Here is a 72,089-nt window from a genome sequence, read left to right as displayed (position 1 = left end):
CGGGCTCTGGACCCCCGAAGATGGTAAGAATCGGTGACCGAGTAGCAGCTTCAATCACCTCCTTGCCTTTTTTAGACTTCGGGGCCTCCCTCGATCGTTCTGAACTAACCGAACGATTCCTTTTAGGGGCAGCCGCACGTGGCCCACGTGGCTCCTCCCTTCTCCTGCTAACAAAGCTGGACGAGATGTCCCCGAGATATCAATCTCTCAATATCCGCCTTGGATGACGGCAGTCATTAGTGTAATGACCATAGTCCTTGTGGATCGGCAACTTTTCCCGATCCTGCTCTCTCCCGGGTTTCAAAAGAATTTTAGGCGGCCACTTCAAAATATTTTTTCTTTTGAGGATATTCAAAATATCGGCCCGAGGAGCATTCAATGGAGTGTACTCACTTCTACCGGGGGATCTTTGGCGCCAAGGTTGGGATCTTCCAACCCGATCGTGAACATTCTTCTTTGGCTTATACGCTTCCTCAGGGAGCCTTTTGTTCCTTATTGGAGACTTTATTATCTCCTTGGCGCGCATCTAGAATCTCCATGACTTCAGCACATCTCGGCATCTCTGTACCAACTCGGCATAAGTCGTGGGTATATCCTGTAGTAATAACTCCGGGAGTTTCCGATTTGTGAGTCCTCGTGAATAGAGCGGTTACGGCTACTGTTCATCCAAGTTTTCTATCTCCATCGTCACTTTGTTGAATCTTTTCGAAACTCTCTGATCGATTCGTTCTTTCCTTGTTTGACGATAAACAAGGTTTCTTCCGTTTTCTTGACCTCGTATCCCACCTCTGGAATCGCCCTATGAATTGGCGCGCCAATTCGTCAAAGTTCTGATCCTTCCCGAGGGGAGGTTAGAAAACCACTTTTGTGCCGCTCCGTTAGAGATGAACCGAAAACCACGCATAAAATTTCATCGAAATTACACAAACTGCCATGGTCTGTTGGTAATAGCCGATGTGAGCTGTTGGATCTCCGGAGCCATCGAATGTTGAGAAGGTAGGCAAACGGAAGTTATGGGGAAACCGATATCCCGCAATTGGCTCAGCAAAAGGAGTCTTCCGAATGACTGAGTAAATATCCTCGATTATTCTTCCCTTAGCCAATTGCCCTAACTTCTCATTGATGTTGGCCAATTCTTGACCAATGCTGGGTCGGGTGATCTTCAGCAATACGATCACGACCTCGATTAACACGATCATCACGTGCTACTCGATCATCACGAACAGCCCGTCCTTCACGAACGTTTCTCTCGTCACGAACTCGATCATCATCACGACGGTTCTTCGACGGTGGGTGAGTGAGTTCTTACCCCTGTATCCAACCTTGTATTTGAATCGGTTGTACTCTCTTGCGGTCTGTCGAACCGATCGCCTCGCCTTGGTTGATCATCAATCCTCCGAAGTCCTCGGTCTCCTTCACGGAAATTCTGATCAACATTCCGGTCTTCAGCCATTCTTTGGTCACGTGGTATTTGATCACGTGGCAATGCACGTCTCCACTGAATCGTGTTGATCGGGTTCTTGTGGTAAAACCACTCGTGCAGTGAGCACGCGGAGTGCTTGGCTCACCTCCAAGAGTTGAATCTTTACCTGATCCAATTGATCTTGGATTGTATCGGGGAGGAAGATTACGTCCTCCACTGGCCATTATCCACCTCGATAGGATTTTGGCTTTCTGGGGAATATCTAGATTATTCACCCCGGGTATCGAACACCGGAATTGCGTTGTGCGGCGGCTGCTGCGGCTGCCGATCTAGTCACCATGGCTTTTTCAAGTCGTTCCCACGAGACGGCGCCAAATGATGCGTCCAAAATCTGCTCGGCCCTTGGATCTCCACATGATGTCTGCAAAACGAAAGCGTCGGATGTGGCTCGACCGGCTGGGGTCGGGAGTCCACCTCCGAAGGCTAAGTCGATTGATGAACTTAATCACAAACGGCTCTGCTAGAAGCACGAGCTAGTGAATGAAGAAACGGGAAAGGTGATCTAGATAGCGGGACCGATAGTTTGGATCTATCGGTATGTATCCGAACTCGAGTCTCGAGATAGTATTCTTTTTGATCGATTGATCCGTCCCTCACCTTGTATGGTAGTGAGGTTTATATAGAGTGTACCTTCGAATCTCCTTCGTTGGATGCACTCGAGCCTTCTTCGGGTAGTCGTTGGATCTTATCAATAAGATCCGTTGAGCGATAGACTTCTACTAGTTTGGGCTAGTAGAGGACTCTGAGATAACCGTTAGGTTATGCGATAGTTATCCCTTTGATGATGATTATCCGCGGCCGTCGGTTTGAGTCTGCTTTGTCATCGGGGTGATTACCCTAATCCATAAGTAAGATTAGGGCACGCTTGCGACGAGAATAATCTTTCTTCTTCAGCCCCCCCCCCCCCCCCCCCCCCCCCCCCCCCCCCCCCCCCCCCCCCCCGCCCGGCCGGGGCCGGCGGCGGGGGCGGGGCGGGCGGGCCCCAACCACAAGCTCACAATTTAAATTTAATATTTTAAAATTTAAAAGAGGGTTTTTTTTTTTTTTTTTTTTTTAAAACAAAAAAATGAAAGAGGGAAAGAGAAAAAACACCCCCACACCCCCACCCCCCCCCCCCCCCCAAAAAAACAACCCAAACACCCCCAGCATTGTGGTTTTGGTTTTTCCCCCCACCAACAAAACCCCAAATTTTAATTTTTTTTTTTTTCTTTTTTTTTAGTTTAGAATTTAAATTTATAATACTTGTGAGTATAATCGTATAAGGGGGGGGGGGGGGGGGGGTGGGGGCCCCCCCCCCCCCGCGGGGGTTGTGTGCGCCCCCCCCCCCCATTTTTTTCCTTGTTTTTTGTTTTAATTTTTTTGTGGTTTGTTATTATAATGTTATATTGCTCATAGTAGCCTATGTAGTTTGCAATACTTTGGGTTGCTTAATAATTCCGATTTGTAAATTACTCACTGAGTTCTTTTAAGCTCACCCTTGGGGGAAAATGTTGTTTTAGACTTAACTGCAAGTACATATGTTACCAAAATCGAAGAATGCACGACATCGGCGATCGATGTATAGGTCACAATGAAGAATGTTCGTGTCTCGACTGCGCGTACCAGAATTAGCTAAACTCATGAGCTAGTCTATACCGTTCGCGATATGGAGATTTTTAAATTTAAGAACTATATTTTAGGGGTGCAAGTTTGGCCCAAAAAGGCCCTAACCGCCCTAAGCCCGCCCTGAGCCCGAATAGGGCATGGGCTAAAGATTTTGGCCCTAAGAGCAGGTTAGGGCCAAAATATTTTGACCCAGAACTAGGGCCAAGGACGGGCCTGGGATTACACTTTGACCCGCCTAGCCAGTCTTGGCCCGTCCCTGATTTTGGCCCTAATTTTGACCCTGATCTTAGCCCTGATTATGACCTTGATTTTGGCCCTGATTCTGGCCCTAATTTTGACTCTGATTTTGGCCCTGATTTTGTCCCTGATCTTGGCCCTGATTCTGGCCCTGATTTTGTCCCTGATATTGGCCTTGATCTTGGCCCATGATTTTGGCCCTGATTTGATTCTGAACCCTCCACCCATATGGAGAGGAATTAATTCTAATCCACATTGGTGAATACTTGACACATGTCAACATTGAAACTGATGAGCACATTTATTGTGAAATCTTAGAGCATAAAGCATGCATTTTACACACTTAGAGTGGACCTACCTTGGGTTTTATGTTGTTTTTGCATATTTTATGAATTTTTAGGACTTGAGCGAATATTTGGAGTTTTGAGTATGAAATGTGCAATTTTACACGTTAAGAGGTCCGTTTAAATTTTCAAAAGCAAAAATGGGCCTGATTTGGAGAGATAAGCTACAGATGCGATTATGGGCGAACTCCAAAATTTTTTAGAAATAAATAAGTCAATTTTTATCTACAGCTAAGATTAGATTAGGATTTTTATTTTATTTTACTTTAATGGAATTGAAAAATGTATGTGACCCACAAGTAGTCAAAGATTAGGTTTTTACTTTTATTTCTATAGATTTTCTAGAAGATTTTATTTTATTGGATTTTATTTATTTCTCTAATTAGTTTTCTCTCTGTCCCCACTTTCTATTTCATTCACTATTTTATTTTTTTTCTTCCTTATTAACCCAAAATCACTTTTCTAAAATTATATATTTCTTCTTTCCTTCTCTCTCTCTCTCTCTCTCTCTCTCTCTCTCTCTCTCTCTCTCTCTCTCTCTCTCTCTTCTCTTCTTAGATTTTCTAACGAATTTTTAGGTCTTTCTTTTTCTTTTCTTTTTTTCTATTTTACTCCTTATTATTTTATTTATTTATTTATTATTATTATTATTATTATTATTATTGTTACTTTTTTATTTTCTTATTTGTAAAGCATTCACCATCTCCTATAAATATACCCTCCCTTCTTAGATCTGCTTTATATTTTACTTTCTCTTTAGTTTATTTAAGTCTTGCACCTTCTATTCTCTTTAGCTTGTTATAGGTTTTCTCTAGTTCTTTGATTACTTTGTAGAGTTCTAGTTTCTAGATTCAATTTTTCTATGTAATGCAAGAGATATTGAAGTTGTTTAGTTTATTTTATGCAAATGTATTTCCTTTCTTTTTATCAATGCAATTTCAATTTCAATTTTGAGTTCAAGCTTCAAGTTTTGAGTTTCAATTTTCAAGAGGATTTGTTTTTCTCTAAGTCTAGCAATTGTAGATCTGAATTATTTCTAATCTGGTTGTTAGGGTTGATTGAGATTCAAATCAATTGTTCGAGGTTTATTTTGGCATTCAAGATTCAAAGATGCAAGTAAGTGGCCTTCGTCAATAATCTTCTCTCCCCCCTTCATTCCCGCTTTTGTCTACCCCTCCATATTCTTAACATATGGATTATTTTTCAGCATTTATTTATTGTTTTCCTTTCCCCCTGAATCCTTGATCAAAAAGCCTACAGTTGTGCCTCTCTTTGGTTAAGGTTTCAATTTTCCTTTTATTGCTTTGTTATTTATTTTCTATATATTTTTTCTCTTTAATATTCATTCCCCTGATCGGTGGACTGTAAACTTAGGCAAAGGGTGCACAGTCAAAATCACCATAATTATACTCCCCTTCCCTCGACCCAGAGCTGACACTCGGATCACTTCCCTTTTATTTATTTATTTATTTATTGTTCGCATTACTTTTTATTCCTGCCTTTTATTTATGCTTTTTTTAGTTTCAATTCAATCACATTAAATGCATGTGTTAGGACAGTTCGTTTAATTTAATTAATTAATTAAAAATTTTAATCATTGCACTCTCGCGTTATCATTAAAAGGTTAAATTCTAAAGTGGCATATCTCCCTGAGATCAACCCATTAGCTACACAATATCATGTGCTTGTGGTTACTTTTATTTTGCAAACAAGTTTTTGGCGCTGTTGCCGGGGAGGTATTAGGTCTATTTTATTTTTCTCATTCTTAGGTAAATTGAAGTTTTTAAAAAATAAAAAATAGAATTCAAATATGTTACTCTTAACTAGAGTAAAGACAAAAACATATAGTAGTCCCACTCTACTATAGAATCATTAGGATTAGACTGTAGGTGGCTCCAAAGATTATACGGATTCCCTCACTGTCAAACATATACAACGCTTAACTATACGACAACCTTACGACTTTGGAATCTTTATTTCAATCTTTGTGGTGGAGGAATTCACTACTTCCCCTTTTGTTTTTGTTTTTATTCTTCTCTTTTCTTTTCTTTTCTTTTCTTCTTTAGTGACTTTGTTTCAAAAAAAAAAAAAAAAAAAAAAAAACATAAAAACAAAAAAAAAAAAAAAAAAAAACAAAGCAAAACAAAAACAAAACAAAACAAAACAAAAGAATTCATTCTTTCATAAGAGCCTTAGGTGGTTAGTGCATGCATGTTTGGACTCGTGATTCCACCAATCGACTTGTCTGAGTATCTACCTTGACGATAGGAGACATACCTCCACCTAAGAGTCTTAGAGATAGATTTTATCCAACTTGAACTACACAACCCTCCTGTATACATTTACCTGATGTGAGGGGTAATAATTTTGAACTTAAACCTCATTATCTATCTATGTTATCCCAATTTCATGGGTTACCTGATCAAGATGTGTATTTGTTCTTTAAGGAGTTTGAAGAAGTTTGTGTCCCTATGAAAGTGCAACAACTCACTGATGATGCCGTAAGATTACTGTTTATAACATTTGTGTTAAAGGACTAAGTCAAAAAGTGGCTTTATAGCTTACCTTTAGATTTCATTACCATATAAGAACAATTCATTGTCCTATTCTTGAAGAAATTTTTTTCTTTTCCAAAGACGAATAAAATAAGAAATGACATTCTTCAATTTAGTCAAAAATCCAATGAGTCATTTGCTAAGTTAATGGAGACATTCCAATGCCTCCTCCAAGAATGCCCTCACCACAGTTTAGAATTATGGCATTTATGCCAAATAATTTATGAGGATATCAATTATCAAACTAAGCAACTTTTGGAATCTATGTGCCCCACAGGATTAACATCGTCCACTGATGATTCCGAAGCTTGGGAATTTCTTTTAGATCTAACAGATAGAATTAGAGAATGGGAGTCAATCCAAAAATCTGAAAAGACTAGTAGGAGATATTTTGTTGATAGCTAAGTTCATAAGAATGCACAAATAGATAGTCTTTTGAAAAAGTTAGAGACTTTGGTAGTAAAAATTGCACCACAACCAAGTCAAGTACATTTTATTGACAAATCTATTGCTATGTGTGCATGGTGTTAGTCTCCTACACATGTAATTGAGGAATGCCATAGCTATTCTGGAGGTCAACATGAAAATGTTAGTGTGATGTTTCCAAACCTGTACAGTAACATGTACAATCTCGAGTGAAGAAATCATCCTAACTTTTCATGATCTCAAGGTAACACTAAAATGGAGTAAACAATTATTCCACTCAAAATCAATTTAGTGCCCCTCAAAAACAAAGTCCACCATTTTTTCATAATCAAAATGTCTAATTCCCTCAAGCTCCAAATTTTTTGAATACCAATCTAGCTAGGCCTGTCAATCCACCTATTGTACCTCATATGCCTCTCATTGCACAAAATCAATCGTCACTTGATTTCAACAGAGGTAATAATTCGGAGTTTTCTCGTGTCTCTACCCTAGAGAAGAATATGGAAGTACTTTCCAGCACCTTCATGACTTCCATACATAATATATATGGAAAAACAAATTTCAGCAAATGCTTTGTATGAGCGACAAAAAGGTAAAATGCCTAGCCAACTTAAATTAAATCCTAGGATTCACATTCAACAAAGACCATCAAATTTATCAAATCAAGTCAACTTAGTTAAATCCTCCCCTTCTTCTTTAGCTTCAATTAATTTTGTATCTGCATTGAGAAGTGGGAAATGGTATTTAATAGGTGAGTCACTTATTGATGAAAATAGCAAGATTAAATGACTACTGTGATGAGGAGAATGTTCATGTATCTTCTAATAAGGGTTTGTCTGAGAAATCCATAGGAGTTGAGGATGAACCACTTGCTTTAGCAATACCTAAGTTTGCTGAACCACTATCTGAAACTATGAGAAAATAGCAAATTTCAAATGAGAGTCCTTATGTTCCTAAGGCCCCGTATCTCAGCCATCTAGTTAATAAGAAGAAGACTGCAACTATAGAGAAAATTTTTAACGTATTAAAAAAGGTAAGGTGAATATCCCTGTTTTAGATGCCATATCCCAGATCCCCGCCTATGCGTAAGTGTTAAAAGATTTATGCACTCATAAAAGAATCACTAGCATTCCCAAAAATGCATTATTGGCAGGTAACATCAGTTCCATAATTACTCAACCTGTAGCAGCCAAGTATAATGATTCAGGGAGCCCTACCATAGCTTGTATTATAGGCAATACATACATTGAGCATGCTTTACTTAATCTTGAGCATAGCAAATGTGAATCTTTTGCCTTACCATGTTTATAAGCAACTAGAATTGGGAAAGTTGAAAGCAACAAGAACTACTCTTCAGTTGGCAGATAGGTCAGTTAAGATTCCTAAAAGGATGATTGAAGATGTTTTATTGAAGGTGGAAAATTTTATTTTTCTAGTTGATTTCATTGTGTTAGATACTAAACATTTTTCAATAAAGGATGGAATCTCAATAATTTTAGGAAGACCATTTTTAGCTACTAGTAATGCATTAATCGTCGGAATGGCCTCTTACGGTTGTCTTTCGGAAATCGAACTGTGGAGTTTAATATGTTCAGAATAGGGAAGCAACCACATATAGAAGAAGAGATCAATATGCTTGAGTAGTCTTTGGATTTTCCTAATGAGTTGATTACCAACTTTGAGATTGATTTTAATTTTGAATTTCAAGAATGTATGGATATGTTGGATGATGATAGTGAAACCTTCTTTTCTGAAGTCTCAAGTCTTCACATACATTTGGAGCCTATTAACCCCTATCATCTCCATCTTCATTCCCAAGCCCTCAATAATTGAACACCCCCCCCCCCAAGCTAGAATTGCAAGAGTTGCCTTCTAATTTGAAATATACTTTCTTCGGACAAGATAATACTCTTCCTATTATTGTTGTCTTTGATTTAACTTATGACCAAGCAGAAGAGTTGATCACAGTGTTGAATGATAATAGAGAAGCATTGGGTTGGTCTATGATTAATATCAAAGGTATAAGCCCTTCTATTGTACAACATCATATGCCAAACATTTTAGAAAACCTTAACGTATGAGTGTTTTCTCTGACATTGTGAAGGTTTTTCTTGAGATCATTAGAGATGATTTTTCTATTCATAGTTTTTTTTATTTGGAGTGCCTTCCCCCATCATACATTGATATTGAAGATAAGACTAAGCTTCCCATAATAAGCACATTCTAACTGAAAGGTATACCCCTCATTTGTCTTCTTTATTTATCTTTCATGCATGCATTGAGAACATTGCATTACTTAAGTGTCAGGGGGAATAGCTTCTTTGTAGACTTTAACCTTGGCTTTGGTTAGTGTATATACCCTTTCAATTGCTATGATCTGTGAAATAAGAGTGATTTTAGTACCCATCGTGAACACATAAAAACCCTGTTGAGAGGAATGTAATTTGTATGTATGTTGAGAGGAGACTTTCCTTATTTTATAAAAGGCCCTTAATTTAAGGCATTGGATCATCTATGGATTTTGTGGATCCTTGTTCCTTTGGCTAGGAGTTGAGATCATTTTTTTGTATGGCATGACAAAAGTTCAAAAAGAAATGAGAAAAAAAAATTAGTAGAAAGTAAAAAGTTGAATTCCTTGGAACTGGACAAGGCACTCCGACTCAAGAATCGAGGTGACTTGATCAAAACTCTTAGGAATGTGATTATTGAAAAGAATTCTCGCATCACTGTCTCTGTGGGCATATGCAAAGCAAAGCTACAAAATAACTTGGGTTCTTAGTGTTTGCACCACCATGTGTCATTCAAGCCAATCGTAGTGGAGTAAAGAAGAATTCACTACTCAAAAGAGAGAGAGAGAGAGAGAGAGAGAGAGAGAGAGAGAGAGAGAGAGAGAGAGAGAGAGATAAATAAATGCAAGTGTCATCAAGAAATATTTGATCAAAAGTACTTCAAAATCTTAGTTCTTGGTCCCCTTATTCTATAAGTAGTTTTGCCTAAAGGAGAGGTGTACTTGAAAAATATAAGGTGAGTCTTTGATTGAAATGTATGGTTAGTCTCAAGAATCAATATGGGACAATAAAGTTCAAGTGTGGGGGATCTCCAATCATTTTGGTGAGGAAAATTGTCATAGCTATTGATCCTATACGAGTACTTATCAATTTTTAGAATTGGAATTTGCAATGTTTTATTTTGAACTGAATTGGAATTTTGGATGTATATTCTCTACAAGCATCCACGAGACAAAACTTGTCCTCTAGGGATAACCTAGTGGATTAAAAGCTTATTGCACATACTAAGTGTAACTGTGATTTTTACGAAAGTGAGTTAGGATTTTATTTTGTTGCATTAGTTTTTTTTCTACATATATCATTTTTTACCAATTGCTTGAGACAAGCTTAGTTTAAGTGTGGGGGAATTCTGATGAGCACATTTATGTGTGAAATCTTAGGGCATAAAGTATGCATTTTACACACTTAGAGTGGACCTACCTTGGATTTTATGTTGTTTTTGTAGATTTTATGAATTTTTAGGACTTGAGCGAATATTTGGAGTTTTGGGTATGAAATTTGCAATTTTACACGTCAAGAGGTCCGTTTAAATTCTTGTGTGAAAATGGGTCTGATTTGGAGCATGATGGGTTAGAGATGTGATTATGGGCCAACTCCAAAATATCTTAGAAATAAATAAGCCAATTTTGATCTACGAATGAAATTAGATTAGGATTTTTATTTTATTTTACTTTACTGTAATTGAAAAATGTATGGGCCCACAAGTAGTCAAGATTAGGATTTTCTATTTTTTCCTATAGATTTTCTAGAATATTTTATTTTATGAGATTTTATTTATTTCTCTAATTAATTTTCTCTCTATCCCCACTTTCTATTTCTTTCACTATTTTATTTTGTTTTTTTCTTCCTTAATTAACCCAAAATCACTTTTCTAAAATTATATATTGTTTTTTCTTCTTCTTCCCCCCCCCCCCTCTCTCTACTTAGATTTTCTAACGATTTTTTAGGTCTTTCTTTATTTTTTTCTATTTTACTCCTTTTTATTATTATTATTGTTGTTTTTTTTTTTTTTTTTATATTTTTTATATTTTATTTCCTTATTTGTAATCATTCACCATCTCTTATAAATATACCCTCTCCTCTTAGATCTGCTTTATACTTTATTTTCTCTTTAGTTTATTTAAATCTTGCACTTTCTATTCTCTTTAGCTTGTTATAGATTTTCTCTAGTTCTTTGATTACTTTGTGGAGTTCTAGTTTCTAAATTGAATGTTTAGGTTCAATTTTTCTCTATAATGCAAAGGATATTGAAGTTGTTTAGTTTATTTTATGCAAATGTCTTTCCTTTTTTTTATCGATGCAATTTCAATTTCAATTTTGAGTTCAAGCTTCAAGTTTCGAGTTTCGAGTTTCAATTTTCAAGAGGATTTGTTTTTCTCTGGGTCTAGCAATTGCAGATTTGGATTATTCCAGATCTGGTTATTAGGGTTGGTTGAGATTCGAATCGATTGTTCAAGGTTTATTTTTGTCATTCAAGATTCAAAGATGCAAGTAAGTACCCTTCGTCAATAATCTTCTCTCCCCCCCCCCCTCCATTCTCACTTCTGTCTACCCCTCCATATTTTTAATTTAAGATTTATTTTTTTAGCATTTATTTATTGTTTTCCTTTCCCCTTGGGTTCTTGGTCAAAGATGCCTACAGTTGTGCATCTCTTTGGTTAAGGTTTTCCTTTTCCTTTTATTGCTTTGTTGTTTACTTTTTGCATTTTTTTTCTTTAATATCCATTCCCCCGATTGGTGAAATGTAAGCTACAGTAAAGTATCCATGGTCAAAGTATCATAATTATACTCCCCCTTCCTTTGATCCAGAGTTGACACTCGGATCACTTTCCTTTTATTTATTTATTTATTTATTTTCGCTTTTTTTTTTATCCTACCTTTTATTTATGCGTTTTTTAGTCTCAATTCGATCGCATTAGATATATGTATTAGGACCGTTCATTTAGTTAAATTAATTAATTAAAATTTTTGAATGATTGCACTCTTGTGTTATCATTAAGAGGTTAAATTCTAAAGCGGCATATCTCCTTGAGATCGACTTGTTAGCTACACGATATCGTGCGCTTACGGTTACTTTTATTTTGCAAATAGAAACATAGAATAAAATTCCTAACAATAGAGTGGGTGGGTTGCCTGGGATGGTTGCCTCCAGAGACCCATCCAATCGACCCAAGGAGGTGGGTCACCCCAACCAGAAGAGTGTGGGTTGGCCAAAGTGCTCAAACAGCAACCTGACAAGGTTCAGCCGGCTTCATTTTCTGGTTACCGATGACTTCCAAATCTTTTATAGCCTTAGTCTCCATTCTGAGTTCTATGAATTCATTCCTTTATTTTTGTTTCTTCTTTAGACTTCTCTACAGGTTATGAAGACCCTACTTTCGTTGAGGATCCTTTGTCAAGTGGTTATCGGAGCGTGTAATCGAGAAGTGGAAGCATATGATGCTTCTCGTTTGTGTCAGGATTGCTCTTATGGAGTTACATTTCCATAGAATTTTCCTTAGATTATTTTTCGTTGCAGAATTTAGACATTCTTTCTTTTCTTAGAACTCTAGTGTTTAGTTTTTAAATGGAAGTTTTGGACAATTGTAATCCTTTTTCTTTTTTCTTTTTTTTTTTTTTTTTTCTTTCCAGTTTGATAATTAAATACTTGAACTGGATTTATTTTCCTATCCATTTAATTTTACTTTATCATGTATTGAATAGAATTGTCACTGAACCTAGATCTTGTGGTGTATCACCCCCACGAGTATTCGGGTGTGACCGGATCCGGCTGGGTGGGGTGTGACATATGAGGATTCCCTCTAGACCCAAGCATCTTTCTTCAGACGTCAGAAAGGAGTGCATTTGGAAGTACCTCAACTTGAGCCCATTCTGCGATCTGATGGTGAATTATAATGCCATGGCTTATAAAGACGGGCAAAACGACATATGGAAGTCAATTCTAAAAAGGGACCCTCTTTTCAAGACCGAGCCTCATCATGAAGTTTGTCATGCTGAGGTGTTCGAAGATCTGAAGCTGGGAGTTCTTGAAAGAGCATCAAAGAAAACTAACTTCCCGCCGGTATACCCGAATGTTGAAGGGTACTTGAGTGATTCTCCTCTAGTTGCTCCCAAACCTGAAACAGCTGATGAGAATGCCAACCCTGATCAAGTGCAAGACCATGTCCTCAAACAGTTCCATGACCTTGTCGAACAACAATCATGCATCACATAACTTTTCTTCTCTCTCCTTTTTTTCTTTTTCTTCTTCTTCTTCTTTTTTTTTTTTCCTTCCTGTATACCTATTGTATTTGGTATTTTTGTAAGGATTGGCCCCCTTCAGCCTTTATAAATAGAATGTTTGTTTTTCTCTATTGTTTCTCATAGCAGTGGTAGATCCTTACCCGAGCATACTTCCACGTGTTTTTTTCTAAGTATTGAAAAATCTTAGTCACGTATACTGAATGTAGTTTGAGAATTCTTCTAAATTATAGTGGGTCTTATTCGGATTTAACCAAAACCTCTACTTAGAGAATTCCTTAAAATTCTTCTAAGTGTTAGGAGTTCTCATTCAGGTTGAACCGAAGCCTGTACTTAGAGAATTCCTGAGAATTTTTCTAAGCTTGAGGAGGTCTCATTTGGGTATGACCAAAGCCTAATTCTCAAAAAATTCCTGAAAAATTTTTAAGTTTTAGGTCTCATTCGGGTATGACCGAAGCCTCACACTTAGAAAATTCCGGAGAATTTTTCTAAGCTTTAGGAAGTTTCATTCGAATATGACCGAAGCCTCATACTTTAAAATTTTCAGAGAATTTTTCTAAACTTTAGGAGGTTTCATTCGAATATGACCAAAGCCTCATACTTTAAAAATTTCGGAGATTTTTCTAAGCTTTAGGAGGTCTCATTCGTATACCAAAGCCTCTACTTAGAGAAATCCTGAGAGTCTTCTAAGTTTTAGGAGGTTTTATTTGAGTATGACCGAAGCCTAATACTTAGAAAAATATTTGTACAATTTAATTTTGTAAGGTTTTGATTTTGGTGCGAGTGTGCCTTCTTGTAATGAAAATGGAGTAGACTTAATTCAAAACAAAATAAAATTAATTGCATGGACTTCCACTAAAATCATTAACAATTTAGTACATGGTACTACTTTTTACTTATCTTCTCCGCTGAAGTCCATGCTAAGCGCCTCTCAATATTCATGTGTACTTTATATATATATTCATGTGTAGAACTTTTTATATATTTTTATTGTAAAGCGCCCCTCAATATTCATGTGTAGAACTTTTTATATATTTTTATTGTGGACAAAGATGCATAGAACTCAATAATCCAATTTCAAACAACCCTCATAAAAATTGTTACATTTAAGGTAAATACCCAATTAAAATTATTATATTAATATTTAAAAAACCATCAAAACTTCACAATAAAGGTTATTCTCACCTCTAGATTTTCTTATTGTATCTTAGTACCTTAATTATTCTAATCAAAATGTTAGATAATGTTAATTTTATTTAAATATTTTTTAGCAAAAGGGTGCTTGTATTAAAAAATAATACATATAAAAGTTAAAATGAAAAATCCGTATTGAGCATAAACCTTTCCTGCATCAGCTGGACAGATCCTATAAACTCCATTAGCTTGTTCTTTGATAACAATCCATAATATTTTATTAGTGCTATAAAAAGCTGTTATCCACTGCACAAGGCTCTGGCATTTAAAAGGAGATTCTAATGCTTCTTTAATTTTGACCACAGCCATAAGTGTTGATGTCAACTTTTATTGTAAAAAATTATTAAAAAATATTTGTAAGGTTATGTTATAGACATAGGTGGTTTACATCCTTGGACCCGAGTGGACCATGCGAACCAGTACGTTTGGTTCAAGTCTCGGTTCACAGGGTTCATAAGGCACTTCTCGGCAGGACATTTCTCCACAGAATACTTGCTAAGAAGAGCGTCATCTCATCGTGACAGCCAATTGTCATGATGAATTCTCGGATGGCCTCTCATTAAGCACCCGACAAGTAAAATCTTGGCCAAAGTAACGTTGCAAAAGGATCTGGCGTATCTTCTCGACAGGACATTTCTCGGTAGAATACTTGGTAAGAAGAGCGTCATCTCATGGTGACAGCCAATTGTCATGATGGATTTCTCGGATGGCCTCTCATTAAGCACCCGACAAGTAAAATCTTGGCCAAAGTAATGTTGCAAAAGGATTCTGCGCATCTTCATCCAGACATCAATCAACCCATTAATTTCAGCATTGAATGCACTAAGATTCATTAAATGTTTAATGCCTGTAAGGAAGCTTCTCATTTGCTTAGGGCTTCATTAAGTATTGTACCCTTATGTTTTGTCTACCAAAGTAAGGGATTGTTGTCACATCCACATCAACGTGAACTTAACCACCTGATTTAGTCAGATTATGTACAGCTTCCTTGAAGCTTCTTCAAGAAGATTGGGCTCTTAGCTTGCTAATCAACCTACCCATCAAAAGCCATCACAACCCTTCATCTGTAACTAAGAGATCTGAGGGCTACGATGCATCTTCACCACCTCTGATGTATGAACTTGATATATAAGCCAATACTCTACATGAATTAGGATAAGTCCAGTAACATTAACTCTGGTCATTTACTCTCCTGCAACTACCCAAAGAGACATTCTCTCTTCGACTTCTTAGAGCATTTACTCCTTTCTATGAGGGTTTGTGTTCACAGACTCTGACTTAATCATTAGAGGTGGCTTCCTGTCCCCTGAGGCGGCTGACACTCATTTTCTTTGTTTCTTAAGAACCAGGCTTGGTCTTATAACGAACTAATTGGCCTACAGTCAGACTTTGGAGCAACAGGTTATAAGTTTTTGTAAGATTTTGATTTTGAAGTGGGTGCGTGCCTGTTGCCTGTTGTAACAAAAATGGAGGAAACTTAATTCGGAACAAAATAAAAAATAATTGCATGGACTTCCAACCAAGGTGATGTGATGATTTCATCTTCTACTAAGGGAAGTGGTCGAATACAATATTAGCATCATGATTCGCACTGCGCCTTTTATGATACGGAGACCTCCATATTCTTACCTCTCTTGAATTCTCTCCTTTTTGCCTCTTTTTCAGAGAGTGTTGTATCTATAAATTCAGACATGATTGAGTTTAGCAAGATTTAGGAGAGTCTAACAGTGTTTATGAAGAATGGAGATCAATTCAGTGGCACAGAAAGGTTATGATGATCCAGATTTTGCAAAGCTGCCGGACTTGCTGCATTCAGATGATCAAAATGGTAATAACTTGGAACGATTTAGTTAACCCAAGCAAGATGCATGGCTTCATTGAATTCAGATAGTTAAATATTTTCGATCAAAATGTTGTTGTGATTGGATTCAGGTGTTTCTTCTTTCCATGCATGAAGTCTATTGTTTATTTTCATTTGTCTAATCAGGTGGCTGGAACAAATGTTGGGAGGAAAGAGTAACACCATGGGATTTAGGAGAGCCAACACCTGTAATTCTGAATCTTCTTCAAAATGATATGCTACCCAAAGGAAGGATTTTAGTCCCTGGATGTGGCAGTGTGAGTTTTTTATATCTTTCTGCTTAATTCTCTGCTACTTCTCCATTTTTTAACCTTTAAAATAATTCTGATCTTCCATGAAATTTGGTAATGGCCTGGTAATATTGGATTTATATGTGAATCTAGAACACATTTTAAGTGTGCAAAGCTCATTGAGATGTAACGGTTTCATAAAATTAATGTATGGCAGGGATATGATGTGGTTGCAATGGCTGGCCCTCAACGCAATGTGGTAGGTCTGGATCTATCAGATGTTGCCCTAAACAGAGCTAAAGAGGTAAAACATCTTCCAAATAAGAGAGAGGAGACGTAGATGTATTGGAGTTATATTTAAACTGTATTTTAATATGGACAATCGGATTGGTTAAGATCTAATGGTGTTCAAGGCCTTGTGGTTGAGTTCAACAACTGTACAACCCAGTTTCTATAAATATTAACTAGGAGAAGCAAATTGGGTATTTCAAATTAGATTCTCGAAGTATAATGCTTTAAGAAATCTTGTGCTTAAACCACAAAAGAGAGAGAGATCATATAAAATTTTATGTAGATCTCTCTCTTAAATAAAGACATTGTTGTGAAGACCAATTTTCACCATACAAAATGTTCTAACGCCTAATCACCTCAGAATGATCATTTTTGGATAGTGGCCATTGCCAAGAGGCTTGGGGCTTGTTCAAATTTTGAATTCTTCGAAATGAGTGATTGTGAACCTCAAATTCTTTGATGTCCTGTGTTCTGCCCTTTTTTTTTTTTTTTTTTTTTTTGTCTATCTATCTTGAGAGAGAGAGAGAGGGGAGGTTATCCAATATACTTTTGACCAGATTTGTCATATGTCCTAACATCACATCGAAAGGTTGATGTTCATTTACAAGTCACATCAAAATATTGTAATTAAATTAAAAAAAAATAATGCTACTTCTAAATGAATGTCAACCCTTTGATTTGATGTTAGGACACATCAACCGTCCACAAGAAAATAGACCATTCATTTTTTTCGTCAAAAATAGACTGGATATCATTTATACTAATAGGATATCCAAGTACTAATAGATAAAAAAAACATGATTTTAAAGGAAACTGACCAAAAGGCCCGAGTACCCTAAAACACCCTTGGGGACTGATATCATGTTTTTGAAATACTATATCTACTCATAGCCTTCGAATAAACCACATAAAATCTTGTCTTATATACATGTGTGTGTGTGTTTTTGCTCTATTTATTTTATTTTTTTCTTCTTTTTAATTGACTTGAAGCCTCTCCACTTAATAGAATTTGAGTTAGCTTCTAATTTTACTTTTTATAATGACATGCAATTTTGTTCTTTTTTTTTTCCTTCTTAAAATTACTTTCTTTACTTGCCAACAAATTGCCAAGACAGATCTCTTCCTCATCTCCAAATGCAAGTAATATCAATTTTTTGAGGGAAGATTTTTTTCAGTTGGCAGCCAACAGAGTTGTTCGATCTTATTTTCGATTATACGTAAGTCTACACTAAGCAGAATTTAAATTAATCCATTGCATTATATAAAAAATAAGAATTTATTTAGATGCTAACATCATAATTGGAAAATTTCAGGTTCTTTTGTGCCATTGAGCCATCTATGAGGTCAGCTTGGGCACGCCAAGTTTGCAATCTCCTAAAACCAGATGGGGAATTAATAACTCTAATATTTCCAGTAAATACAGACCCTATTCTCCCTTCTCCTCCCTTCATATATACAACAGTCTCTACTAGATTTGCATGTAGAAAATATATCATCAAGGGAAGTATGTACATCTAGAAAACATGATATGTTATCAAAGACTTCTTGTTTTTTGACCTTGGTATATCAAATGAATATCAAAGATGTATTTTTTTTAATGGTGACTCTAATGGTTGAGGTCTATGTAATCAAGTAAAGAAATTTTATTTTATTTTATTATTTTTTTTCTTATATATAATATATTTTAAATTATTTATTTTCTCCTTTCCCCCTCTTTTGTAGGATTTTTTTTCTCAACATTTTTCTTAGTGTTTTCTTTTTTCCTAGATTCTTATAAAAGAGATTGAAATTAACAAAAAAAAAAAAAAAAAAAAAAGGCATCTAATCATGTCTAATGGTTTATCAAAAAAGTTAGCATTTTTTTTTTTTTTGTTATAAAATAGGATCAAAGACCTAGAAAACAAAACCAAATCAAACTAAATCACAATTCTTGAGAAAATCTTCTCTGAGGGTGTCTGTCATTTCCTGCGGGGATCATTGAAAAAGGCAAGTCCTTCTCTTCCAATTAGCCGCTCTTAGACAACCAATCAGCAGCCATGTTATTTTGATGTCTCACATGATCAAATCTTTTTTATAAATTAAGTGTATTCACATATTTCTTTTTCTTTGGCAGATAACTAATCATGTTGGTGGACCTCCATTTAGTGTTTCAGTGGCTGAGTAAGTGTTTACATCTAGCTATATCAAATGTTGTTAAGATTATTAAATCATAAATAATCTTAATTGTTGCATTTGTATGTGCATTTTTGGCACTATTTCATATGCTTGGAAATTTAATCTTAACAAGTAACATTGACATTAAAATGTTAATTTTGAGTAAGATTTTAAAATACTCAAAATTGGTTGAATGAATGGAAAACTTTCATGTCATCGTTGAATTCCAACCATAACTAGGAAACTAGATTTCATCTTTGTCTAGCCGTTAATTTTGGAAACCTAATAATAAATCATGTACGTAAAACTAGATTTAGGTAAAAAATGACGTGACTAGCTTATAAATCTTGCCCAATTTTTCGGTTCAAATAATACTCGATGTTGTTAAATAAAATCAATGACTTTATAAAACAATACAAAACCCTCTCTTTCACTTCATTTTCTGTTCAATGGTATAAACTCAAAATGTATTCATACGTTATCTTGAATTTATTTTCTTTCTAGTTTCTCACGATTTTTCTGGTTTTACAAATTTTTATGCATATATGTTTCAATCAAAAAGTAATCCTCAACCCGGTCAGTAGGCGGATGGGGGCTATTGACCACCAATTATGGGGGGGCCACAGGGAGAGGGTTTTTTTTTTTGTGTGCGAAGATGCGGAGGGGAGTCCCCGGCCGGAAAGAGACTACACTGTTGTTAAGATAAAAAATACTTCATATTCTAATTGTGACTCAGAGTACTAGAAACTACAATAAAGAAATCGCTATGAAGTTTATCATAGAACAATTAGAATGTTATTTCGTAGATTAAGCGGCTATAACATTTTTCACTTGAAACTCAATTTATTAAGTCACTTTCAGTACATGTTTTTGGTTATATCCACTCTTCATTGATTAATTTAATCACCAATTAATGTCATGGCTTTGCAGTTACGAAGAACTACTACATCCATTGGGCTTCAAGGCACTGTCTATTGTGGATAATGAACTTGCAGTTGCCAAACGCAAGGTATGTAAAATAACTACCACTAATTAAATTCTATAAAACCCAACCCCTCACGAACATATCATTTCATGCCATGGATTAAAGGAATACACATGAGTGATGATGTGAATAGCATATCTGTTGTAATGTGAGGAATTACTCCTCTAAAAATATATTATTCACAAGACCCCAATAGGGTATTTATAGTTACAACCTAATTAAGTCCTATACTAAGTAAGAAAATGAAATATAGAAATAAAACTCTAGACTTATAAGGAAACATAATCCTATTCTAATTAGGAAAACCTCAATCCATGTTTTCAACACTCCCCCTCAAGTTTGAGCATAGATATTTATCATGCCTAACTTGCTCATAATGTAATTGAATATCTTCGTGCTCAAGTTTTTTGTGAGCACATCAGCTCGTTGCTCATTTGAAGTAACAAAGGTGATATGGATCAGCCCAGCCTCAAGCTTCTCTTTGATGAAATGTCTGTCAATCTCCACATGTCTTAGTCCTATCATTATGTATTGGGTTATGAGTTATGCTGATTGCTGACTTACTATCTAAGTATAACTGTATAGGAACTTCCAAATCTGTCTCAACCTCTTGAAGCAGCCTTTTAAGCCATAGTACCTCACAAATGCCTTGAGCAATCACCCTAAACTCGGCATCGGCACTGGACCGTGCAACTACAACTTGTTTCTTGCTTCTCCAAGTCACAAAATACCTCCCACATATACATAATACCTAGAGGTAGACATCCTGCCCAATCTGCTTTTATATATGCCTCAATCTTCAAATGTCCATGAGCTGAAATTAAAATTCATTTTCTTAGAGTAGTCTTCAAGTATCTCAAGATCCAATATACTGCATCCAAATGTGAGGAATAGGGATCATGCATATATTGGCTAACAAGACTAATTGCAAATGGGATATTAGGTCTAGTGTGAGATAGATAGATCAACTTTCCCACTAATTTTTGATACCTTATCTTGTCAACTTGTTCTCCTTTCTTTGCCTTCAAGTGTAGGTTAGACTCAATAGGAGTCTCAACAGGCTTACATCCTAGCATTCCAGTTTCCTCAAGAAGATCCAATGTATACTTCCTCTGGGATAGAGATACACCACTAGTAGAATATACCAACTCTAAACCTAAGAAATATCTTAGTTTTCCCACATCTTTGATCTCAAATTCAGTTCCCAAAAAAGTCCTTAATGCTGAAATCTCATCCTCACTACTGCCTATGATCACAATATCATCCACATATACTAAAAGTATAGTAGTGTGGCAACCATCTCTTTTAATAAACAAAATGTGGTCTGCATTGCTCTACTTATAGCCATTAGATATCATTGCCTTATGGAACCTTCCAAACCACGCTCTTGGAGATTGCTTCAGCCCATATAAAGCCCTCTTTAACTTGCACACTTTCCTATAAGCCTCTGTAGTAGAATACCTCGGGTGGTATATCCATATATACATCTTCTTGGAGTTCTCCATGCAAAAATGCATTCTTCACATCTAATTGTTGTAAACTCCACCCTTTATTAATTGCACATGAAATAATAGTAGGAATTGTGTTCATCTTGGCAACAGGGGCAAATGTCTCTTGGTAGTCAACGCCATAAGTCTAAGTGAAACCTTTGGCCACCAATCTTGCCTTGTACCTTTCAACAATCCCATCTACCTTTCCTCCAGGCAAATCACACGTTTTTTTTCTTCTTCTTTCTAGAGCTTGCATTTCCTCGTCCATAGCTTCTTTCCAGTTTGAGTGAGATAATGCCTCCTGCCAAGTGTTAGGAATAGAAATAGAGGACAAAGAGGAAATAAAACTTTGAAATTCTGGAGATAGAGACTGATATGAAAAATAATTGGAAATAGGATGTTTGGTGCAAGTTCAAGGCTACTTTTCTAATGCAATTGGTAAGTCTAAAGTAGGATTAGAAGAAGGGTCAAAGACAAAGTCACCTGGAGGAATGGATTGTTCAAGGCTAGGAACCAAAGCTTTTGACTGGCTTGGTTCAGAAGGGGTCACTTGTTGCTTTTTTTGATAGGTCTTCAGAGGTCTAGTCTCCCCCTGTATATCATCCACCAGCTGTTTCTATCCGGTCATTCTATCTTCCAAAGGAGGATCATCTGTAGGAATCTCAGGAGAAATATCGAAAGGAATAATCAACATTGGAACCTCTTCACTAAAACTCTCCCCCTGAAGAGGTGTAGGGGAAAAAAAGGGAATTTGTTTCTAGAACACAACATCCATAGAGACAAAAAAATGACGAGAACTAGGATGATAACACTTATACCCTTCTATGTAGGAGGATAACCCAAGAAAATGCACTTTAACCCACGAGGATCTAACTTTCCATGAACATGGTGGTTCCGGACAAAGGCAACACATCCAAAAACCTTAGGTCTCTGGTGAGACTGTAAAAATTGTTGTACCTAAAAGAACCTCAAGGGGACAGCATTGGTCTAAGACTCGGCAAGGCATTCGGTTAATTAGATATGCCGCAGAAAAAACGGCTTCACCCCAAAACCGAAGAGGCACATGCATAGAAAACATGAGGGAACTTGCTACATCAAGTAGATGTCTATTCTTGTGTTTGGCAACCCCATTTTGAGGTGGAGTGTCGACGCAACTAGTTTGGTGTATGATGCCATGGTTTGTTAAATAGGAAGGGAATGCGCCACTCAAGTACTCAATTCCGTTATCCATATGAAGGATTTTGACTGTCGCCCCAAACTGAGTCCTAATCATATTATGAAAATTTTGAAAGCACGAGAAAATGTCACTTTTTTGGTGAAGTAAGTAAACCCATGTGGTCCTAGTACAACAGTTGATAAATGTAACAAACCATCTATGACCAAATACAGACATGGTCCGAAAAGGACCCCACACATCAGAGTGAATGACTGAAAAAGGAATTTTACAATGATTATCTGAAATAGGGTAAACATGCCTAGTCTGTTTGGCCAAAATACATGCCTCACAATAAAAATCATTTAAATTGCACCTTTTAATTAGATCAGGAAATAATTTGGACAAAATAGGTAAAGGAACATGGCTAAGATGACTATGCCACTGTAATAAGGTAAAAAGTGCAAGGGAGGTGGAACTAGAGACCGTAAAAAGAACTGATGGGGACCCATTCATTAAGTAGAGGCCCCCTTTCTATCTACCACTGCCAATCGTAATCCCTGTTTCTAGGTCCTGAAACACACAATGAGAAGGAAAGAAAGTTATTTTGCAGTTCATATCATGAGTAAGGCTACTAATAGATAAAAGATTAGCCGAAAACTTAGGAACATGCATGACATTAGATAAGGTCAGAGAAGGCGAACAAATAATAGATCCTTTCCCAAATAGGGGAGAGAGACCCATCAGCTATTCGAACATCCTAAGCAATCGGGACAGATGAATAAGTATGAAACAATGTAGATTAGCCTGCCATATGGTCGATTGCCCCAGAGTCGATTACCCAGGAGGGATAAGTCAAATTGACATTGTGACAACCAAAAATACCTGTGGGGATTTGTGGATCAACAGAGGGATCAATGACAGAGGCTATACTTGTACCTGAAGTCTATACTGGAGAAGATGAGTCAAGTCTGGACATCAATTGGCGAAGGTGTTGGAGCTCATCTGAGGAAAGAGGTGTTGGAGTATTCAGGGTGTCATAACTAGCTTGATTTGCATATGTTTGATTGCTAACTTTGATTCCATTTCTACCTCCTCCACGGGAATTTGTTGGACGTCCATGCAACTTCCAACACCTTTGTATAGCGCTCTTTTCCACAATACTTGCACTTTACTGGAGGGCGAAAATTACCAGAACTAGATTTATTATTGCCATAATCAGCCACCAATGCAAATCTATCAGATGTTTGAGTGTGTAACATAGATGTCTTTCGACTATCCTCGGTATCTACCATGGCATAGGCTTGAGCTAGAGAAGGGAAACTCTCTCTCGAAAGGATCTATGCGCGAATTTGATCAAATTCTATATTCAATCCTGCTAAAAAATCATAAACTCTTTGTTTATCTTCCCATTATTGATAGGGGATAGCATCTTCAGCATTCTTCGGTGTAAACTTCCCATAAAAATCTAAAGTCTAGTAATATCCCCGAAGAGTCTTATAGTACTAAGAAAGAGGAAGGTCCTTTTGCTGTAACTGATTGATTTTCCGTCTAATTTCAAAGCACTGTGCATCATTGCCAACTCTGGAGTATGTATCTTTAGTAACTTTGCAAATAGTTGCCGCATCGGGAAGGAGGAGATAACTCTCAGCTATTCTAGATTCAATGGAGTTGATGAGAAAACCCAATACCAAGCATTCATTTGTATATCACTTGGAAAGGTTGCAGATTAGGTGTGGAAGGTTTTGTAAAAGTCCCATCAAGATGGCCAGTAAGACCACGAGCACCAACAGCTAGGGAAACTGAACGAGACCATCTAAGATAATTTGTCCCATTAAGTTTCACAGTGGTTATCTAAAGCGGAGAAAACTCACGATCCTTATGAATGGAAGACATGGGAGACTCTTCAGATGTACCAGATAAAGGAGATATGGGATCAGCCATAATTGCAAAGAGAAATTAAAAAAGTCCTTGACCTTTTTCAAAATTACGAAAAAGTCCTTGAAATATTTTCAAAATTACTCCCACTAATTCATGTGAAAAGTATCTCCTCAGGTTACCTCCAATTGGTATATTGTTGAATCAAAGTACACAAGGAAATTTCCAGGAAAGACTGGAGGGACACAACCGGTTCCGCTTAAATACCAGACTCCTTAAACAAAATTTTCCTAGACATGCACTTAATCACCCAATATACAGTTCCAGGATACCCCGGAAAAAAAAACAAACACGTGAATAACGGCTTCAAAAAAAATTTCTACAACACCTTTGTAGGATGAAAATAAAACCTTGCTTCAATACCATGTTGTAATGTAATGAATTGCTCCTCTAAAAGTATATTATTCACAAGACCCCAATAAGGTATTTATATTTATAACCTAGTTGAGTCCTATACTAAATAGGAAAATGAAATATAGAAATAAAACTCTAGACTTATGAGGAAACATAATCCTATTCTAATTAGGAAACATATCATTTCATGCCATGGATGAGAGGAATACACATGAGTGATGATGTGAATAGCATATATATCCTTTTGATTATTTATTTCGTCTGTTCTTTGGATTGGGTGGAAGTCAATCTTGATTAATCTATAATTTATTTTTTTATCAAATGATGTCATGAAAGAAAAATCAGATGACTAATTAAGTTTTAGTTCAATGTTAATGTTAATAGGACCTTGTGTTGGCAACCTTGAATTACTGGTTTTACATTTATTTACACAATATTGATGAAGCATATATGACTGATATTTTATTTTAATTTTTTTTCCCTTCTTTCTTTTTAATTAGGGACGAGAGAAGCTGGGGAGGTGGAAGAAGTCATTTGACCTATATGCCTAACTATCAAGAACATCGTGTTCTTAAATTTGATGATCCCTTGAATGCCGTTCGTTGATGCATGGTTTATTAAATTGATTATCATTGAAGAAACATATATGCTTATATTATTATTATACCTTTGACTGGTAATCTATGATTATGAACTTCTGTTTCTTATTTTAATTCTTTGGGAGCCCTTTTGGGTGGCAGGGGGCGATGCATGGGAGTGAATTATTTTGTGACAATTATAATAAATTCCATGCGGATATCATCAAAATGTAATGGCACGTACAGGAATTATAATACAATATCTTTTATAATGGCACAGGGAGGTTACGTTATTGATGGAATTGAAGGGGAATAATTAACCTAGATGAGTTGTTAGCAATCTATATATCTCCACTTCTTATTCAAAACAATTTGCGAATGCCTTCAGTAGATCTCTATTGCTACGTCTTCGATCACCTTCCACGGCCAATGAGAGAAGCATGTAGGCTGCGATATCATCACAAGGGGTTTTTATCTTTGCTGTCTCGAATCACAATTCCAATTCAATATTGCTGCACAACTTGATCGAGAGACCATTTCTTTGAATGGTGGGTGGCGAGGTTTTCTCATATATATTAGCCCAATATATATTTCCCATGACTGCTACTCCTACTGCTACTTGGCTACTTGGATAACACATCTGACCTCCATATTCTTTCCTGCACGTACCATTGTTGAATTTCTTGCTCTCAAAGGGAGAAGCCACAATGTGATCAGTAGGTTTATCATCTTCTCTATTTCCTTTTTCTTTTAGACCCGAATTGCGTGCTTCATTTTTTCCAACCGTTCCTCCATAGTGATGCATTCCATCTTCGAATTTCTCCATGATAGGGGGACACCCCAAACCATACTAATTGATCAAATTTACAGTGAGAAGAACGTGAGTGATCATCAACTCCTCTTCTTACCTTTCCCCCCCCCCCCCCCCCCCCCCCCCCCCCCCCCCCCCTTTTTGGGCTTTTTCCCCCCCCCCCCCCCCCCCCCCCCCCCCCCCCCCCCCCCCCCTTTTAAAAAAAGGCGCGGAAACCCCCCCCCCCCCCCCCCCCCCCCCCCCCAAAACGGGGCCCCCCCCCGGAAAAAAAAGGGGGGGGGGGGGCAAGAGAGTTTCCCCTATGGGGAACCTTTGTTTTTGTCTCCATTTTCCATGTCCTAGTATCATCATGGATGATATCAGCCATTACTTTAAGATCTTAGTCTAGAGATCTACTAGATTGGATATGAAAGTTCTCCAACTTAGATACCCACTGGTCCTCCCGTACCTTATATTGCTGCCATCTCCAATTTTCCATATTAGGCCTTTCTTCAACATCTCTCTTCCCTCAGGGATACTCCTCCAAGCCTATGAGGGGCCATTTCCCGATTTGGCTTTGAGAAACAACCTGCGAGGGAAGTATATATCTACTTTCAATGAATATATACATTCAACTTCAAGCTATGAGAAAATCCTTCATGACACTTTGAATAATATATAGAGCTTTATTGGGGTCCCTCAACCAAATGCCTTCCTTCTCCTTAGTTTTACATAACATTTTCCATGACATCCAGTGGATTGTATCTTTTTCCTCATTCTCTCTCCAAAAAACTCAATTGCCTTGGCCTTCACTTTTTATGAATGATCTATAGGATATTGAAGTGGGGGTAGCCTAAATAATAAGATGCTAGCTTCAGTAAAATTTCTCAACTAGGTTGATTCAATAAATTCTTGGTCAAGCCTTGGTACTTCTTGTCCATATTACACTCAAGAATTAAATAAGTCCACTTTAGAAACACCAAAATCTGTAGGTAATCCCAAGTATTATTTGTGTGGTCCTTCCCCAGCTGCACTTTAAAGATCTTTGCAAATCATCACTTGACTCTTGGTAATGTGTTTGGGTTGAAACATTATTTTGATTTCTTGTAATTGATGGCTTGGCCCAATGCTTTAGACTAGAGCTCGATTCCCTCTTTTAGTGTGTAGATGCTTCCCAGTTCAGCTTCAGAGATGAGGATACTTCCATCTGACAAACATCAAAATTCGTTAGTGGTTTTGTTCTCCCTTTGATTTTTATGCCTTCACCTCCTCTACTCTCTCCTTTTGTAAATTAAATAAATGAGACCTTGAGAGAAAATTATAAGTAGGGCTGATTGAGGAGGTCTCCCTTCCAAATGCCCCTCTTTGGGGTGAGGAACCTTTCAACACTATTACTAATGAATGAGTACCTCATAAATGAAAGAAACATTCAACATCATGTCCACAAAATTTTACCTCAAATAAGGATGGCAGCCATGAATCTCCTTTCTACCCAATGCTCGTTTCGTGTCCAATTTTGAAGCTATAAGGGCCTTCTTTCTTTTTTTTTTTCTTCCCCTTCAACTACTGAAATGCTTCATAGCATTATAGATGTTATCCAAAGTCAATATCCCTTGTACAAAAGCCGATTGTGTAAAGGGCACAAAGGAGGGAAGAAGGCTGTGGAGTCTTAATGCATGCTATGATTTTTATAGCAACTTTGACTACAACACCACACACGCGGATAGGCTGGAAATCCTCTACACCTTCAGGGTTATCTTTATTCAGATGAGACATACTAGGGTGTCATTACACCATTTGTGGAGACAATTCAATATATAAGGGTATTTGGGTTATAAAATGACGATAGGTCCTTAAAATAAATTCCAAGGGATGTATATGTAATTTCCTTTATATACAATAGACTACAGATATATCCTTCTCCTTATAGAAAAACCAAAAATTAGTAGCAGGTTGTTAATTTTTTGCATGAATTTTGTAAAAGAATAAAGTATCAAGAGCAAGAGAGAGCACAGTGAGAAAGTTTGAACTTCTGCCCGCGTTACTATAGTCGCTATCCTTGAGACGTAATTCACCCCCACAGAATGTACTGTAGGGTATCAGCGAACCATCTCTTAGGAAACAAAGAAGCCCAACTCGATATTGCTTTCCAGATTTTGCAAAGCACAGACAAAACCCAAGAATAGAGAAAATTTTGGATTATTTTTATATCTCATTGTTGTAAAGCTAGAGCACATTTATTATCTTTGAGATACCTATACTGAACAGTTCATGACTCTGTTCGTACGGGTGCACCTATCTGTAGGGATACCAATGCCCACGTTCAGATTAGAGTCGTTATTCGTTCGGCCGCACAATCCGACAATTAGATTTTCTTGGAACCAATGGATCTACTTCCATCACCCTTAATCTAACGTTGACCGAAATATACAGTTTAGATCTGATCTCACTGAAAGCAACGAAAGCTTGCACAATGCTAAGTGCATGTGTGTGCCAAAAGTGCCTCAACAACCCACTACCCACCCCGCGCGTGAGCGAGAGTGAGGGCGAACACACTTGGATAGTACCCCGTCCTCACTCGTACATTGCACACGCATTAATGTATCTTATTATTATAAATCAAAGTTAATAGGCAATGCCTGATAATGAACTTGGATTCCAACTTCTCGCTTTTCAACGTGGGACTAAATAAAAAGCACTTTCTTAAAAAGAAATATGCACTTAATAAATGCAGAAAATTAGAGTCTTTTTTGTTATATAAAAAACAATACAACAAACTTCACTCTCAACCCCCGAAGTGTCTCCTAAATTTGCACAATAATACACTCCTTAGTAAATTGTGTTGAGTCATGGTTAGATAATTTCATAACTCATATCTTGCCCTTAATCTTTTGTGACTCTATAGTTGCCCTTAGTAAAATAGAACCCTAAAAAGTTCCTTCTCTACATATGTTTGTCTCTGATATTATTACAATGTAAAATAATAAATGGTTATATTTGTCATTCCTCTAACTATCATTTCTAATAGAAATACTGGTGACAACCAATTTGGCATAGTTTTTAGGCGTCCATGCTTTTTGTTAATTATCTTGGTTGTCATTGAAATTTCCCCAATAAACTTACCTCATACCAATACCATACCAAATACCAAATGGTACAAATATATCATACCATTTCAATATCATATTTATTTGGTGCATAATAGTTCTAGTTTGGTATTTATATGAATTTGTCCATACAATTGATTATATAGCTATGTCATACCAATAACGTACCATATTTATTTAGTACAATATAGTATGGTATGAGTGGCACTATTTTGGCTTTTATAAATGTTACACACTACAGATGACACCCGTAATTCATGTAAAATGACTATAATCCTAATCCATTGAAGTGTATAATAGAAAACCCTAAAAAAAATCATGTTTGAAATAATTGTGTTTCCTTGAGAAAACACAGTGGCTTATGTGCAGGAGTGTTAGGGCCAATGAATGGCCCAAAGGAATTTGAGAATCAGGCTATTGCAAGGTTCCCTCTGCCTTAGTGTATTAAGGACTTTGATGCTTTTTGAGAGAAAGCAACAAAAACATATGGAGTTCTTTAATGGCGAACTTGTACCATATCTACACTACAAAGCTACTACTAAGAAAGAAGAAGAAATGATAAAAGGATAAGTGTTGATGTTATCATTTAATTGGTCTTGATTTCAAGTACAATTTGTCAAGTATTTATAGAGAAGAAGAGCAACCACCCATCAACAACTGCCTATAATTCTAATTCTAGATAAACTCCAAACAATTTGGAAAAGAGAAAAGGCATGCCACTAACTTTTGTAACTACAACCTCCTTTTGATTTCACTCAACCTGGTGCAGAATTCATCTAGGGCTTTTTATAATGGTTGGGTTTTTTGGGAATTGAATTGCCACTAACACTGAACCAACCTCTTTATCCAAACACTTATTCAACCCAGTTTAATGTTGAATTGGTTTATAATGGTTGGGTTTTTTGGGGAATTGACATTGCCTCTCATGACCGTTTGATTGAGAACACTCGCTATCTTGAAGTCAAGCGGTCATGCATCCACTCCCGAAAATCTCCACAACTTGTCTTGACTAGGATACATGTCATTTCAGGATGCATGCTTCTTGATTGCAATCACCTTTTATTGTTTCTCTTATAGTTCTTCTTGCTTACCCTTGTGCTCTTTGCTTAACTATGCTTTCCTCACCAACTTTGTATTTTGTGTGGAAACTATGGCCACCAATTGTCAGATCTTAAGCCTAGAGGACCATCTCATGAAAACAAGGGAAGTTTGCACATTATCTCTATATCCATTGATATACTAACTCCTATTGAACACATAACAACTTTAGGCTCTTTTTGTCATCAGCTTCTAGAAATATCAAATTTCCCCCTCCACGAAGAGGAGAAACTCTTGGTGATTGAACTTGCCTAGAAAACTATGAGATGAAAAGGCCTTTTATCCATTTTTGGACTTCCCCTAATGATGCTTGGAATCATTGGATAGAACAAATATGTGAAAGCACTTGGGGACCACTTGAAAAAGAGTTGGGTTGAAACCCCTAGAATTCTAACCCCATAATCCATCGTTCCAAGTCCAAGAATCCGAAGTGCCAGAAGAAGACAACCTTGGAACATTCAAGTTGAAACTAGGGATTCAGAAATTAAATCCTATGGACATGGATGACCCAACTATGTGATTTTGGAAGGAGAGAGAAAGCCAGACCGGATGGCTTAGGAAGGTGGATTTGGCACACACAAAAACGAGGTTAAAAGACTCCAATGCCAAGGTAAATGTTATCATTGAGTCAAGCATGTTTAGAGGAGTCTCCCAGCCAAAGCCCGACAAAAATTGGTTTCGAACGAAAAAGTAATAGGGGGAGGTCTCCTAGAGGCGGTTGGTCCAATTGACTAATCGCCCCCTACCCAGAAAAGGGCATTTTCGAGAATTTGATGCTTAAAAACTACTTTATGGTTCTTTTTCCTCACCAACGAATATCTTATGTTCTTCAAAGGCTAAAAACCTGGGGATTTGTGGAGTCTTTGCAAGTTCTGTGGAGCCAAAGCACGAATCGCAAGGATAATCATGTGTTGAGGTAAGGAGACCTCCAAGACCTTTTTCTCAACCATTCTATTGGGATATTTATGATGGTTGATGGCATTGATGGTGGTGGTTGTGGTAGTTGGTAGGAATTGAATGCTTGTTGATGATTCTTAGCATGCCTCCCAACCCCATTATTTATGATGTTTGATGGCATTTGAGTACGTTCCACCATCCCATCTCACAAATCCTTGTGGGCAACTCTTTGCTAACCAAATTGGAGATTTATGTTAGGAGACTTTGTTAGAAGTTTTGGGAGTATTTTTGGAGCATTACTGCTATTCCATTGTAGCTCCAAAAGCCCCTAAAAGATGGGAGTTTTGAATTGAAGCAAGACTAGCCCAACTGGTTCATAACCCGGGGGTTGTCGACCCAGTCTTGGAAGGCCCTGACTAATTGCCGCTATTTGGGTGTGTGCTTATTGATCCTGTTGATGCCTAGTTTTGTCTTCAACTCAAACATAATTCAACCTATATGTTTCTAGGGTTAGTGTAATTTATTAGCACCTTGATTTGTGGATCTCCTTGGATTCTTGGAGACATTTTCATCGTTGACAATGAGAGATGCAATATTATATATTTGTGTATTTGACTCATATCATGTTATTATGATTGTTGGTGTATGTTCTTATGATTGATATTGTAGTTTATGCATGCATGGTGGTGGTAATATCATTATAATTGCTTATGTCATTGATTTACTTAATCTCAAATTATGATTATGAATATGATGTGTTGGGAATTCGATGGTGATGCATTACACGTACATTTGCCTAGGGTTTTAAGTTCACCCATTACCCCTGATGCCCTTGCATTCATTTAGACATTTATGTGCATTCATTGTAGGTGTGTAGATGCATGGTTGATTATCCTTTTTGCATGCTACTACCTATTCAACATGGGTATTGAAGCCGAGTGACCCGTGATAGTAGTGCCTGGGTCCTGTAAGCATCCAATAGATGTAACCAGTTCATGAGGAGACACAGACACATTGTTATCATGCAATGCTAAGGTTGCAAATGTGGAGGGTTTGGGTTCGTGGTCATCTAATAGAGGTAGTCAATATATGAGGAAGCACGAGAGCCTCAACCAAAATATATGTGGTTGACCATAGGGTTACGGAATGTTAATCCAACAAAGGTAGCCAGTCCGTGAGGAATAACATTCCTGGGTGGGGAAGGATACATGGACCAATAGGGCACTAGGTGTCACATCTTGCCCTACTAGTATCGGGTCCACCCGAATACCCGAAGGAATGATCCACGATCACACACAATCACAACTCAACCCACATAATAACATAATCATGAGCAAAGAAACAATAAATCCAATAAATAATTAATGCTAAGTATCAAAGAACATTCTTGAAGAGTAACAAAATTGGGAATAATAATAATGTCAAACTAAAAAGGAAAGTAATCAAATCTCCCAAGGTTTACGTTGCTCAAGCAAGGAAATCCCTTAAATCGTAATCCGATAACCCATCGTTCTAGGTCCACAAACCTTGAGTACTAGTAGAAGGCAGTTATGGGGCCATCAAAGTTGAGCCCGAGAATTTAGAAAGTGAGTCTATGGACTTGGAGGAGCTAGGAGATGATTAGGCCAACATTTTGGATTTTAAGAGGAGAGAGAAAATCACTCCGAAAGGCTTACAAAAACAATTTTGGCATGCATGGAAACCAATGCAAGAGGATCCCCTATGCCAAGGTAAAGTATACTATTGAGTCAAGCATGTTTAGAGGTTTCTACCCTCCGAAGCCCGCTGGAAATCACACTCGTATGAATAAGTTATAGGGGCGGTCTCCCGGGGGCTATTGATCAAACTCACTGATTGCCCCCTACCCAAAATAGGGTATTTTGGGATTTTTAGGTCTTAAAACGCTATTTCATTGTTCTTTAGTCTCATATACAAATTGTTTATGTCCTTTGGAGGCTGAGAGTTTGGGAGGAGAGAAAAGTGTGGTGTTGGATCAAATCGTTGAGGATCGAGGCGTGCCGAAGTGTAGAACGCAGAGATAATTGCACGTGGAGGTAAGGAACCCTCTTTCTTCATTTTCTTTTAAGGTATTTAAGTTGGTCTTTGGCATTGATGTTGGGAAATGTTGGTAGATAAGTTATTGAATGCTTTGAATGGTTGTTTAAGCTTCCTAGCATATTTCCCAAACTCCCTTTTGTGTGTTGATTGATTTCATTTAACAGATCCGAGACCAATCGACCATCTCTGAGATGCATGCGGGCAACTCTTTGTTAACCAATTTGGGGCTTTTGAGTTGGAGACTTGATTGAGTGTTTTGAAGGTGTTTTGTGGACATTGTTATTGTTCTATTAAAGTCCCAAAAGTTCCCAAAAGATTGGATTTTGGATTTGAGCAAGAAGAGGCCTTTCTGGTTCGTAGCGTAGAGGGTGGTCGACCGGTCCTTGCAAGCTTGACTAACCAGCCCTCCCCAGGTCCTATCAGGTGACATCGTGTGATGTTTGGTATTTGCCCATTTTGTTCCAAATCGTAATTAAATTATTCTACATAATTTTGTTAAGTCTTAGGAGATCTTTTGGCTTTCTAATTGCTCAAATTTTGGTTCTCTTTGAGAGTATTAGCACCTTAGAAAGTGAGGGAGACAACTTCATACTATCATGTGTTTTACTTCATGTTCCATCCTATGATTATCATGTTTGTTGTGTGACTATGCCACTTTGTTATAGGGCATGCATGCAAAGGTAGTAACATGAATTTCATTTATGTTTATTATCTTGTTATTTACTTTCAATTAAAAATTTGATGATAATGATATGATGAGAATGGGAGAATGATGCATACATGTATATTCTACCCAGAGTTGTGGGTTTGCCCATTGCTCCTGGTACTTGCATTTCATATAGACTCTTTGTATGCATATTACATATGTGTCTAGATTCATGGCTAGCAATTCCATACCCTGCCATCACCCTTTTGGTAAGGTTATTGAAGCCGAGTGACCCGTGACAGCGGTGCTACGTGTGGTCACCCAATAGCCTATTGTAGTAGTTAAGGGGATACAACAAACCACGTGTCATTCATGGTAGGGTTGCATATAGATGAGGGAGGCGTAGTCCGAGTTGGTTGGAGCCATAGATGCAACCTCGCTCATTGTATGTGGATGACCATAGGGTTAAAGGAGGCATAGTCAGAGTTGGTTGGTGCCATAGGATGCGACCTTTCCTAGATAGGTGAGGACATTGGACCGAGTTGGTTGGTGTCATAGGAAGGATATCCGATCCTAGTATGTCATGATTACGTAGATGACCCGTTGCATTGGGTTAAGAAGTTTCATGACATGCACCAGATCTCATGCCAATGGTCGTGTTGAGAGAGTGTGGCCATATTTTCTAGCTATGGTCGGTGATTAGATTGTTATCCATATACCTTGATCATGATGCCCAATTCAGTTGGAGATGTTGGGGATTGTGTGAGACTTCTCAGAGAGATTGGTGCTATGTCTTAAAGTGTGTCTACCTATAGAGACTAATATGGTTAGATTTATAGAAGCATATCTATACTTACATTACATCTTTACATTTCATTTGCATTTCATAATACCTAAATGAGTTAAATGCTAGTATATGATATTGTTGCCTTCACTGAGTTCATTGGAATTCATCCCATGTGGAGATATTCTTTTTAGACTCTTACGCAAGTTATGAGGACACCATATTCCTGGAGAGTTCACCGCCGACAGAGTCCTTCGAGATACCAGCAAAAGAGGACACCGAGGCACACAGAGAGTCTTGCCCTTGCTTGGACTACTCCTATGGAGTCCAGCCTTTCTGAGGGCTCATGGATTATATTTGGGAACATGGTTGCCTTGATTGCTTTTAGTTATGTTCTTTATTTATTTGTTAGGCAAGGGCATTACCTTCCTCATTAAACAACTCATGATAACATTAAAACTTCCGCTATTATAAATATAATTTTGAATATTTAACTTTGAGATTTAAATCTTGGATAATTGTAATAACTCTTATTCTTAATACCTTTTAATTGCTTGCTCTTTTGATTATATTAGTGTGTATTGAATGGTTATGGATTAGCCGCTAACCTAGATTTTGTCGTTATGGATCACCTCCACGGGTATTCCGGTAAGTCCAATATCAGCTGGGTGGGGTGTGATACAAGCATTCTTAATTAAGTGATAAATATGAAATTCAAAGGTTTCAGCCTCTCTAATGGTCTCTATCTTCCTAAATATAGGGATGAGCTCTGTATGAACAATTCAGACATGCACATGTGTCACTGTGCACATTGTCACCATTGTAATCCGGTACCTCGTAGGCATCGGTTGTCGGCATCTTATGAGGTTGAAGTGTTGCGGCATCGTAGTCACAAAGGATGAGTTCCAAAGAACTCAGGGATAAAATCAACAACATATATCCACATATCCAAGGCATGAGAAAATGAATGAAAGATAATATGATATGTAAACTGCAATGCAATGTAGTGTTGCTCCTAAACTCTAACCAATGCAAATCTCTAACTAGGCAAACACGCATTAAGGTACACCACCAGCCTCCTCTGGGTAGTCTCACATAGACCCCAATGGCTCGACTGAATTGTGTGTCATGACCAAGGTATAAGGATATCAGTCCTCTCATTGACCATGGCTAGGTATTAGAGCCACACACTCTCAACACGACCATTGGCATGAGAGATGGCGCATGTCAAGGTAACACCTAGTCCATTGCAAGGTCATCTAGTTAATCATGTCGTTCTAGGTTTAGATACTTCCCCTATGGCATCAACCAACTTGGTTTAGTACCCTTCCCTATCTAAGGTTAATGCATCTTATGACACTAACCAACTTGGACCACGACTCCCCTTAACCCTATTGGGTCATCTACATATGATGGGGCAAAGCTCTCATGGCCTCTCACAAGGTGATTAATGGTCTTAAGTGCTCATGAGCCCAACGCTACCATATGCAATCCTACCAATGACTGGTCCCCACGGCGCAGCTGTGTCCCCTCACGGGTTACTTACGGGTCTTAGGTGGCCACCAACCCAACACTATGCCACGGGTCACTCAGCCTCAATACCCCCATAGATAGGGTAACAACATGATGGCTTTTACATAACCATATGCAAGCAGACATCTTAGATGTGCAACCTAAATTACATATCCATACTAAGGTTTCGAGGGCAATGGTTAAGCCACATCTCCAGATCAAGTCCGTGCATAACCTTGTTTACCCACACTTAAACCCAAGGCATACCATAAATCAACAAAACACAAATACGACATGATTCTAAGTAATTTCAAATTCATATATGAATAAAAGAATCATATAGAAACAATATATAACTCATCATGAGTGTTTAAAAGCTTTAACATATGCATACATGGTTGACTTTCCTCACCTGACAAGTAGATTATAATCTTTCAAGAGTAAACCAAACAATGGCCTAACACATCCCAAATTATCCTAAATAATTACTGTTTAAATTAGAATTGCCTTAGAAAATCATACATTGAAACATAGAATAAAATTCCAAACAATAGAGTGGGTGGGTTGCCTGGGGTTGTTGCCTCGGGAGACCCATCCCATCGACCCAAGGGGGTGGGTCACCCCAACTAGAAGAGTGTGGGTCGGCCAAAGTGCTCAAACAACAACCCGACAAGGTTTAGTCAACTTCGATTTTTGGTTTCCGATGACTTCCAAGTCTTTTAGGGCTTCCCAAAAGCTTCCCCAAATATGGTCTAATCACATAAACAAATCTAGATCTCAAATTTTGAATAAGAATCAAACAAATCATGATCTAGGTCTATTCGAAATCTTCCCGCAAAGAAAAAGATTCAGCTTTCTAGAGTGATTCGAGAATCACTTGCTTTGCTATATCTAATTAGGTTTTAGGTTCCTTGGATTAAAATTGATCTTTCCTCATGGTTTCCTCCGTCAATAATAGCAAAACCGATGAATTAGAAAAGCTGAAGGAATAACTAACATTCAATTTCGCGATCAGAAACTCAGATTAGTTCCTCAACTTTATCCTTCTCCAAACCACCTTCTCTAAAATGTACTAGAGTTCTCTAATGGTCAAGAAGGAAATAGTCCATTTTAGTGCGAAACAGCTTTAAATAAGGATCCATAGGGTCAAAAACCCAAAATTACCCTTTTTCACTTGACCAAAAATTACCCTTTTTCACCCACGGGCACCAAGGTGAGTTGCCCAGGTGGGTCGCTGGGGCTACCCACCCAGTCGACCCACCCCCAGAATTAGTCCAGGAGGGGTTTTTCTTGGGTGGTTGCTCTGTGGCATTGGCATATGCCACACCACTTAGGACACTCTCAAGCATATTTCACGTGATACTTTAACTTAGATTTCCACTGACTTGATTATAATTCTAACTTTATTTGGGATAACTGTAGTAACATTATACTTTTACACATTTATTATTCCTTGCTCTTTTGATTATGTTATTGTGTATGTGTGGTTATGGATTGGTCATAAACCAAGATCTTTTGGTTATGGATCGCAATCACGGGTACATGGGTAAGTTTGATACTGGGTGGGTGGGGTGTGACATTCTTCAAGTCGATTCTCAATTATCTCTCTCCCTAATTGAACATCATTTTCTTGTGGCTGCTTTAAGCTTTGGTCTCGGTCAACCAATACCATTCATTTTATGTTTGGAATGCTCACTCCTACACTCTTAATATGGGAGCTCTACTAGGCCTTCGTTCATATGGCGAGGAGCTTAAATGTGCCTCAACCAGTTCTAAAAAAGATTACGGCATTGACTTCTAAAAAGCAATCCAGCTACACCCACTACTTTAATTAATACAAGAAAGTTTTGGGCCAGTATCTCAGCCTGAGTTGGTTGCTATCCTGCTGGTTTGGATTTGAAGATCTCTAATTTGCACTAACGCTGGCAAGGTTACGAAGGCCATCCTAAGACTTGCCAATGCCTTAGCTAACATACTATAGATGGATATGGCTTCATTTGTCCTTTCAGCCCTATATAAGGGATGCAACAAGGCCGTCAAAGAAGACTTTCATCCTACTAGTGGCCCTTTCTAGTTGCTGCTACTCCTGCTTAGGGCTCACTTTCCAAAGTTTTACCCCACTTGGGGCTGGGCCCATGCATTAAATCCATAAGCCTTTTGCCCTATTTGCGCTATTTCTGCTAAATCAACGCTATATGATCAAATGCCCCTTGAACCATTTTTCTACCCTAAGTATCGAATGTCTTGAACCAGTACCTTTTAGATGAAAGATACACCTCCATTCAGTTTTTTCCAATGTCCAGACAGATTGGACGAAGCGTTCACAATGGAAGTATAAGATGAAGTAATTATGGGTCATAATGAATCATCTCTCATCGGAAGCATTTCAGCCATTTTACTATTGGATATATATAGGAACTGCTTGGATTGGCCACCTCAAAATTTTTAAACCCAAATTCAACACCCTTCCACGCACCAATACTGATACGAACACTGGTGTGTCTCTTAATTTTTCAATGTTTTGCCAAATATATTGTCCTGAGCTTAGTTCCTAAAGCAAAGTTTTTACGCTTAAGGAGGGCTTGATGTTGTCAACCATGAGGGGGATCTGATTGTTTTTCGTCGAATCGATTTCCTAGCCACGATCACTTGCCTCTTCACTTGTGAGGCCTTGGGTAGAAAAGCATGGCTAAAAAATCAAGATACCAAGCCCAAAACATCATTTTTTTTAAGAGCAAATTGCACTGGCACCCCAACATGGAGGCCTAAAGCACTGACACCCCAATTTATGTTTAAGAAGCACAAAGATCCCAAAATTGGATTTTTATTGGATATATTCGTCAAATTTATCACTCAAAACAATTAAATCACTATTTATTTTTTTAAATATCCCTATAATAAATAGTGTCTGAAAGGTATTTAGTGACAAATTGGACAAATATATCTAATGAAAATTCAATTTTGGGGACTCTGTGCTTTTTAAACATAAAGAGGAGTGTCAGTGCTTTAAAGTCTCCATTTTGGGATGCCAGTGCAATTTGCTCTTTTTTTAAAGAGTTTTTTACTTTTGAATCACTTCTGTGGGCTGAAATTCATGTTGAGCCACATAATGACACAAAATTATGTTTGGGGCTCAAATGAAAATTATGCACAAATGAAAATTATGTTTGGGCACAAGTGAAACTAGCACCGCTGAGCTCAATTAACTTCCGTTGTTAAATGACCAAAATACCCTCTTGTGAAATTAAAAGAGTGTACTAAAATACCATTGTTTCTCATACAATACCCAACGCTTAGGCGGGTGGAGGAATTCCCCCTTCACCGTGCCAAAAATCACCCACCACCCACTGGCCCCTTGACGAAATCCACCAACCACCAATAACTCCACCCAATTGCTGGCAAACTCCAAAGCTTTAGGGGATATAAAGGGGTTGTAATCAAGGTTTAAAGTATCAATATTGAGTATCGTATTGGTCAGGTGATTTTAAAAGAAATATCTCTTGTATCTAGTATTTTATCATACTGACCAATACATTATAGGGTAATTCAATCAAGAGATGTATCAATGTTTATCTATCAATTGCACCCAATATGGATATGCATGGGCTAGTAATGTTGGATACTTTAAACCTTGGTTCTAATCACCATGGAATCTAATCAAGTGAAGCACTCGTCTAGCATTGTCTTACGTAATCAACTTTGACAAAGATTAGATTCCCAAGATATTTAATCGCATCAATAATTTCTTGGTACAAGACTAGTTGCATGGTAACCTTCGAGCTTAATGAAGTTACTACTACAAATACCATGAGGTCTTTTAGTTTTAGGCTGCATTGTTCAGTCACACTTCCTATTCCATCTAGGAGTGGTATTCTATTATGCTTAGAGTTAGTTACAGTCAGCAAAGTAAGAGTTTGGTTTCCAGTTAGAATTGTGATCTGAGCATCATCAATGATCTGTAGTGTCAGATTCAGATTTATCAAAGATTTAATTGATTGACAGGGGTAACAATATGAAGCTCTTTAGTAATGCTTTCATTTGTATTATATATGGAAATACATACAATATGACTTCAGTGAGAAGGAATGAACAAAGAAAGTAATCGAAAACAAATGCCACCTGTTGACATGGATTCCCATTTTGAAGGGGATCTGTTCTAATTACAATCCCATTCAATCCACCGAGCCACTGCATGATTTGAATCTAATCTGAATCTGAAGCATACCTCTTTGGTCCCATTCCATTTGAAGAGCAAACCTATCATTGCTCTTTCTCTGGTCTGGATCACCTGTACTTCCCAATCTCTATCTTCTTCTTCACTGCACGTTGACCATGATAAATGAAAGCATCAACAATTCCAGCAACTGTGAACATACCTGAAACAGAAGGAAAATTTAGACCCCTTATTCTCATGGGAACAGCTTGGAGTGCAAAAAAAAATGATAATCTCTTAATAGATAAAAGGAAACCAAAGAGAAATAGGGGTGGGTTTCAATGTATTTTCTAAGATGCATCAAACTATAATAAAGGTGATCCAGGTGACTTTCCTTTTCGTTTCTAATTTGGTGAGGAGTTATGTCAACCAACCGTTTTAAGCGTTCATCACAAAATTCATTTCAAGGAGCCTTCAGAGTATAGGTATTGACCAATATGGGTTTACATATGTAGAGCACAAGCAGGGAAATGCCAAGCCTGAAGCTGGTATGATTCTGTAAAGGTGATATTTACAAGCTACATAGCTAAACTAATATTTCTTACTGCTTCCCCCATTAGACTATTGTCACCCTTACCTCCAACAATGGCACAGATATTTGTGAGGAAGTGCAACAGTGACTCCTTTTCTTCAGTGAAGGTCACCTGCAATGTTCAATTATAAGACCTGTAAGTGTTCAACAAAGGACAGGAACAAGACCCACATTTAGGGAAGGGAAAAATAATACAAGTACTTTACTGCCTTGTCCCTCAGAACTGGGAGCCGAAACTATCTAAATTAACTCAGATTTTCTGTCAATAGAGGTTATTTTCAATCACTACCATGGGTCAATGTGATTCAAGATTCCAGCCAAATTACTAAGCAACATTGTGAAAGAATTTATGTATGTTTTAAGGTTTTTGCTTAAGAGTTAGTATTCTACAAAAGTAAGGTGTTCTCTATTTTCCCCCTCCCCCATAATGTAAATTCTTTTGGCATTAACCAATTATCTCTTCCATTTTTAAGGGTATCTTTATAGTAAAACTCCTAAGTATCTAGGTTAAATCATAAATAAAGAAGGATAAGTAGACAGCATAAACAATTAAATATGGCAGATCGATGAGCCAGGAAGTGTGTGCACTAAGTATTTCGCATGATCCGTTTTTTTTTAGAACTCAAAAGTTCTAAAGGAAAACTTAGGACAAACGTATGAATGAAAAAAACGACGTGTGGAGCTGAGCCTTTAGCAGGAAAACAATAAAATATAAACAAACTTAAAGAGTCTTTTTGGTATCAATTTTCATTCTCATTTTTTGACAAAGTTTCATTTTTGCGTGTCTGATATCTAGGAACCTATTCTTATTATTTAAAAGAATAAAAAAAAATCTCATAATCCATAATAAACTTTTAGTCTATTATGGAATTTGAGCAAAAAATTATTCTTATCATTTTTAGAGTAGCTTTAATGAGCATCAGCTTGCATCTTATTTGACCTGAAAAAACAAGGGTAAGAACATCATTTACTCTAAGATAAAACATATCCCTCCCCACCTATTTCTCTCTTAAATTCCTTAATCAGCTTGCATCCTATTTGAAAAATATTACAGCAGTATACTATTTTCAGCATTTCACCTACCAAAAATATTTTTCATTCCATAATTTATTCTGGACAATAATTTCCAAATAAAATTTCTTTTTTTATCAAAAAGGATTTTTATTATTGATTTCTTTTAATAGAGAAAAATGAGAATAAAAAATTGATAACAAAAACAGCCTAAGAGTAGCTGAAATGAGGAAGTTCAGGTGGATGAGTGGTGAAAGTAGAAAGATAAAATGAGTAGAAAATTACTGCTAATTAGAATTAGCTCTGATACTTGAGATGGCAAAGAATGAGCAACAAATAGAGAGGTGATTTTATTAAGATTCCAAGGAGGGAAAAAGTCAGGCATAGGCCTAAAATGATTTTAGTAGAAGCTGTGAGGAATGGCAAGCATAGCTAAAGAGTTGTAACAAGTACGGCTTTGAATGGAACCAATTGAAGAAAAGGATCCATGTAGTCAAGAAGGGTTAAGACTGACTTGAGTTTAATCTGTACCTTTAGTTGTGGGTCTTTATATAGGTAAGACCTAGGTCTTATCCATGTCTTTCTAAATCCAGCTCATAATTATACTGAAGATTCATGTAAGGAACTGGATCTCACAAGGATATGTATGCATTTGATCCAACCTTAACAATTGAATTCTAAGATTCAATCAGGGAAGGGGATATTGTTCAGAATGGATCTCATATCTGACCCACTCCTTGATGTTGGTACATATCCTATACTTAAGCAATTCAATCTGAATGTAAAAAAGCACAATTCCTCTATTCTATTGTTTTTCTTGGTTCATTTCCACTGTTGATTTGGTCAGCAAAATTCTTCCAAATCCTAGGGTATTCGATCTGCCACTAAAAAAGCAGCAAGTAAACTCAGAAAACATGTAACCCTCCCTTTTATTGTCCTAAATCACCAGGGAATAGTTTTGGTGAAAATACTGAAGGAAATAACAAAATAAATATACAAAGTCTGATGTTTGCTTCTTTAAGTGTGATGGTCCAAAAGAACGCATGATGCTTCTTTGATAGTATGAGACCAATGACAATATGTGAACTGGCAATATGAAAGTTTTCTTCAAGTTCTCTTACCTGTCTATACTTGTTTCTTCAGATACTTCATTTAGTAAAGTTTCTGATTTTCTCTATTCATTGGTTCATTCTAGTATAACAGTAGAGTTCATGGTGTTTAGGCTATCCAAGGTGTTGAAAGGGGACTGATTGCAGAGGACTAAAAACCTGGCCCTACCTACATGACCAAGGCAATACCAGTTGCCAAGGGCCTAGATGCCAAGGCTGTCATCAGAGCATGCCTCGACAACTATCCATAATACCCATATAAATCGATCCACTGTTCTTCATTTCTAATGCTATCCATCATATATTTCCAGATAATGCCATAAATAAAGCACAATATTTCCTCTTCAAATCAAACGCTAACTTATTTTCTTTAATTTCCCATAGCCTGTATTAAACCAAACTGAAAGCTTGCACAGGTAATCTTGGAGGTTGATAAGCACCACAAGAAAGCAATATGTAGCACTTCCATTGATCGGCCCCCTTTTTGCTTTTTTCCCCTTTTTCTTTTGAGGGTGGTGCTGGTGGTTTCTTCTTCTCCTCTCTTTTTTTTTTTTTCCTCCCTTGGGTGCTTTGGGGGGGGGGGAAGGAAAGGGGAATAGAAACTCATTCACCTTTATTGGAGAGAAGTCATAAAAGAAGAAAACTCCAGAAAGGGATTGAGTATAACCATCTTCACTTCGGAAATGCTCAGTCACAGAAAACTGCAAAAAGAAGTATGGTTCAATTTAATATAAATGCCACAAAGAAACAATATAAATAAGATTCACCAATCACAACTTATTTGTTACCTGGTTTGAATTGATCCCGTGTCCTTTTCTATTGGTGTACATTGTTGGTACAACCTGGAAAAATTAAGATCATTCATGAACTTGAAGCAACAAAGCAATCCACACTAATAACATGGAGAAACCTAAGTTTCGGCCTAGCAAAAAACCGAAATTTTCAGGTTTCAACTGAAATTTTGGTGGAAACCTAGTTCTTTTTTTTTAATTTTGACCCTAGGTTTCGAGTCTTGTATGATCCTTTATTTCATCTAATTTCTTGCCTTCTATCTATTTGAAGCATAATAAACACAATTGAACTAGTATTTTGCCCCAAAAAAACCTCTCAAAGTCATCATTCAAGTATACTAAAAAATGATTGGTTCCACGAGTACAAACTGTATTGCAAACATGCATAGAATTATCAGCATACATGAATTGTTTGATAGAATGATCATATAAACAAATAGTCAATAAAACACAATGACCAACTAGATCAAATGATGGTGTCTCACATGTATTAAGTTCAAGCCCATATATCATGTATACATATATGTATTTTGAAATTTAGAAAATAGTTTTCAAAATTAGAAAATTTTAAAAATAATTGCAATAATCAAAATATAAGTTTAATGACACACAATCATAGATCAATAGTCCTAGACTATACATAAATTAATTTCAAAGCAATACAATATCATTTAAGGCTTGAAGAAAACAAAAATGAAAAAATGGGAAGTTTGGAATTGTTGGGTATGGCTCATGCTTTACATTTTGTGGTGGACGAGTTTCCTTTGTCATTTGCGCTTAGGCCCATGAATAGCTGTTGTGGCTTAAAAGGTGTTTGAAGGCAAAAGAGGAGCAAAAGAGGTGTTTGAAGCCAAATTTGTTGTGAAAATTATGTGAAAATGGGAGAAATCAACAAAAACCAAGGAAAAACAAGTTTTAGTGTTGAAACCTGTGAAATTTCGGTCGAAATGGTCGAAATTTCGGAAATTTCAGTCGAAACTTTGGACTTTAGGGAAATTCTTGAAGTTTTGTTTCATATTCATTTTTTGCGGATATTTCCAGTCAAAATTTCCAGTAATTTCGACTGAAACTTTTATACCATGACTAACGAGTCAAAATATGAGTTACTTTTGCATAATTAAAAGCTATATTACCAAGAAGCAAGTGGGCTATTCAAGCTCGAACGTGCTGAAATTCTTAAATGATGGTCTTTAACTGAGAGACTTAACCATAGTTTTAGTGCTCACAGATTAGAACCCTTTTCTTACTACTTACATTACAAGACTGAAATACAGAAAGGTAGATAAGATGACTTAAAATTTGGAGGGTCAAAGTAAAACTATGTTCTCTGACTCTGTTGTGTGTGACCTTCTCCAACGCAGTCTCTATAGGGAAAATACAATGTTCTTCACCCCTCCTCTCTGCATTCATCCCTCAAACTCCTCTCAGGCATCTGCCCTTTGGAACTTCCTCACCCCTTTTGGTCTGTTATCTGCTTCCCTTCTCTTTTCTGCTTTCTGTCCCCCCTTTCCCCAACTGAAAGTAAAGGGGCATGGCTCCTTGACCATGGGTGCAGATGAATTTGGTATTTATTTATTCAAATACATGCAAAAAAAGAGAGCAGTATTGGGAAACAACTCACCTTGATGAAATATTGGTACATGCCAGAGGATGTCTTTTTTGTCCATGATATGCTGCAACTCTCAGAAAAACAAAACAGATTAGAACCTTCCACTCACTTTTTGTGATAAATGAATTTCACATAATGAGGAGAGGATTTGATAGGCAGGGAAAGTTTAGCAAAAGTAGAAAATGATGATGATCGAGTATACTAATAATCAATTAATCAGGGCATGAAATACAATTTTATACAAAGCAGTTATAATTTAGCTAGCTAAACAGGATCAGTCTTACCCATCAAGGGGATTGACAATGCCAGGAATCTCTTCCCCAAAGGACAGATGGTTTATTTTGTGGCTTATCTGGTGTCACAAAACTAAGGCATGTTAACCACCGAATGTACTTGCAAAATCACAAATATAAGTAGAAGCCCTCTATATTTTCACCAACACTAATGGAAGACTCCAAAGGAATTTCCCCCAGCTCAGTTCAGCTCCTCACATTGTAATTTGATGTTTGAATTTCCAGTGAATCAAACAGATCAATGTTTGATTGGTGAAAGCTTTTCCCAGGAGCAAAATGAAAATTTCCAGCCACTTTATTAACTTCCAAGAATCCATGGATGTTGCATCCTTCACCTTCTTCCTCCTTAATTTTTTTAATGAACCCCTCCCTTTTGCACTGAAAAAACAATCATACAAAAGATTCTCAGCAGCTAATCCTAGAAAACAAAAGAAGTTGATATTGAAGCAGTGTGTGAACAGATGATAACATTCTAAATTTTCATGTTTGCATAGCCACTTCAGAAAATGACAAACCAAAATGTGATGATCCAAACCCATCAAGATTGCTATGTTGTATTAACCAGATATATGTATTAAAAAAGAATCATGTTTTCTGTTACAAGACAACCAAGAAACCATAGGCAAGAGAGCTGAAGTGTTCAAAATACTTTTCTTACTAGCCCATTTTGTCTGAAGGTCCTCCAGTAAGCTCTTTTGTGATCCAACCCATCAGTCAACTTGATGATGAAGTTGTCATGGTCCACGCATTACTCCCCACTTGGTCTCCACATTTTCAAAATTTTCTAATGGATAAATTAGCAACCCTTCTTACCCAGAACCTTAACTGTAATAGACTTCTCTCATGATGGATAAATTCTCTTTTTGGTTCCCCCATGTGATCACAGGGGGACAGTTCTACCATGAAGCTATCAGCTGTCTAATGCAACAAAAATCATCCAAAATGAGTCCAAAGTACATCATGACATAAATTTACAGCTCAGAGCCCAGATGACCAGCCTAACTTTTTGAGTGCCTATTGCATTAGAATGATTCAAGGTTAGCATCAAACTCAGTACCCAAAGTATCACCAGAAAAAATCTGCAGAGATCAGTGAACTAATTCTTCTAAACTGCCATAACACATTTATTTCTATGATATGATTCAAAACATACTGGACAATTTTCATTTTTTATTATTGCAGAGTTTCTAGTAGATGATTTCATTGTGCTTAGGAGGAAACAGATAAAGTCATATTTGATCCCTTTTTTGATGTATGAGTTCACAGTTGTACTGTATTCCAAATCAAATGTGGGATATTGTTTAATTTGATTGACTTCAATTGGAGAGCAGTTGTCAACTGGACATAGTACCATGCAGAGTCCACAAACAAGTTTTATCCCAGTTGGTCCATGTTTCCAAAAGCAATTGTCTCAACTTTGCTAAGTTGACTTACTTGCTGAACCAAGCAAAATCAAGGAATAAATCTATGATGATCAACAGACTCAGTAAACGAGAACAGTCAGTGAATTTCTTAATGGTAATGGGAACTTCTACACTAACAAAGAACTCTGACTACCATAAGAACAAATTTCCTGAACAAAATTAAGACCACCAAAGATGCATGCAGGATATACAAGATAAAAATATGAGCATGATCATACCATTCAAACTTCATTAACAAAGAGTCTGTTCACCCAATAGCTAAAATGGTCTGGTCTAGTCCCTTGTATATTGAAGTTATTTCAAATCCATCTATATATCTTTGTGAGCACAGGTTTCTTTTTTTCTTTTCTCCTCATAAAGTTACCTAATCATCTTTTCAATTAAGCTAGATCAGTTGGAGCCAATTTTGTTTCTAGCTCTTTATAGACTTCCACTAATAAAAGGAGTTAAAAAATAATAATAAGACTTTCCATTTACCTGATCAATCAGGTCAAAATTTGTTAGCTCCCATCCATTTTTCCGGTAAGCTTCTTGGACTTCTTCACATGAGTTACAGCACTGGTCATCAAACTGTAACCAGAGGAGGGAAAATGAAGAAAAATACATTAAAAAACTATCATTAGACTGCAACACAAAAGGAGAAGGGGGGACAAGAAAGGGAAGGACTCAATTAAACTTATGACTTAGTATGATAACAGGGGCATTTATTGTTGACATTATTGAAAGGGGCTGGCGTTAGCGCAATGGTTGGTGGACCACAGGTGTAGCCTGAAGTCAAGGTATCAAAAGAGCCTCTTAGCAAAAATTATTGGGGTAAGGCTGTGTAGAAAATTGCCCCACTCCCCTCAGACTTTGCTTGTGCAGAAGCCTTTGGCATTGGGTTCACCCTTTTATATTGATAGCAAAAAAAAAAAGTAAGTTCAGCTCCCAGTTCAGAAAGGAAGAAAAAAAACAATCAACATGAAGTTTCATTACCTCTAGTCTAAATTGTCACACACAAGCCAATTAACTCAAAATAGCTTTCACCAAGGTCCGGTTTTATTAGTTGTATGAGAAATAATATCATGTGTAAGAGAATATAGATGAAAAATAGGTATTGTCTACAACTTTTGGTTTTTTCTAGCACATGGGGATGGATGAGATTGGGTAGCCTTCTTTGATTCATGACTCTAAAAACCACCTAATGATAGGCATCCTTGACCACCTAGAACTCTGTATTGACGACTCAGATAACTTAGTCATGGAATATTTACCAACCCTAGTGTTAATTTATCCTAGATAGAGAAATGAAAATATTGCCCTAAGTAATTCAAAAGTTAGATACCTAGTGTCAGTCTATTCCAGATTTCCAGGGCTCAAGAACCTTGTTAAATTTATGGTTTGAAAAATATGTTTTGAGAGTTAATAGGGTATCTTAGTCACCAGCATATGGCTTTGTTATGTGAGATGTAATTTTACCTTTTTCCAATTTGTAACCTTAATATCCTTAGGGAGCCATATATAATTGTCATCTATTAGTTAATCGGTAGTATAGAAACTCTCCCTATGGTATTGTCTCTCAACTCTTTTCTTCTTTCTCATCTCTTCCCCTTCCCTCTTCCTCTCTTCCTAGTTTGCTTTTTTCGTTATCTTATTTGAATCAATCCTTACCCGGTTCTTAACTCAGTATCAAAGCAGGTTTAAGAGTCAACTAAGCTCACCTTTTCTCTACACCTCTCCTTGAACCCTAGAAACAAAGAGTGTTCCAGTAGAGGCTAGACTATGTAAGATACTATATGTAGAAGCTTTAATAAAGTTCTTTTTAATGAATCAGCTTTAACAAAGCTATATTCTCCAACATGAGGTTTAACTGAGGACATTTAAAGCTACAGTACTCTCCTGTTTGGCCTGCTAGTCCCCAAGAGCATTTGGTTTGATGGCCTTCATGTTGCTTCCTTTCTAATCGTCTGCATGCCCACTCATCTTCACAGTTCTGTATTCCCAGTGGAAACCTCTACACCTCGGGCACTTTCTTTCTATGTTCCACTTAGGGTATTTGGGTGTGTTTGCTAGATCCACATTGTCACGATAACACACTTGTAAAACCAGCACTGAGAATAAGGGAAGAAGAGGAGAAATAAGAGAATGAAGGGGAGGGAGAGTTGTGGAAGATGCATTCTGTGTCCCACAAAATACTTTATTCATAAGTCAGGGTTCAGGAAAAGTTTCCTAAACCAGATAAATAGCTATACAGAAAGAAATAAAATAGAATTAGTAGAGAATGCTGAGACAACAAGAGGATACTTACACTGCAAGTATCCAAGGGAAAAGAGAAAACTAAAACTAACGTGTACATACATGGTCCAAGTGTAACCCCCTGGTATTACAAGGCTATCTACCCTTACATAGTATTTGTTAATATACATCAATAAGTCAGCTCAAAGTAAACTAGATCCTAAGGCAATCTAATGCATTTTTTGTTGTTATTTTTCCCCTATCAAGGGGTATAAGCAAACCCCCCCCCCCAACCATAAGGAAATGCTCTATCCAAAGATGTCACCTTTTTTGAATCCATCCTTCTTTTTTGCTCCTAAATATCCTCCTCAAATGGAGAATCCTGGGAGTGAATAGGCTGCTGATGTCATTACTTTACTTTCATCTTTGCCTATCTTTCCAATCATGTTTGTGTTGAGACGAATAGAATATTCTAGGCTCTTGTTATTGTACACGTGTCTCATATCTATGTGCTTGTATACAGTATATAAATACTGTACTGTTCATTCATTATTAATCACAAAACATACACTTCTACATGGTATCATTTGCCGTTCCTCTTATGAGTTCTGATCCTCTTTCTGTTGAAGCATCTGGTGCTTCTTGATTTCTTGATTTCTTGGAGTTTGATATTGGGAACACAAAGAATTGGATGTTTCTGACCTTAGTCCTCTTTGGATTCACGTCCTAACTTCCTTCTTCAGTTAGGTTAATATTCCTTTTCATCCATTCCAGCTAGACTTTCTTGTTGCCATTCGAAAGGTAAAGACTAAAGAGAGGTTGCACTAATACCCAGGTTTGTTTCCTATGATGCTATCTCTCCTACAAATGTTGCATTTTCTAGTGCTCTTTCCTTCATTACCAAGAATACTCTGAGGTGATGTCCAAACCAAAGTGGAAGTAAACCATGTTTTAGGAAATCCCTTGAAAAGAATGGTAATTTGGAACTACTTGACAATCCTAGGGGGAGAGTTCCAGTTGGATGTAAATGGATCCACACAATTAAGTACCTAGAAAGCAATGTAGAGAAATATAAAGCTAGGTTGGTAACAAAAAGGGTACAGTTAGATGAATGGAATAGATAATCAATAGACATTCGCTGCTCTGAGGACAACATGGTAAGAATCCTCCTATTGGTGGCTGGCAATAAAGATTAGCCATGATATCAGTTGGATGTGAAGGATGCCTTTCTCCATGGCGATCTACAAGTGAAAGAAACTGGGATGTTGGGTTGTACATCGGAAAAAAAAATCTCCATCAATAAAAATCACAAGCTTAGCGGCAATTGTGGTCCTCCTCTTATAGATGTGGGGAAGTACCAGAGATTGGTGGGGAAGTTTATCTACCTGTCTTAACTTCCCCTGGTATCACTCATTCAGTTGGTGACTTGGACTGATGAGCCACTTTATGCATGTCTTGGCCTCTTGGGCACTTGGATGTTGTTTACTGCATCATCAAGTACAGTTTTTGATAAACTATCTATATTGAGTTGGTACATGGGTGGTGATATAATTACATGCAGGAGCAAAAAACAACCTGTTCTAGCTAGAACCAGTGTAGAAGCAGAACTCAAAGGAATGGCCCATGGATTGTTGGAGAGTGAACTCATGTGATTAAAATGATTAATCCAATATTTGGGATCTCACATTGAAGCACCTATGCAGCTGTGTTGTGAAAAACAAGGCTTTAAAAAACACAATGAAGTTGTCTAACACTTCATCAAAGAGAATATTTATTTTGGTTGCATTTATTGTGTGTTAGTTAAGATAAGTTATCAATTGGCAGATAACTTCACCAATTGGCATTTGATCTCCTGCTCCAGCTTGAAGGGGGAATGTTTTATGCAATAGGGACAGTTTTGTCAATGGTTTGTGGGAGTCTTATCTTGAGTTGTAAGTCTATCATATCTTTCTTTTTTACACTTTACTTCCCATTTACCATCTATTTAGTTAATGGTCAGTATAGGGGAGAGAAGTCAATTCTTTACTTATGGTTCTCTTGCTCAATTCTTCTTGTCTCTTCCAAGCTCTTACTCTTTCTTCCTCGTTTAAATCAATTTTATTTGGTTTCTAAATAAATATGCATGATACATACATCTTATATATCTAGCTCTCTCTTTACGAACCAAATAAAAATCCAAGGCAATGTGTTGTGAATAAAGGCTCGACCACATTCAGAGCATCATGTTTAGAACTGTAGCCCCCATTTAAGTTTTCTTCCACTCCAGTGCTTGTCCTTTCCTCTTTATGAAATGCTAGATATAAAAACCAACTGCTCCTAGTTAGGTTTAAACCTGCTCTTCAATCTATAAATTCCTCTACTAGAATTATCTTGGAATCTCATAAAATAGGTGCAGGTTTGAAATCCTTCAGTTCCTTTCCCATGGAACTTGAGTCATTCATCTAACATTGCAGATTTCTTGACTTCTGTTCCATGCAAGCTTATACATTTGAAAGGAGCTTTTCTTTTCATATTGTCCTCAAAAATGCAAAATATACATACATCACTACTACTTCATTGAGAAAAGCTTTTGCCTGTGCATTCACTTGGTTACTTAAGATCTAATACTTTGTAGCTACCGCACCTTTTTTATTGAATCAAGAGCAAACTTTCTCTTTCCATATCATATCCAATTAACATACTCACTCTTGATCATCTCAGCAATTATTTAGCACTAGCATGCATACCAACTAGCAGAATATGAAGTAAACACATTAATTCAAACCATAAGTAGAAGTTATCTAAAGACAGATTTTCTTGACACTAAGAAAAGTTTAAATTTGAAGGACAAATCCAAAATGAGAAAATACCGCTGCTGCTCCAAAACAAGAACCACAGTAAGCCTCATTGTGATCAAGCCTTCCACCATGCCTTTGTAAAGGCCTTTCAATCTGGAAAGAAAGAAAAGGAAGATATAAGATCTTCAGGTTCAAAAATAAAACATACTATCTTTTTCCAAATATGAAAGATCAGGGAAATTACATGAGATTATACAGAAATAAATCAGATAGTGTAAAACATGTCGAGATTACACAAATACTGAATGGTTCAAGTATCAACTTGTCCTAGATGTTTCTGAACACAACCTCAGTCTCCATGTTTTTGAGTTACTAAGATGGCTGAGTCCAGAACAAGGCAACCCAAGATTAAGAGTAAACAGATCCAGAAAAGGAATCAGTTGGAATCAAACCAATTTAGCCTGAACTCAAAAAATTGAATCTGGAAGAAGAACACAGATTTACAAAATGGATTTGAAATTTGACAATAATAGCCAAAAATGAAGACCAAGAACAAAGAATTGGCAATTCAAAAAAGGTTGCAGAATCAGCAGGAATCATGATTGGGCTAACTGATTCCAGATCAAACAGGACAATTGCCCTGATCTGATTCAGATTACTTAAACCATGAGGGTCACCATACCCCAATATAAGGATGAACAATCTAGGAAAGTGACCATCAAGGTGGCTAGTGAAAATGCTGATTTGGTTTGGACAACTGGACCCTTCTTTACAAAGAATTAGACTCTTGAATCTGTTAACCTCTCCATATCTGATAATGAACTGAACTTGCCTTTCATTGGTTTGTGGTCCTCTTATCAGTATAGAGAAAGTAGTGGTCACAGAAAACAACTTCATAAAGTTCTGAAAACAAAAATAGTAATCTGGGCACAGAATTTAGCAGTCAAGATTTTAACCCACAAAAGTATTTCTTAGTAACACAAGTTGCCAAATCACAAAAAGAAACAAAAATGCATTTATTAAATAATACTACAAAATGGGTTTAAAACAAGCTCATACTGTGATGGAAAATAAGAAACAGGAAACGACCAGTAATTGCAAGATCGATGATAAGAATAATGCAATCTATCTCACATCAGTTGTGTATCACTCCAATTTTATTAATTGTCTACAAAGATGATTATGTAGATACTGGGCGTGTAAGCAACTTACTACAGGGTTTCAGCTGTTAAGTTCACACCCGACTAAGCCTCTATTACAACTACAAGGCAGCCCTAAGAATTTAAAAAAGTCTAGAAATGTCATCGACAAAGATATCTTAATTAAGCTGGCCATCAGAGACATCTTTGTGTCACCTTGAGGGAAGAATCAGAATTTAGTAATAACCCATACATGTTGGGGCTCATTTTTGTAACTTATTTTATAATTTAGTCTCCTCTGCATTCATGAGATATTTCAGTTTCAAACTTTCAATTGAAGCTGAAATGAAATGAACCTAAGGTTCACCTTATTTTGAACACCCCACAACCACAAAGTTTCACCGACTAGTAGTATTTTGGTGAAGTATCAATTGAAACTTCATTTTTCATTTCTTTTAGTTAAAGCAGTATTTAGAATTGTTGAGTATGGCTAATGCTTCACATTGTGGTGCCAACGGACATTAAGGTGAACCAGGGAAAAATCTGTCTCTTTCTTTCTTGTTTTCTATTTGATTGTGTATGATTGATCGCTCTAATCCTAACATCTGGACTCAGAGCGTCAGGTTCTGTGATTAGGCTACTTTTCTTTTACAAATTAAGATTTGCAATAGAGTTTTCTTGGTGAAAAATAATCCGTTAATCTGATCTATGAAAGATGTTGACTGGTCAATCACTAATTGAGGTGGAGAAGTTTGGAGGAAAGGGTTTCAAGTTATGGAAGCTAAAGATGAAGGCTTTACTCGTGAATAGATATCTGTGGTACATGGTTGAAGACGATAAACCATCTATGCCAGTGAAAATCGCTAAGGTGGATCATCAAAGGCGGATGTGTATGTTGAGATGAAGGAATGGATCAAAAACGATCGGAAGGCTCGAAGTCTAATCTGGCTATGCCTTGCTGATAATGTTTTGGTGAACATGACTTCGATAAGACAAGCGGATCTCTAGGCGAAGCTGGCAAGCCTTTATCAAAGCAAGTCACTCGTGAATAGGCTTTTTCTGCGAAAGAAGCTGTACAATCCGCAGGAGTGAGGGTGATTCGTTTTCTGAGCATTTAAATGAATTTAATACTATATGTGGACAACTTACATCTACAGATGTTAATCTGGATGAGGAAGATAAAGCTTGAACTTTACTTTGTTCATTGCCTAACTCATGGAAGCATATAATTATTTTGATTGGTTCTGGTGTTAGCAAACTATCTTTTGAGACTGCAGTAACAGCCTTGTTGTCCGAGGAGATGAGAAAGATGGGTTCTAAAAGCACCACGAATGAGGCTCTAATGGTTAGTGGGAGAAGCAATAAGAAATCTAAATCTGGTGATAAGAGTAAATCTAAGGGAAGATCTAAATCTCGAGATAAATCTGGTGTAAAGTGTCGGAAGTGCAAAAAGGTTGGACATTTGAGGAAGGATTGCAGAAGTACAAGTGTAGGCCCAAAAAAGCGAGATGAGTTATTAGCTTTTGCTACAAAGAAGGACAATGACAATAGCACAGTAGATCTATACAAGGTAGGTAGCTCATCTCAGAGTGATTGCAATGAATCGATAATTGATACTGGAGCATCTTTCCCATGTGACACCTCATAGGGAATGGTTCTAAAGTTATAAGCCATTCCACAGGGGTACAGTGAGGATAAGAGATGACACAAAACTCAATATAGTTGGTCATGGGAAGGTGAGGTTGAAGTTGAAAGATGGAACATTCAAGGATTTGCTTGATGTGATGCATTATTCCTGGTATTACCAGAAATCTTATCTCAGTGGGAACTATGGCAGATGCTGGTGTCAATTTCAGCAGTGACAAGTATTCGTGCAAACTAACTCGTGGGTCTATAGTAATTACCAAAGGAGAACGACATGGGAAGCCTGTGGAAACTACTGTGTAACACAGTGTTTAGTGGTGAGAGCTATATCTCTAAGCAGGTGGAGGACACTTCAATGTTGTGGCATAAAAGGTTGGGTCATATTGGTTGGAAGGGACTAGATACCTTGACAACAAAGAAGCCAGTGGATGGAATGCCAAGATGTTCTATGGGATTTGAGTTCTGTGAACATTGTCTATATGGGAAACAGAAGCGGGTTTCATTTAAATCTTAAGGAGGTAGAGCAAAAGGTATTATGGAGTTGATCCACAATGATGTCTTCGGACGTACATCTAATGCATCACTTGGAAAATCGAGGTATTATGTTTCTTTTACTGATGGTTTTTTAAGATATGTATGGTTATTTTTCTTGCAGAGCAAAGATGAGGTGTTTGAAAATTTTCAAGAGTTCAAAGCCTTGGTGGAAAATCAATTTGACAAAAAAATCGAAGTACTGAGGACTAACAACGGAAAAGAATATTGTTCAATGAAGTTTAACAAATTTTGTGCGAACAGTGGGATTGCAAGGCAGAATACGCAAACATATTCACCTCAGTAGAATGGATTGACAAAGAGGTTGAATCAAACACTCATGGAGAAAGCAAGATGCTTGCTAAGTGTTCAGGTTTAGTAGCTGAATTTTGAACAGAAGCAGTAGCTACTGCCTGTTATCTTAAAAACAAGTCCCCTACATCAGCTTTGAAGGATTAGAACCCGTTTGAAGCATTATTTGGGAAGAGGCCAGAAATTTCTCATCTCAGAGTGTTTGGTTGTGAGGCATATGTGCACGTGCCAAAGAAAAAGGAAACAAGTTTGATAGGAAGTCAGAGAAGTGCATCTTTATTGGGTACAAGGATGGTATCAAGGGATATAAGTTGAGGAATCCATAAACTAAACGTATCTCTTACTGCAGAGATGTTGTGTTCAAAGAATCAAATTTGAATCAGATTTTTTCAGATGCTCTAAAAAGGCCACAGACAGTGACGTTAGATGTGGGTTTTGAAGAAGAGTCTGTCAACACACAGAGTGGAGCAGAAAATTCAGATTCTGAATTTGTCGAACCTAATGAGAAAGAGGATATAGATTCTAAAACAGCGGTTGAGATTGACGCTGAGGTTGAAGCAGCAGCTGGACCAGTGTTAAGGAGATCCACGAGGGAGAGAAGACCATCTGAGAGGTATACACCTGATATTTATATTCTTTATGCCAGTAATGATAGTTGTGCCTAAATGTCATAGGTGAAGCGATCTAAGCATAGTAAAGCAAGCTAGACGCTCAGATGATGCCAAACAGTGGGAGGAAGCTATAAAAGATGAGATGAACTCCCTTAATAAAATAAAAAAAGACTTGGAGTTTGGTGAGACTACCTGTAAATCGCAATGCGATTGGATGCAAGTGGGTGTTTTAGAAAAAGGTTGGTGCAAATGGGGAGCCGTGCAAATTGATACTCTCAGATAGAAGGGGTTGATTATGGTGAGGAATTTTCACCTGTTGCAAAATTAAATTCCATAATACTTGTTCTATCTATAGCAGCTGCATATTATTTGGAGATGGTGCAACTGGATGTAAAGACTGCATTCATCCACAGTGATTTGGAGGAGGATATCTACATAAAACATCCAGAGGGGTTTGTGGTTAAAGGAAATGAAGACTTAGTGTGCAAGTTAAATAAGTCTTTGTATGGCCTGAAACAGTCTCCCAGGATGTGGTACCAGAAATTCGACTCATATGTCTTAAAGCTTGGGTTTCATCGTTGTGATGCTGATCATTGTGTCTATGTAAAAAGGTTAGAATGTAACTTTATTATTTTAAACTTGTATGTAGATGATATGTTGTTTATTAGGAACAATATTAAGATGATCGGTACAGTTAAAGGACTACTAGCAGAGCAATTTGAGATAAAAAACTTAGGCCCAACAAATCTAATCTTGGGGATGTAGATTAAGAGGGACCGTGAAAAAGGAAGGTTGTGATTGAGTCAAAAGAAATATATTGAAAATGTTCTAAAGAAATTCAATATGTCAATTGAAAGCTAGTGAAGACTGAAGACTCTCATGCCTACAAGTTGCAAGTTATCAACTCTCCAATGCCCCAAGACTAAAGAAGAGGAAGAAGAGATGGCATCAATTCCCTATGCAAGTGTTGTTCGGAGTTTGAGGTACGCCATGATTTGTACTCGTCTAGATATTGCCCAAGCAGTGGGAGTATTGAGTATATATATGTCAAAGCCAGGGAAAGAGCACTAGATGGCAATGAAGCGTGTGTTTCACTATATTTGTGGTACATCTGATTTTGAGTTATGCTATGAAGGTATGAAGAGCTCAAGAGGACCGCCACCATTAGAGCTACAGTGCTCTGTGGATGCTAACTGGGGAGGTGACATTGATAGTAGAAGATCTACCAGTGGATATGTTGTTACCTTATTTGACGGAGCTATCAGTTGGATGAGCAAGAGGCAGAGCGCAGTTTCCTTATCTACTACAGAGGTAGAGTACATGGCTTTGACACATGCAGTCTAGGAAGTCATTTGGCTGTGTAAGTTGTGTGAAGAGCTAGGTTTTACACAAGGTGGAATGACAATTGGGTGTGATAGCCAAAGTGTGAATTCGTAGCCAAAAACCCAAGTTTTCACGCAAGGACCAAGCATATCAACATACAGTACCATTTTGTCAAAGAGAAGATAAAACAAAAGGTTGTGATGCCAAAGAAAATTGACACAAAAAGTAAATAGTGCTGATTTTCTTACTCAAGCAGTGGTTCAAAGAGGTTTGAATTGTGTACAACTGCTTTAGGTTTAAGGAAGCAAAAGTGGGAGAATGTTGAGTATGGCTCATGCTTCACATTGTGTTCCCGACGGGCACGGGGGTCGAGGATCCACATTTCTTTGGGCCTCGAGTTTCTTTACCAGTTTGGGCTTGGGCCCATGAATAGCTGTAGCTTACAGTTTCTAAGCACACATATATATTCTCTTGTAACAAAACATCTAACATAGTTATTTTGAGAAGAATATAGTGAAAAACCTAATGTTGGACGTAGCCTCACATTGAGGTGAACCAGGGAAAAATTCGTGTCTCTTTCTTTCTTGTTTTCAATTCAATTGTGTGTGATTGATCGCTCTAATCATAACAAGAATGGGTTGAAATCCTTCATTTTTCTAGTTTCAATTGGGAAAAAGTTGTTGGAAAGTAGTGGAACACTTCAGAAGAGACAATTTGCTAAACCATTCAAAGATCTGTGGAAGATTTGAAGTTGAAGGTATATCACTTTATTCAAAATTAGGTTAGAGCTTTAATTTGTTTAAGTTGCATGTAACCCAGTCTATGACCTTATGGACTCGAACTAAACTTTCAGTTTTAAATTATCTTAATCTATTTTAGAAGAATAATTGACTCTCTTGTGACAATCTTTTGAAAACATAACTTTCAGTTTTAAATTATCTTAAACTTTTTTTATTAAAATAGTTGACTCTCTTGTGAAAATCTTCAAAAAACATAAGGCTAATACTTGGTAATTTGATTTCAAATTTATACATGTTAGACACCATTGCCAATGTATAGTTTCATAAATTTTTTCCTTATTCAAAATTTTTGTTTTAATGAAATATTATTTTAAAAAATTACAAAAGTTACAGAAAAATTAGGCTTTTTATATTTGTAAATTCTTTAACATTTTTGAAAGCATTGTTTTTTATTTTAAAATTTAGAGCAAATTGCACTGGCACCCCAAAATGGAGGTCTTAAAGCATTGACAACCAACTTTATGTTTAAAAAACACAGAGACCCCAAAATTTGATTTTCATTGGATACATTAGTCCAATTTGTCACTGAAAACCATTAAGTCAATGTTTATTATAGGAATATTTTTGGAATTGAAAGAAAATAAACAATGATTTAACGGTTTTCTGACAAATTAAACTAATGTATCCAATAAAAATCCAATTTTGGGGTCTCTGTGTTTTCTAAACATAAAGTGGGGTGTTAATGCTTTAAGGCCTCCATTTTGGGTGCCAATGCAATTTGCTCTAAAATTTATGAATCTCAAGCTTCATTCATTGGTCAAGTGCTCACCTTGTTGAATGTTGGGTAAAGGTTCAAGTTCTGAAATAGGGGAAGAGTTGTCTCTCCTTAGACCACACTAAATGGGAGAGACTTGTGCACTAGGTACAAGATATTTTTTTTCTTTTTTTACTGTTTTGGAATTTAAAATTGAAGTTGATGATAGATGTTACATTTGATGACTTTTATATAAATTATGAATATTATTAATTTAAATTTTTTAATTTGTTTTTAATTAGAAAAAACTATATAAGAAGGATACAGCTGAATTGTTGTTGGATGGCAAGGACTGATGTTACATATTGATGTTACATTTCATTATTTTTTTATAAAAATGATGAGATATTATTATTTCTAAAATTATAATTTATTTCAGTTAGAAAAATAATATAAAAGATATGGCTTAGTTTTTGTTTTAGTGCAAAGTGCAAGGATCCATGTGGCCAGCCCCATTTACTTGGGATAGCATTGAGTTGTTGGAACATACAAGTTAAAAGGACAAAAATGAAAAAGGATATAGCTATATTATTGTTTTGGCTGTCCTAATAATGTATGCAACTTTGTCTTGCAATAGTATAAGATCACTGCATAATTGCTGATAGTGGAAGTGGGGACATAATAGGGAAGCATAGAAATAACAAGAAAAAGGTTGCATAAAGTGGAGTGGCACCTGGCTGGTGGGTACAAGCTTGGCTAAAACATGTTGGCTGCCTTCAGAGTAAACAGGTATTAGGTTGAGATACCTGGGCCTTTAGACAATTTTATGACGACAACAACAACAACAAGAAGCATTATCCCAACTAAATGGGTCCGACATGGATTCTTGCCTTCCAATCAACTCAGTTCACAGCCATACTAAATCCAAGGCCTAAGCTATGCATATCCTTACTACTTCTCTTAAGGTTATCTTAGGTCTGCCCCCAACTATTCTAATTTCTTTAATCCATATTAAACGGGTATTAGGTTGAGATACCTTGGCCTTAAGACAATTTTATGACAACAAAAACAACAAGAAGCATTATCCCAACTAAATGGGTCCGACATGGATTCTTGCCTTCCAATCAGCTCAGTTCACAGCCATACTAAATACAAGGCCTAAGCTATGCATATCCTTACTACTTCTCTTAAGGTTATCTTAGGTCTGCCCCCAACTATTCTAATTTCTTTAATCCAGATTAAATCACTTCTCCACATAGAGGCATTTATAGGCCTCCACTAAACGTGGTTGTGCCACCTCAAACAACTTTCTCATAACTTATCATTCATCGGAGCTACTCCCAGACGAGCTCTAATATGATCATTCATTATCTTATCCTTCTTACTTTTGCCAATCATCCATCTTAGCATTGCTACATTGAATTTATCTACAAAATAATTCTTAACAGCCCAACACTCTGCACTATACAACATAGGTGGTCGTATGACAATCCTATAAAAAGGAGGAGTTCGTCCCTTGTTCCGAATGACCAGCTCTTTCACTTGGTGCTCCCTATTCTATGACATCAAGAACAGCTTTGGCATTGACTTAATCTTCAACTTCAACATGCCACTTTAGCTTTCACTTTGACTTAAGTTTCGAAAACAGCTTTGGTTCTCTCTTTCTTATTCTTCGTCCAAATCCTATTTCTCCCTCCTTGGAGCTCGATCACACAAGACCCCGGGTGCACCTCTCCACTTCATCCACCTCACTTTAATTCTTGGGGAAACATCATCCTCTACATCACTTTTTTAATTTATGACTAGCCAAGGTACCCAAATAATCTCGTTGAGGAATTTTGTGGTAAATATTACTTCACAAATGTAGAATTTTGTATGCCAATAAAGTTTCTCAATAAAAAACATTGGAATGCTTTCAACATGTCAAGTTTTAGGAAGTGAAAATTTTCAAGTAGAGTTTTCCAAACCAAACAAAGAGGGGAATCGATTTCCACTACAATACTTATACCAAGAGAAGAAAAGACACAGACCTTTGGTGCACCAATTCCATCTGGTATTGACTCAATCACATTGCTGAGATGGTCAACTCTCTTTTTTATTATGTCATGTTTCTGCAATGACACATGTTATATTCACATATTTCTTAAATAGGATGCGAACAAGTGATGTAAAGAAAGAGTAAGATTTTTTTTTTTTTTTTTTGGGAGGTTAAAAGAAAAGAGTAAGATTAACATACTATATCATAGTGCTGCTCCCCACTGACATCCATGGCATCAACACTGAGAAGGGAACATGCAAGAGACGGAAAAGTCACATCAAACTGCAGAAAGAAGATAAATTATCCAAGTATTAGTCCTTGAACAGGGAAGCACAAGAAGAAAATGACATTTTGTAGAATACTCAAAAACTATGTATCTGCATCCAAATGGGTTAACAAGGAAGATAAGGACTTGAATAACCTTCAAGTCGATTAACTTGTAAAAAAGTAAGTCATGTGGCAGCTATCACTCAATTAGGACCAAAAGATTATAGAAAGAGTGGATTTTTCTCCAACAGGTTTTGACAAAGTCAAGATAAAACCATATGTCAGAATTGTGGTTCCACGAGATCACAACCCCTGTAAACAAGCAAAACAACAGGAAGAGAAGGGGAGAAATTGGAGACCATTTAAATTAGCAGGACTAAGAAGAGCTGGTGGGAAACAGACAGAGAATGATGAGAGATAAAGCCAACTTTTTTTAAAGAAGGAGGTGTGCAATTTTTTGAAGGAGGAGGTGTGCAAGGAATGGGAAGAGGAGAATAAAAAAAAGGCCATAAATGACAGAGCCTTGCATCACCCACAAAATGAAAAACAGGAAAGAGCCTTACTTTCCATGAAGAAGGATCCTCCAACTATACAACCCATGCATTCTAGTAATAGTGGGAATCCCAATTAGTCTTCCCCAATCAGTCACCTCTAACCCAAGCAACATGTTTTTTAACACAATAATCAGACCTCTAGGCATATTGATGGCAGAAAGAGTGAATTTGTGAGATGATTACTACTCCGGCTCTTTGAACGGTATAAAAGCTCAAAGAAAAAGTGCAAGTTTCATAAGTCAAGAGCAGCTCAAGGCATATTTAAGAAGTGGAGATGAAGAGGGACACCACATGTGAAAATTTTATCTATTTCTAATTCTCTGGATCATGCTTTGGAAGAATGATTACCCCCTCCCTTATTTTGTTCTTCTTTTCTTCCTTTTTTTTTTCTTTGGAGGGGGGGGGGTGAGTTCATTTTTTCCTTTTATTATAACAGTAACAAGAAATGTTATTCAAGTTGATGTAATTGCACAGGGTGAATTCTCACAAAATTCCAATAGATACAAGATGGTATTCCTTTCTGATACAATCTGTCACTTTCTACATGATTATCATTTTTCTTTTTCTCCCTGCTTAGTTGAAAGAATCATTAGGGATGTTTTATGGGAACTTGGTGAGAGGAGAAGAGAACATCTGGAGGATTGGGAAAAGAAAGAAGTATGGTAGATGCGGGGTTAGAAACTGGTACTGTGACAACGAAGAATCAAATGTTATAGTCAAAATAGATGCAGAGGTTTATGATCAAGCATGAGTCCTTATGGCATGAGGAGGAACCAACTATCTAGTCAATTAAGCCTTCAGGTGTTTCTGACTCTCTGCTACATCACCTTTACAAGGAGCATATCGAGATGGCCGGCTGGTTCAAACTTGAAATGACCTAGTTCCAGCAGAATTGATTAGGCACTAACCCCTTGGCCCACCCTGCATACCCCCTCCCCCCAATTAACTTCTATGAACAGGAAGTCCCTTACATGCTTAGGAAGTGGAAGGCAGATGAGGATGAAGCAATATGTAACTGCCCTGGATTTTTTATTAATGTCATCCCTAAACTGGTTGTCATGTCTCTTTTTTTTTTTTTTTTTTTTTTTCCTCCCTTCTAGCTTAAAAAATTGATTCACAAGTTTATTTTAATAGGCTAAAAATGAGAAGTTAAAGAACTGCAAAACCAGAAAGCAGATAACAAATAAAAGAGAAACCTAGTTCATGAGGTTTCCACTATGGCAGGATCTGGAGGGGGATGCATATATGCAACCTTACTTACCCCCTGGCTTTGCGAGAGGATGTTTTCATGTTGAAGCCAAAACCAACAAGCTGCAATAGCACAACTTAACCAGTGCACCAAGGGATGAAAAGGATTTCAGAGTTCCTATCCTATGATGAGATATTTAAAGAAAAGGAGACCTGAGGAATGAACATGCATCTGCACTCAATGCGTAATACCAAAGGATTATGGGATTCTAAATCTTAAGGAAAGAATCATCATGGGGCCAGGTTCATGGAATAAGCCATGCTTCTCTTAATGGTGCTGTTGGAGAGGCAGTGTCAAGCACCATAACACCTACAGAGATCCCTTAAGACATTCTCAAGACCATATCACACAAATAGGTTATAAAAACAAGCAGGGTTTTTTTTTTTTTTAATTTATTGATAAATCCACAAAGAGAATAAATCCTTAAAAGACAACATAATGCATCATTAAAACACTAAATTTCTGGGGTATGTTTGCTTAAAAAAGGTTGATATTTTTTATATAAAGACACAAATTAACAGCCGACCACTAGCTGTAAAAGAAAAAAGAAAAAAAGAAGCAACAAATCAGTCAGATATTAAAGAAATAGAAGCATGTTGACTGACATTAACACGAAGAGTTTCTCCTCTTGAAGTATCTACTGTAAGTTTAGTCTCTGTAACAGTGTGAAGATAGATTCCTGCATGGCAAAAGAAATATCGCCATCAAATTTGCAGCAAAAACTTTAACCCAATGACTTCATCAAGACGTTTATAGACAAACAGGTGACTTGAAAAAACAAGGACAAATAAGTTGAGGACAAAGAACTTTACAAATAATATCCATCAACACATCTTGAGTAGGTATAGAATAAGGTACCATTAATGTAGGTAATATTGTTGTAGAATGCCATAAGTTGAGGACAAAGATCTTCATAAATAATATCCATCAGCACATCTTGAGTAGATATAGAATAAGGTACCATTAAATAAAAAGTACAACTTATGGACAGAATTTTCTAGTAAAATTAACTCCTAAAATCTGTTCAAAATAGAAAGTACTGAAAAAGAAAAGTTTTGAAGTTAGTAACTAATAGAAAATAGAAACTATGCTTTCTAGAAACTACCAAAACTTGTGTAGCAGGATTCCTACATTAGAAAGAATAGCATATATAAAAAGGAAACAAGGAATAATGGCATAATATTGTTCACGTTACTGTTTACGTGAACAGTAACTGCCCAAACTTCAACAAAAAATAATGACAAATAAGTCAGAAACAAGAAACAAAAAGTCAATAATGAAATAAAAATGGAAATTAAAGCCTATGAAATTCACTTCGATTCCACACACATCAACTTAATTATTCCCCCCCCCCTCTTTTAGCTGCAAATGCACAAGAAGGATCACAATTACAATCACAAGATGTTCAGTTCAGATAAAACAGTTGGAATCCCCTTTCATCCCCCATATCAGTTGTTTCCACAGTTAGATAAAAAAAAATGTGGTCCATAATTTCAAATTATAGCTGCCATTGGACCCTTTTAAGGAATTTGGACAAGCTATGATGAAGGTTCAGAGGAAAAAATAGGACTTCTTTATGAAAAGAGAAATAGGGTTTGAAAACCTTGTGTTTTGTGAAATTTGAGACCAAGCTCAGCAGGAAGGAACCCGACTGATGGTTTAGAGAACACTAAAAATGGATGTACCCAATACGCAAGGGTCCCGCACTTAGCAAGGTCTGGGGCTGGTCAAACTGTTTGCAGCATTTACCCTGTTTCCAGGACTTGAACCATGATCAAGCATTTAGCAAGGAAGCATTTGACCAACGTGCCAATGACAGCCTTCAGAAAAAGTAAGTTTTTAATATGCAATGTATGATGATTCTGATAGCAACATAGAAGGGATTCCTGAAGGATAGCTCTAAAATTTCATAGGAAGGCAGCCAAGCAGGGGCTTGATCTCTTCTTTAAAACAAATGGAAAGTCTGAGTTAAAGAGCATTAACATCAAGGTGTAATGGTAGGAGAATTAATCAGAAGTACTGGGTTGATTAAACAAGATCAAGAAGTAGTGCTCTTGAAATCAAAGAATTTCAGGATCAGTATCCTAATACAGATGAGTCCCTGACAACACAAATCTGGGTTACCTTCTGAATTATTCACCACCGAAAAAAGTATCAGCTAACACAAGAAGGAAATATCTAATAAACAAAATGGTGCAGTTTGATGTTGATCCTTTGGATCGTTCACACTATTAGGTGGGGAAGCCCAATTGGTAATTGAAGTCATCAAAATCGAGGAATATACCCTAAGGTCGCCCCTGACTTGTGATCTCCTATAAGTGCACTGCATGCAATGAACACCTAAATAATAGGGGCAGGCTGCAAGGGATTGTATTGTCAATGTAATACTGGGTCATGGCTTTGTACCATGTTGAATTCAACTCCAAAAGCCTTTAGCTATTAGGAAGACAGGCATGAAGGACATGGCGGATGAGATTGTCCCTCCAACTTTGGTCACATACAGAAACCGTTAACAAAGATTTTCTAAAAGATGATACCAATAACCACATAGTTAATGAATTTCTTTTCCCAAAAAAAATTGACTAATAATGGAAACTCATGATTTCAGGTCTATGTCCAAAAATGAGCATACCAGCAATTCAAGAAACAGTTGGAGGTCCTACAAAAACGTCCAGTGTATCAAGAAAACGAATAAATATGAAGAATGGAAAAGATTCTTTGATCATATCACAAAACAGCTCCAGACTACTCAAACTGACAATAGCTGATTTTTCTCTTCTAAGTAACTACAACAGCAGAAATAGCGACCTAGGATTCAAAACAGCAGCAAAGGTAGCAATAGTGACAATGCAATAGTTTGTTGCAGCCCAAATGCCAAAAAAAATCAAAAGAAGCGTGTATTTTATCTGTTCAATTCAAATTGGAAAACTATGACTTATTTAAACACTTGGAATCATTAGAAATCCTGAGATGTCCTAAACTTGACTAACTTAACAACTCGAATTCAAGAAGCCTAGTTGTCCACTGGAATGAATTCTAAAATGATAAAAATTACAAAACATGACTTAGCTATAAAAACAAAAGTAGCTGCAACAACAAAGACACTCAAATTGAACCCAATGAAGTACAATTGCATCATCTCAATGCAAGTTCAGCTCAATTCCAGCCTCTCCTTGATATAAACATTGATCATTCTCATCAGGCAGGCACCAGAGGCTCCTATTAGGCAAGATACTCCTAGAGAAGCATATTTGATGCAATGAAGGTACGCAAGTAGGAGGAAGAAGCTGGGCCATTAGACCATGGTTAAGGTCCCAGAACCAATTACATAAAAATGGACATGTGCATGTAATAGACCCAGCCAAAAAAGTTGATTGCCAAATTGTAAAGGTATGCAAGTAGGAGGCATTGTAATTCTGGAAATCAAATTTTTTGGGTTTCCTTGATATAAACATTGATCATTCTCATCAGGTAGGAACCGGAGGCTCCTAGTAGGCAAGATACTCCTAGAGAAGCATATTTGATGCAACAAAGGTATGCAAGTAGGAGGGAAGAAGCCGAGCCATTAGACCATGGTTAAGGTCCCAGAACCAAGTATATAAAAATGGACATGTGCATGTAATAGACCCAGCCAAAAAAGTTGATTGTCAAATTATAAAGCTATGCAAGTAGGAGGAATGCAATTCTGGCAATCAAATTTGTTGGGTTCCCTATAGTGTCTATTTGATGAAAACTCAGACACAACAGCGGGCGGATCAGCTTGTGAGGTGGAGAATGCAGTAGAGAGTTTCTCAAATTCAGTTGAAAGATCTTTGGTTGTCTCTAGTGGATATAAGTATAGTAAAAAATTTGAGAGAAACTTAAGTTTCGACCGGGTGAAAATGGGAAACTTAAGCGGAAACTTGGGAAATTTCGAGGAAATCGAGGACTTTTCCGTACAAGTTTTGACAGGTTTTAGAGACTATTTTGGGTGGGATCCTGTATTTAAGCTAATTAGAGTATAAAGAATACATTTGTTGTATTTTGCTAAAAAAATCAATGTAGATACGTCATTCAATGTACATAACATCAATGTAGAGTTGTCCAAAAAGTACATTATAAACTTAACTACTTAGCACATAACATTCAATATATAATTTCTAACTTCAAAATAGTTGACAATAAAAGGAAAATACAACTTAGTGTTAAGAGGAGTGCCAAGAGTGAATTCATCTTGTGAGTTGAGTAGTACTATGCATGTAACATCCTCTCCTCCAACCAATGAACATAGACATCCCATGACATTTTATGCCTATGGTTGTCAAGTTAATCGACAATTGTAACTTTATGAGTCTAGTCATCAATATGCTTAAGATAACCAACCTCAGGGAATACGCACTTTGGATAGGAAAGTCCTGATAGAGGGGGTATTTGGGGAAACATGAAATAAACAAAAAAATTAAAAATTTGGGAAAGCTACAAAATTTACAAGAAAAAATCCTAAGTTTCCACGAAATTTTCCAAGTTTCCACGAAATTTCCCAAGTTTTCCACGAAATTTGGGAATTTTTTTTCCTCATGAACTAGCTGGTCCAACTGGGGTTGAACCAAGTTTCGACAGGTTTCGAGGTTTCGACAAGTTTTGACGAAATTTTGACAGTTTCGATCGAAACTGAGGACTTTTTTCAGTCCTCATGAGTTTCGTTTTGCATTTTCCAAAATGAGAAATTTCGGTGGAAATTTCACAAGTTTCGATGGAATTTTGTTCTATGGATGTAAGCATTATGTGAAGTACCATGTTAAATTACTTATTTGCTTTTGACTATTTGCTTGGTTTTTTCCACGTGGTTGTCCATTCGTCCTCAACAAAATCCATGTCAAACACCAACACAAATACATGATTGAACATACTATGGACCTTACACTTAAATTGAATTTGGGATTCCCTGACCTTATCAAACATTTATAATGCAGGTTATTAGATCACTTCAAAAAGCATGCTTCAATAGTTGAAGCTAATCTATTCAACAGAGATGTTATCCACCACCCTGAGTTCTACATCTATGTTTAAAGATCCTCTGATCCTCATATGTCAATCACACTATTCTAAGAAACTTGGGTTACACTTACACAACTAAAACTTATCGAGGTTACTAGCTACAACAATAATACTGAACTATGATATCAAGAGTTGCTCCATTGCAAACTTTACTGGGTAATTAGCAGGAGTTATGAAATACTAGGCATAAATCTGGCTATGTCTGGAAGATAGCTACTCAAAATTGAATAGCTTCTCTCCTATCCTCTTAGGCCGGATTCTATAATGAGATATCTTCTGCTTAGCTAATTAATTAGCTAAGGACTCATTTAATATATAGGTTTAGAAACTATGTATAGATTTTTATTTTCATTTTATTTTGTTAATGAAAGGTATCCAGGCCGGCCTTACTAATCCCAAATGTCCATACTGAACCCACCTGCGCTGAAAACCTTGAAGAACACCATACAACACAATGTGATTGGCCCCAAAGGTATGAGGAGTCGAACTCAGAACCTCACACTTTCCTAGACAAAAGTCCCTCGCCAACTCGGCGACTTGTTTGGGGTTCACATAGGCGAGTTTTAGCAAAACATTTACCTCCAAATTCAAAAGCAATTCATACCTATATCCAAAGCCAAAAGATAATGCAAAGATCAGCTCTTTCTAGTCTAGCATTCAAATGACATTTACTCAATATTCAAAGTAACAGCAGAAAGCAACCTTTCATGAAGACCCATTGTCTGGGTCCTGCAATACTTTTAGGATTATTCCACGACAACACTTTCTACCACAACCACAATCAATCAAACCAAAATTCTGAAATAAAAAATAAAATGCAACCAGAATAACCATACCAGAACAATTACATTGCAAGAAGTAAAGATAGAGACTTACTAAGCTCTGATATGAAGAGAATTAGCATGACAATAGAGGAAACCAAAGTGACAACTCCTCCAGACAGAGTTTTACTAAAGAAATCTTCATTGACCTTCGGGTAAGCATCGAGATTCCGAAGCTTGCCGAGAATCTCCATCCCCTCCCCAAAAAAACAGAGGAGGGAAAATTTGTCAACTTGGATTTCTGGAGAACCCAAAAAATCCCAAAGTTGTTAGGGACCTATAAGGATATGAAGAAGGAGAAGCTGAGACATCCCAACCTTTCCCTCTCCTGTACGAGCAGAATCTCTGGGTCTCCATTGCTTTGACTCCAAACCCAAATTAGAGCCTAGTCCACCTTTGGCTCTTTTTCTGGTGGTCCATCTCTTTTTTTTCTTCGCTACTGACGAAGTCCAACCTATGTATGGTAACCAGACATATTTAAGCTATCCTCGAGGATAGAGAAACCAACCACATTCCAACTATCAATGACAACCGTCTTATGGTCGAAGTGTTATAGTTTCTTAATTTGAATCTGGATCACTGCTTGCATGGAGAAAAAAAATTTCAATCTATATAATTAGATTCATGGCAGCAAAACCCTCTTTTCTACGAGAATTCCAAAAATATTGAACTCCAAATCTTCTCTATTTTAAAGAAGAAAAAAAAATTATTGTTAATTGGACAAGTATTATGAAATGAATTAAAAAAAAAAAATTCTTCATGTAAATAAAGATCCAGACTCAATCTTTTTATGTTATAATAAATATATAAGTTGGCTATGAGAGAACACCCAAATGTGGTTCTTAGTGAACGGAATAGGGATAAAGAGTGAGATTTGTTTGATTGTACAGTCAAAATAACATGTACATCCTCTACCAGCAATTCATATAATTATTTAAAAATTAAAAGAATACAGAAAAATTGGAAAGATAATAAAAGAATCACATATTGATGATTTAATGAGTTCATATCATTAAATGATCCGAGAAAACTAATAGATCAACTTTATTTATTTGTCAGGAGAAAATTGTTTAATTTTAAAAAAAAAAAGTATATGGAAAATATCCAGCCTTCACAAGTGAGGGTTTTACAATAAATAAAGGGGTGAAACTCACCAGACTCTAGACATTTTAAAGCTTATAAGCCTCTGTAGTAAGAAAGTTCAGCAGAGTATTGCTCTCCAATTCTAAATTAGATGGAAGCAATATTCAGCAACATTTTATTGATGTGTGAAAGTATGGCATTAGTGGTCCAATTTTATCCACCACTGACGAGCTTTTTTTTTTTATCTAAGGTTCATCCAGACCAGTTTACACGCACCACGACTACATCCTTAGGAGAGCTTTTATATAACTAATATAGGCGGGGCTTCGCCCCTGGCCCCGAAGAGGATTCGAACTCTAACAAGCTGTTATTTAATGTGGGAACAACAGCTAAGCAATCGGATAAGCTAGAATGGTGATTTTTTCCAAATTAGGAGCCTTAGCTAGTAGGGTACCATCCTAAATTAGACCTGTAAACGGATCAGATTCGGCTCAGATACACCAATATCCGAATCAAAACCGAATCCGAATCCGGTTAGCAAAAGCGCTATTCAAATCAAAATCCAAATCCAAAACTTTATTAGCTATCCTATAATAATCCGATTCGATAAACTATCCGATTATTGATTGGTGATTGTCATTTTTTTATTTTTTATTTTTGATTTCCAATTTCTGATTACCAGTTTCCGTATCCGATTATTAACCCCTTCTTTTACAGAAAGGTATTTAATACTTTACTCTAACAGGATAATTTTCGATTATCCAATTATCGATTACCGGTTTCCGAATCCTATTGTCATCCATTTTCAGAGAAAAAAATGTTAAATACTTTACTCTATCCGGATATTATCCGATCCGATAAGCAATTATCCGAATCAGAATCCAGTTGCTTAGCGGACGGATTAGGATATTTTTCTATAAGAAAATTTCTGAATACGAACACCCTTAAACGAATATGAATGCGAATTCGGAGACGGATTTCGCTATCCATTTACAAGTCTAATCCTAATAGCCTTTGCCTCCACGGTCAATATAGAAAGTCCTGAACTCCACTTGCCCTTTGCAGCTCAAAAATATCACTTAGTTCCCAACTACTTACAGCGCTGTTGTCGATCTACTCATCCTTATGCCAAGCCCCATCCACAAAGACTTTGTAATCTCCCGGTCGATCAAGTAGGATGGCATTGACGTGACTTTGCCTTGATTCTGAATGTAATAAAATTGATTGACCGAATGCAAAACTTTCCATCACTAAACTTATCAAGTTTATCGTGATTAATTTAGGTAAATTTGAGTCTTAATTGACTCAAATTTATGAGCGTATCGATTTATAGCCAGACCTAGTCTATATGACTCTTGACTAGGCTATTAAATTATTCGGCCTAGCAATTTGCTCAATCAATAACTAGTTTTCCAAATATAGTTCCTATAAGTTCAGTCTATTAACCCTTTGGTTGGGGGAGAGGAGGGGTTTGATAATGGGAAAAGAAATTAGAGCCCAAAACAAGAGAGGTAAAAAAAAAAAAATGACATCGTGTAAGTTTTTTTCAAGAAGCCGATACAGATACAGATAAGATAGAATTATCATTCTCTTTAATGACTAATTTCCACCGAAAGGAAAAACCAACTTTGTTATCCACATTATGGCCAAAAAAAACGAATAAAATTAAGAATATACAAGAGTACATAAGTGGAGTTCCAACCATGGATTGATTCATGGTGGCTAGTGTTCTTGTTATGCACAAAATGCGACCTATCGTTTTTAAGAATGGAGAGATCAGACTTTTCTTAATCTTTGGAGGGTTATTGAAGTCAAATGATCAGTGATAATGGTGATGTGACTCTATTTCATCCAACAATGGTAGTCAATCTGTAAGGAGATTTAGTTGATCATGCAATGGTAGGATTGCATATATTAGGGTTGGGATCATGGAAG

At 36.9% G+C, this 72,089-nt stretch overlaps 1 protein-coding gene and 1 pseudogene across 1 annotated transcript; one reads left to right on the top strand and one right to left on the bottom strand.

The window, feature by feature from the left end:
* The first annotated feature begins 15,892 nt into the window (after positions 1–15,892).
* LOC149002677 (putative thiol methyltransferase 2) lies at positions 15,893–25,214 on the top strand (annotated as a pseudogene).
* Positions 25,215–40,102: 14,888 nt separating this feature from the next.
* LOC149002676 (uncharacterized) lies at positions 40,103–69,641 on the bottom strand. The gene is made up of 13 exons (XM_089137279.1): positions 69,127–69,641; positions 63,819–63,892; positions 61,342–61,425; positions 61,136–61,216; positions 52,124–52,204; positions 47,538–47,630; positions 45,835–46,014; positions 45,628–45,695; positions 45,356–45,407; positions 43,732–43,785; positions 43,555–43,644; positions 40,869–40,935; positions 40,103–40,454 (listed from the first exon to the last, which is right to left on the bottom strand). The coding sequence occupies exons 1-13, from the start codon at positions 69,263–69,265 to the stop codon at positions 40,363–40,365; spliced, it is 1,155 nt and encodes a 384-aa protein (XP_088993405.1). The 5' UTR covers positions 69,266–69,641; the 3' UTR covers positions 40,103–40,362.
* Between the last annotated feature and the right edge of the window lie 2,448 nt (positions 69,642–72,089).

This window comes from Hakea prostrata, chromosome 10, assembly GCF_041222555.1.
Source record: "Hakea prostrata isolate BN-2017 chromosome 10, UWA_Hpros_2, whole genome shotgun sequence".
Classification (NCBI taxonomy): Eukaryota; Viridiplantae; Streptophyta; class Magnoliopsida; order Proteales; family Proteaceae; genus Hakea; species Hakea prostrata.
Note: the sequence above shows the minus strand (reverse complement) of the source record. Positions and strands in the feature narration are given on the sequence as shown.

What these genes read in the sequence shown, in the direction of transcription:
- LOC149002676 (XM_089137279.1), bottom strand. Translation starts at nt 69,265, where the DNA reads ATGGAGATTCTCGGCAAGCTTCGGAATCTCGATGCTTACCCGAAGGTC. An exon ending in GGGAGCAGCACTATGATATA is followed by an intron (nt 61,217 to 61,341) that starts GTATGTTAATCT and finishes GTGTCATTGCAG; the next exon opens with AAACATGACATAATAAAAAA. An exon ending in TATCTGTGCCATTGTTGGAG is followed by an intron (nt 40,455 to 40,868) that starts GTAAGGGTGACA and finishes CTTCTGTTTCAG; the next exon opens with GTATGTTCACAGTTGCTGGA.